Source organism: Rana temporaria, chromosome 10, assembly GCF_905171775.1.
Source record: "Rana temporaria chromosome 10, aRanTem1.1, whole genome shotgun sequence".
Taxonomy (NCBI): domain Eukaryota; kingdom Metazoa; phylum Chordata; class Amphibia; order Anura; family Ranidae; genus Rana; species Rana temporaria.
In genome coordinates this window covers 37,101,953-37,174,041 of record NC_053498.1, presented here as the reverse complement: position 1 = coordinate 37,174,041, position 72,089 = coordinate 37,101,953, and the positions used below count along the sequence as shown (strand labels likewise).

General features: G+C 45.1%; 1 protein-coding gene across 1 annotated transcript; it reads left to right on the top strand.

The window, feature by feature from the left end:
- Positions 1-13,985: 13,985 nt before the first annotated feature.
- BAX (BCL2 associated X, apoptosis regulator) lies at positions 13,986-70,856 on the top strand. The gene is made up of 6 exons (XM_040327546.1): positions 13,986-14,173; positions 40,364-40,411; positions 50,629-50,783; positions 58,715-58,850; positions 67,028-67,132; positions 69,443-70,856. Exons 1-6 carry the CDS (start codon positions 14,129-14,131, stop codon positions 69,542-69,544), a joined length of 591 nt encoding a protein of 196 aa, XP_040183480.1. The 5' UTR covers positions 13,986-14,128; the 3' UTR covers positions 69,545-70,856.
- The last annotated feature ends 1,233 nt before the right edge of the window (positions 70,857-72,089 follow it).

Here is a 72,089-nt window from a genome sequence, read left to right as displayed (position 1 = left end):
TTAGGGTGGAGCTCCGCTTTAAATTGTTTTTCTCTGCACATTTTCTTTGTTTTATAAACAACAGCTTGGGGAGCCAGTCTGTATGATAAGGCCACAGTTTTTAGGTACTTGTTGACGTCCCTCTGTTGCATGTGCATCCGCTGCAGCATTGCCAAAGTTGAGTTCCACCTGGTGTCACAAATCAGGCGATTTATGGACAGGTGGAATTCCCACTGAATTTCAGCCAACCGAACACTGGCTGTGTATGACTGCCTGAAATGGCTACAGACTCTTCTGGTCTGCCTTAGAAGATCTTGCAAACCTGGGTACCTGTTTTACAAACGCTGCACCACCAAATTGAGGACATGTGCCAGGCATGGCATATGTGTCAACTTTCCCTGTTGAAAATGAGCACAGCGGGGTTCCTGACAGTTTCTGAGACATCAAAGCTATATCAAGGATTCCTCTGTGTTGGATGGGAAAGGCTGATCTAGATCAGGGGTCTCCAAATTTTCTAAACAAAGGGCTAGTTTACTGTCCTTCAGACTTTAGGGGTCTTCACCCGTCACGTGACCCCGCACCCTCTGACGCACCCTCTGCTACGTCACTGGGGAAGCCCAGCAAGGGGGGAAGACTGGGCTTCCCCAGTGACGTAGCAGAGGGTGCGTCAGAGGGTGCGGGGTCACGTGACGGGTGGCCCTCGCCTCCCCTATATAAGAAATGTCACAGCTTCAGCCGCTCATTCGCTGGGCTGTGTCCAGCGGTGAGAGGAGGTCGGCGATGCTGCGCTCTGGATGGATGGATCTTCTCATCGCTGGACAGGAGATCACCCGCACCCGTCGCTGGATACAGACAACGTTGGAGCAGGAAGCCGGGAACAAGTGTCACCGCTGGATTCTTTTTTTTTTTTTTTTATTAATAAAGGACTTTTTTCTACGGTGTGTGTATTTTTTTAACTATTTACGCTTGCTTCGTGAAATGGTAGGGGTACAATGTACCCCATTACCAATTCACATAGGGGGGGGCAGGATCTGGGGGTCCCCCTTTGTTAAAGGGGTCTTCCAGATTCTGATAAGTCCCCCGCCCGTAGACCCCCAAAACCACCGGGCAAGGGTTGTGGGGATGAGGCCCTTCCCCCATAGACTTTAACAGGGTGTTCCACGGCTTTTCGAATTTGCCGCGAACACCCCTAATTGTTTGTTGTTCGCCGAACAGGCGAACAGGCAATGTTCGAGTCGAACATGAGTTTGACTCGAACTCGAAGCTCATCCCTAGTGCTGACTTTTTCATTTGTAATTTAGGCTAAATGTAGTCTTTAAAGCGGAGCTTCACCCTAAAGTGGAACTCCGCCCCCCCCCCCGTTGTGTTCTGGGAACATTCGGCTCCCAGTACACAGCGGGAGCCAATTGGCAGGCGTAGCGCGACTCGCGCATGCGCCGTAGGGAACCGGGCAGTGAAGCCAGAGCGCTTCACTTCCTGGTTCCCTCACTGAGGATGGGGGGGGGGCAGCAGAGTGACGAGCGATCGCTCGTCCTCTGCTGCGGATGGCGCTGGACTCCAGGACAGGTAAGTGTCCTAATTTTAAAAGTCAGCAGCTGCAGTATTTGTAGCTGCTGGCTTTTAATATTTATTTTTTCAGCGGACATCCGCTTTAATATACCGAAAATTATATGGCACGTGATATTTTAGCGGTGGGGTTTAAATCTGTTTAAAAGAACATAGATCATCTTACAGTAAATTCAAAGATACTTTACAACTTAACCACTTCCATACAGGGCATTTTCACCCCCTTCCTGCCCAGACCAATTTTTAGTTTTCATCGCTGTTGCACTTTAAATGACAATTGCGCGGTCATGCAACACTGTACCCAAATGAAATCTTTGGGCTAGATTCACATAGATCAGCGGATCTTTAGATCCGCGTGATCTATGTGATTTAAGATCCGCTGCCGCAAGTTTGAGAGGCAAGTGGGTAATTCACAAAACACTTACCTCCAAACTTGCGGCAGCGGATCGTAAATCCCCCGGCGGAATTCAAATTTCGCGGCTAGGGGGAGTGTACAATTTAAATCAGGCGCGTCCCCACGCCAATTTAACTGCGCATGCGCCGCTGGCAAAATTTCCCAGTGCGCATGCTCCAAATGACGTCGCTAGGACGTCATTGTTTTCGGCGTTACCGTAAATTACGGCCATCCGTATTCGCGACCGACTTACACAAACGACGTAAAAAAAACAAAATTCGACGCGGGAACGACGGCTATACTTAACATTATAAACAAGAAAAAATGTGATACTGCGCTAAACTGACTAAAAAACAAATGTAAATATATAAGCTGCAACAAAAATTGTGATATACACACAATATAAGATCAAAAACAAAACAAATAAGTTGCGCTAACCAAGGGTGAATGAGGAATATCAATTTGATTGATATAATTAAATAGTGTCCATATACAAAAAATCGTGAATGATACAAGTATATAATAAAAAGTTTTTAAGTGAATAAATTGTTGAATGAAGTTGTGCCTGTGACTGAACACACAAAAATCCTCCACCGGTGCAGTAAATGGATAAATGTCTATGCGCTTACCAGAAGGGCAAGCAAACAAGGCTTGCAGCTGAACTCCCCAGCTAGGGTCTTTACTGGAAGTCCGGATGGTATTCCTCCAATGTAGGTGGATAGATCCGGGATCCAAGGAGCATGAAAATAAATGTATAGGCAACAAATGGTGATGTACCGTAGATAACACGAATATAGGCACACCAAGGGAAAGCCTCCACCAAAAAGAATCACCGAATAAGGGGGACTCTTACCAGATAAAAGTTATTAAGGAGCTTGTGGCCAAACCCAGCCAGGGCCTTTAGGGGTTAACTTCAGAAAGCATCAACCAAAGCAAACGACTCCCTCACACAGTATAGCCGAGTAAATCACCATAAAAAAGAGGAATTCCACATAGTGATGTACCGTAGGAAAACGATTTAATAAGGTAGATAACACTTACATAAAAACAGATAAAATCAGCATATAAATTTCGAGCCGGCCGGCTACTACGAACGCCCGTCCTCTGGACCTAGACGCAGCACGTCAAAGCGTCTCCTCCTCCCGACGTACGTTTCGTCAGTATGTGACGTCGTCTGGGGAACGGGCGACGCAATGACGTGTCGCGCTTATATACACAATACAAGAACCAAGCCTCGATATGGATACAGTCCCGGCTAACACGCGACAGGGAACAGCCAATCGCGGAAGCCGCAACACATAACATGGCAAATACTGCATAGACGCCGCAGAATGATCATTACAGCATCGAGGCAGTATTTAAAATCATACCAAAAATTGACATATAAGTAATAATCACAATAACAAAATGATAGAATGATGTTAACATGATAATAAGATCTAAAAAGATCAGGGCTATGTACACTCTCGAGTCGAGCCAACCACTATGGCCCAAGACAGAGTGCCGATTGCCACGCATAAAAGAATGGGGCCCAAAAATTCTTATTATAGAATATTATGATATAACGACAGATATATAAAAGGGAGATCAACCCCACTATACGTAGGTTGATGAAACAGCCAACAGGCTGGATATAATAAAACCCTAGTTGTACAGTACATGAACTCCCTTAAAGGGCCAAAACGTAAAATTAATAATAAAAAATAAAATATAAAAATAAAAATGTATTAATAATAAAATAATACCAAAAAAGAGAGGGGTCCTTAAATGACACTACTAACACATATATCATAGTTATTAGTAGACAACCCTCTCCAAATCCACATATAACCATAAGGGGAATAGGGGGGAATCAAGGCGTATATGCTCGAGATCACTTGTAAAATAGTGGAGCTCGCCCCATTAAGGATCCACACAAAATACAGCCTATGGCGGGCTCGACTCGAGTTGTCATATAACAAATACAGCCTATGAAGGACTCGATTCAAATTGTCATACAATAAGGTCGGATAACTTAATATAAAGGAATAATTAAAAAATGATAAAAAATTAGTTAAGCATTATTAATAAATGCATTAACATCTACCTCCACATTTAATCCGTGGGGAGTATAGCATTTGACCTTATGGATCCATCCCATTTCAAGTCTAGAAATACTTCTAACCAAAGATCCTCCTCGCCAGTGTGGGGTATACTTGTCGATCCCCAGAAAAACTGTTTTGGAGGGGTCTTTGTTGTGTGATAATAAATAGTGTTTAGACACTGAATGGTTGGTATATCCATTTAGGATGTTCGTAATGTGCTCATTAAGCCTGACTGAAAGAGGTCTTTTCGTTCTGCCAATATATTGTAACCCACATGGGCATTGGAGCAGGTACACTACCCCTACAGTAGAACAGGTTATGAATGGTTTGATCTTATGTTCCTCTGAGGTAGATGTGGAAGAAAAAACGTGAGTTCGTCTATGTGTGCACCCATTAAGGGAGCACACCCGACAATTCCTACATTGATAAAACCCTGTAAAGGAATCCAAAAATGTCATCCTCGAAGGAGGTGGTTCTATGACATTAGGGGCCAGTCTGTGTCTCAAAGCTGAAACACCTCTGAAAATAACTTGTGGTGCAGAGGGTAAAACAGGACCAAGTATAGGATCATTTTGTAAAATGTGCCAGTGTTTTCTGACTAGTTTCTTGACACTATGATGTTGAGTTGAAAAAGTAGTCAGAAATGGGACCAAGGATAAGTTCTTTTCTTTGGGGGGTTTTGTGATAAGAAGAGTTTCTCTATCAATAGTCTTTACCTCATCCAAAGTGGCCATAAGAGGGCCCAATGAGTATCCCTTTTCTAAAAACCTTTCAGTCAGGAGACCACTCTGTTGAAGGAACTCCTGCTGATTAGTACAGTTCCGTCTGATTCTCAGATATTGACTCTTGGGTACAGACTGTAGCCAGGACTTGTGATGACAACTGTCGACTGGGATGTATGAGTTACGGTCCGTTTTTTTGAAGTGAGTGGATGTAACAAATTTGTCGCCCATAATAGAAATCTTCAAATCTAAAAAGCTAATACTGGATTGGCTTGCCTCAAAGTCTAAATGGATGCCCCTAGAGTTGTTATTTAACAGCTCCATATAGGCTTGTAGATCTTCAAGGGATCCCTCCCACAGGAGGAGGATGTCGTCAATGTACCTCTTCCACAGCTTGAGCTGTGGTGTCTGGCTAACATAGACGACATCCTCCTCCCATAGGGCCATAAAGAGGTTGGCCAAACTGGGGGCATATTTAGCCCCCATCGCCACACCTCTATCTTGACGGTAGAACTGGTTCTGGAACCAAAAATAATTGCGAGAGGCTGCAAAATGGAGTAAATCCAAAATAAAACAGATTTGTTCGTCAAACAAGCCCGAATCTCGCCTCAGATAATACTCCACAGCAAATAATCCTAGGTCATGCGGAATTATGGTATATAATGATGTAACGTCCGCAGTGACGAGCCATACATTGGGAGATGGTTTAAGGCTGGACAGAATATTGATGGTATGCCGTGAATCTTTAAGGAGTGAGGGCATCGCTGCCACCAACGGTTGGAGGAAAAAGTCTATATACCTGCCCACCCGGGAAGTGAGGGAATCAATCCCACTCCTCACTATGGGGCGTCCCGGGGGGCAGGTTTGACTTTTATGAATCTTGGGGAGATAATATATTATCGGTGTTCTAGGGGCCAAAGGGACCAAATAGGCCCTCTCCTTCTTGGTGATGATACCTTCCCTATAGCCATGCTTAACGATACGATCAAGTTGTTCCAAATAATTGTTCTTAGGGTCGGATTTCAAGGGGGTATAAGTATCGCGATCCTCCAAAATTCTATTCATTTCGAGTAAGTAATCTGAACGATTAAGGACAACAATACCCCCACCCTTGTCGGCAGGCCTAATGACAATATCTTTATTATCACACAAAGAGTTTAGACCAACCAAAAGGTCCTGGTCGACTCTACTATTTTTAACTGGGAGCAATTCTAGATCTTTCAAGAGAGCATCCCTAAAAACCTTAATAGCAGGAGCCATAGTGGTTGAAGGATTGTATAGGGATGCATTAGAGAGACCAGTATGCACAAAACCTCCCGATTGGGCTTGGTTGTTGGGAATAGGATTAGAAATCATATACCTTTTGATATGCACTTTGCGAATGAACTTATGAATATCAATGTAGGTTTCGAATTTATTCAATTTCCTGGGTAAGGCATATTTAAGGCCTTTATCCAGGATAAGCTTTTCAGATTGATTCAAAACAACAGTACTCAAGTTATAGATACCTGATCCTGCTAAAACTTTTGCCTTTTTGACTCGTACCCTTCGCCCTCCTCTGACTCCTCTCCTGGGTCGCCCGCGCGTTTCACGCCCTGACTGGGCCTGTGAAAACCCCACTGTTGGGGCGTAGGGCCAGAGGGGCCCGCACTATTCAAAGGATAGGCAATGTTAACAACCTCAGATAGGCTTCCTTGTAGAGGATGATTACTATTATTCCTGCCAAAATAATCATTAGGTCCCTCTTTATCGCGAAGTGGGTAGAAGCGATTTTGTATGTCTACCTGATAGGAGAAGTCCTTGTCCTGGGTGTTAGGTGGATTATATTGATTTAAACCAACATGATGGGCATAATTAGGGGGTTGAAAGTAAGGAAAACCCTGAGAGGGAGGAAAGAAGGGGGGGGGTGGGCCACTAGTATATTGTGGGTAACCCTGAGGGTAAGTTACGGGTGGGCGCCCCTGATTGGGATAAAAATTTCCCCGGTTACCACCTCTACCTGAGCCATGTGATGGTTTGGAGTTTCTAGGTGGAAGAGGTTGTGATTGTGATTGTGAAGAACCTCCCCTACCCTGATTGGGTGCTCTAAGGGGTGATGAATACGAACCCCTTCTCCTAGCACCCTGAAAGGCAGGACGACCTTTTGTCATAGGTTGGGTATTAACAAGATTAGTGGCTGAAGTAGATGCCTGTGATTGATTCGTTTCCATCTCTGCTTCCCCACTCCTATTCCTGTTTTCCTCCAAAATTTTCTTTTGCCAAGAGAAAATCTCCCCATTATGATAATCTGAGAGATCTCTGTTGTACTTTTTCTTTTTCTTATTTTTCTGGTCTCTATCTTCTTTCTCCAGAAATTTAGAAAGAGACTCTGATTTATCCTTATATTCAACTGATTCGCGTAGGGGAACAAGTTTCTCTGCGATAGCTTTGATCTCCTCATCTAGTCTAGTGAGTTTAACACGCTTTCTAGCGATCAAAAAACAGAGAAACTTGACCCTATGGGAGGAGGATGTCGTCTATGTTAGCCAGACACCACAGCTCAAGCTGTGGAAGAGGTACATTGACGACATCCTCCTCCTGTGGGAGGGATCCCTTGAAGATCTACAAGCCTATATGGAGCTGTTAAATAACAACTCTAGGGGCATCCATTTAGACTTTGAGGCAAGCCAATCCATTATTAGCTTTTTAGATTTGAAGATTTCTATTATGGGCGACAAATTTGTTACATCCACTCACTTCAAAAAAACGGACCGTAACTCATACATCCCAGTCGACAGTTGTCATCACAAGTCCTGGCTACAGTCTGTACCCAAGAGTCAATATCTGAGAATCAGACGGAACTGTACTAATCAGCAGGAGTTCCTTCAACAGAGTGGTCTCCTGACTGAAAGGTTTTTAGAAAAGGGATACTCATTGGGCCCTCTTATGGCCACTTTGGATGAGGTAAAGACTATTGATAGAGAAACTCTTCTTATCACAAAACCCCCCAAAGAAAAGAACTTATCCTTGGTCCCATTTCTGACTACTTTTTCAACTCAACATCATAGTGTCAAGAAACTAGTCAGAAAACACTGGCACATTTTACAAAATGATCCTATACTTGGTCCTGTTTTACCCTCTGCACCACAAGTTATTTTCAGAGGTGTTTCAGCTTTGAGACACAGACTGGCCCCTAATGTCATAGAACCACCTCCTTCGAGGATGACATTTTTGGATTCCTTTACAGGGTTTTATCAATGTAGGAATTGTCGGGTGTGCTCCCTTAATGGGTGCACACATAGACGAACTCACGTTTTTTCTTCCACATCTACCTCAGAGGAACATAAGATAAAACCATTCATAACCTGTTCTACTGTAGGGGTAGTGTACCTGCTCCAATGCCCATGTGGGTTACAATATATTGGCAGAACGAAAAGACCTCTTTCAGTCAGGCTTAATGAGCACATTACGAACATCCTAAATGGATATACCAACCATTCAGTGTCTAAACACTATTTATTATCACACAACAAAGACCCCTCCAAAACAGTTTTTCTGGGGATCGACAAGTATACCCCACACTGGCGAGGAGGATCTTTGGTTAGAATTATTTCTAGACTTGAAATGGGATGGATCCATAAGGTCAAATGCTATACTCCCCACGGATTAAATGTGGAGGTAGATGTTAATGCATTTATTAATAATGCTTAACTAATTTTTTATCATTTTTTAATTATTCCTTTATATTAAGTTATCCGACCTTATTGTATGACAATTTGAATCGAGTCCTTCATAGGCTGTATTTGTTATATGACAACTCGAGTCGAGCCCGCCATAGGCTGTATTTTGTGTGGATCCTTAATGGGGCGAGCTCCACTATTTTACAAGTAATCTCGAGCATATACGCCTTGATTCCCCCCTATTCCCCTTATGGTTATATGTGGATTTGGAGAGGGTTGTCTACTAATAACTATGATATATGTGTTAGTAGTGTCATTTAAGGACCCCTCTCTTTTTTGGTATTATTTTATTATTAATACATTTTTATTTTTATATTTTATTTTTTATTATTAATTTTACGTTTTGGCCCTTTAAGGGAGTTCATGTACTGTACAACTAGGGTTTTATTATATCCAGCCTGTTGGCTGTTTCATCAACCTACGTATAGTGGGGTTGATCTCCCTTTTATATATCTGTCGTTATATCATAATATTCTATAATAAGAATTTTTGGGCCCCATTCTTTTATGCGTGGCAATCGGCACTCTGTCTTGGGCCATAGTGGTTGGCTCGACTCGAGAGTGTACATAGCCCTGATCTTTTTAGATCTTATTATCATGTTAACATCATTCTATCATTTTGTTATTGTGATTATTACTTATATGTCAATTTTTGGTATGATTTTAAATACTGCCTCGATGCTGTAATGATCATTCTGCGGCGTCTATGCAGTATTTGCCTTGTTATGTGTTGCGGCTTCCGCGATTGGCTGTTCCCTGTCGCGTGTTAGCCGGGACTGTATCCATATCGAGGCTTGGTTCTTGTATTGTGTATATAAGCGCGACACGTCATTGCGTCGCCCGTTCCCCAGACGACGTCACATACTGACGAAACGTACGTCGGGAGGAGGAGACGCTTTGACGTGCTGCGTCTAGGTCCAGAGGACGGGCGTTCGTAGTAGCCGGCCGGCTCGAAATTTATATGCTGATTTTATCTGTTTTTATGTAAGTGTTATCTACCTTATTAAATCGTTTTCCTACGGTACATCACTATGTGGAATTCCTCTTTTTTATGGTGATTTACTCGGCTATACTGTGTGAGGGAGTCGTTTGCTTTGGTTGATGCTTTCTGAAGTTAACCCCTAAAGGCCCTGGCTGGGTTTGGCCACAAGCTCCTTAATAACTTTTATCTGGTAAGAGTCCCCCTTATTCGGTGATTCTTTTTGGTGGAGGCTTTCCCTTGGTGTGCCTATATTCGTGTTATCTACGGTACATCACCATTTGTTGCCTATACATTTATTTTCATGCTCCTTGGATCCCGGATCTATCCACCTACATTGGAGGAATACCATCCGGACTTCCAGTAAAGACCCTAGCTGGGGAGTTCAGCTGCAAGCCTTGTTTGCTTGCCCTTCTGGTAAGCGCATAGACATTTATCCATTTACTGCACCGGTGGAGGATTTTTGTGTGTTCAGTCACGGGCACAACTTCATTCAACAATTTATTCACTTAAAAACTTTTTATTATATACTTGTATCATTCACGATTTTTTGTATATGGACACTATTTAATTATATCAATCAAATTGATATTCCTCATTCACCCTTGGTTAGCGCAACTTATTTGTTTTGTTTTTTATACTTAACATTGGCTGCGCCTCATAGAAGCAGGGGTAAGTATACGCCTGGAAAACCGCTACGTAAACGTCGTAACAACACTGCGTCGGGTCCGCGTACGTTCGTGAATTGCCGTATCTCGCTGATTTATATATTTCTCAGTGTAAATCAGCGAGAACGCCCCCCGCGCCCATTTTTAAATTGCAGTTAAGATCCGACGGTGTAACACAGTTACACCTGTCGGATCTTAGGCATATCTATGCGTAACTGATTCTATGAATCAGGCGCATAGATACGACCGGCCTAAGTCAGAGATAGTACGGCATATCAGGAGATACACCATCATATTTCTCTGTGAATCTAGCCCTTTATGTTTTTCCTATAAACAAAAGAAGAGCAACAATTGAATTTGAAAAAAACACCATGGGGTAGATTCAGGTAGATTGGCGTAAATTTCTGCGGGCGTAGCGTATCTCAGATACGCTACGCCACCGTAACTTAGTGAGGCAGGTTCTGTATTCACCAAGAACCTGCGCCCTAAGTTACGGCGGCGTAGCGTAAATCGTGTCCGTGGCCGGCAGGCGTAAGCGCGCCTAATTCAAATTGTGAAGAGGTGGGCGTGTTTTATGTTAATAAAACATGACCCCACGTAAATGACGTATTTGACTAACGGCGCATGCGCCGTACGTGAACGTAACCCAGTGCTCATGCTCCAAATTAACCCGCAAAAAGCCAATGCTTTCGAAGTGAACGTAAATTACGCACAGCCCTATTCGCGAACGACTTACGCAAACAACGTAATCGGCGGAAAATTCGACGCTGGCCCGACGTCCATACTTAACATAGGATACGCCTCATATAGCAGGGGTAACTTTACGCCGGAAAAAGCCTAACGTAAACGACGTAAAAAAATGCGTCGGGCAGACGTACGTTTCTGAATCGGCGTATCTACCCAATTTACATATTCCTTGTGTAAATCGACGGAAGCGCCACCTAGCGGCCAGCGTAAATATGCAACTAAGATACGACGGCGTAAGAGACTTACGCCAGTCGGATCTTAGCCAAATTCCGGCGTATCTTGTTTTCTGAATACAGAAAAAAGATACGCCGGAGCATCCTAGAATACAGCGTAACTTCTTTATGAATCTACCCCCATATTTTTAACTTTTTGATTTAATAAATCTAAAAAAAAAAAAACTATTTTTTCCTCAGTTTAGATCGAAACTTATTCTTCTACATATTTTTGGTAAAAAAAAAATCACAATAAGCGTATATTGATTGGTTTGCGCAAAAGAAAGTTCTAGCGTCTACAAAATAGGGGATAGATTTATGGCATTTTTATTTATTTATTTATTTTTTACTAGTGGCGGCGATCTGCGATTTTTATTGTGACGGTGACATTGCGGCGGACTTTTCGTACACTTTTGACACTTTTTTGGGATCATTCACATTTATACAGCGATTAGTGCTATAAAACTGCACTGATAACTGTGTAAATGTGACTGTCAGGGAAGGGGTTAACACTAGGGGGTGCTGAAGGGTTTAATATGTTCCCTAAAGTGTGTTCTAACTGTAGGGGGAAGGGGACTCACAAGGGGTGGAGACCGATCTGTGTTCCTCTGTACTGGGAACACGCATCGGTCTCCTCACCTCTGACAGGAGGTGGATCTGTGTGTTTACACACACAGATCCACACTCCTGCCATGATTTCCGGCTATCGTGGGTGCCCACACCGCCGGGCACGCACACCGTGGGTCGCGAGCGATGCCCCCTAGCGCCCGCGATGCAAAGGACGTCATATGACGTCCACTCTGAGGGACAGACAGTTCCTGCCGACGTCATATTACTATGGCTCGGTAGGGAACTGGTTAAACACCTAAGGAAAGATCATTTGGTATTCTATCTGCACTTTTAAAGTAAACCTGCTGGCTTATTAAAGCAATGTTTTGTTTTGTTGAATATCGATGACTCAGGATTAAATAATTGTAGCAAAGCAAATACACAATATTTCATAACAGAAAGAGGAAGTGTTAAATAAGTTTGCTGCTTGATGACTGTTTACTGCATTGTATAGATATTTCCCAAAAGATTTCTTGGGCCAAGGCATTAAAGGGGAGCTAAACTCTGGAATACATGAATTACAGCAGCGGGGGTGTTTGCTGTGCGTTTGAACTGCGGGTGCAATGCTGTGCGTTTGCTGTTCACTCAGCGCTGTGTTAGCAAAGCGAAGGAATTCGCTTTGCTAACACTGAACCGCCTCTCAGCCAATCAGGTGCTCAGGTCTGTTACCTGTCACCTGATTGGCTGAAACTTCAGGCGCTGTGATTGGACGCCTGATAGAGAGGACGGAAGAAGACATTGAGGACGTGCAGGACCCTGCCGCTGACCCGCTGCAGGACAGGTAAGTGCCGGGCGATGCACACTGGCAGCATTTGATGGGGCACAGTAGCGGCAATTGATGGGCACAGTAGTGGCAAATGATGGGCACACTGGCAGCATTTGATGGACACAGTAGCGGTAATTAATGGGCACAGTGTCAGCAATTGCTGGGCACTCTGGCAGCAATTGATGGCACAGTAGCTGCGTTTGATGGCACAGTGGCTGCGTTTGATGGCAAGGTGGCTGCGTTTGATGGCACAGTAGCTGCGTTTGATGGCACAGTAGCTGTGTTTGATGGCACAGTAGCTGTGTTTGATGGCACAGTGGTGGTAATTTATGGGTACAGTGGCTGCGTTTAATGGCACAGTAGCTGCGTTTGATGGCACAGTAGCTGCGTTTGATGGCACAGTGGCTGCGTTTGATGGCAAGGTGGCAGCATTTGATGACACAGTAGCTGCGTTTGATGGCACAGTAGCTGCGTTTGATGGCAAGGTGGCAGCATTTGATGGCACAGTAGCTGCGTTTGATGGCACAGTAGCTGCATTTGATGGCACAGTAGCTGCGTTTGATGGCACAGTGGCTGCATTTGATGGCACAGTAGCTGCAATTTATGGGTACAGTGGCTGCGTTTGATGGACACAGTGGCAGCAATTGATTTTTTTTTTTATCAGTTTGTTTGCGCCCCCCCCCCCCCCAAAAAAAAATTTGGAGCACCAGCCGCTGTTTCGTCACATATGGCGACCCATCACATTTGCTGGAGTGCGCATGCGCGACACTGCCATACTGTATGTGTTCCTTTTACAAATGCTAAATTCTCATCGAAAAGCAATTACTAAAACGTTCACAAATTCCTTTCAGATAAATTCTCTAGCTATCTTCTTCGTCACATGCGCACTCCAGCGGGTAGCCAAATGTGAGGGCAGAGAAAAGGGGGGGGGGGGGGGGGTTGTGCCTAATTAAGAAAATTTTTACAAAAAAAAAAGTATATAAAAAAAAAAAATTATAAAAAAGGGGGGGTAGAAATTCGGGGCCCTTTAATAAAAAATAAAAAAAATATATAAAAATTTTTATAAAAAATAAATAAAAAAAAGGGGGGGTTGCCATCCGGGGCCCTGGGGACCTCTGGACCCTTTAATAAAATATATATATATATATATATATAAAAAATAAATAAAAATAAAAAATAAATAAAAAATATATATTTTTTAATAAACAATAAATTAAAAAAAGGGGGGTTGCCATCCGGGGCCCCTGGGCCCTTTAATAATAAAAAAATATGTATACAAATAAAATAAAAATTATAAAAAAAATAAATAAAAACAAAAGGGAGGGTTGCCATCCGGGCCCCTGGGGACCCCCCTGATGGCGGCCCTGCCTGCCTGTATACTGCCCAATATGTACACAGTAGGGATGTATGTATCACAGCTTCTATAGCAGCACAGAAAAAGCCTTTTGGCCCGGCGACGTAGCACCTTGCCCTTTTTGCCAGTAACCAACATGGCGGACACAGAGTCGCGTCTGTGCTCAGTTTGGTCACCTGAGAGGGCGTGGCGTGCGCTGCAGTGAGGAGTATATGGTGTCTTAGCGGCGGTGTCAGTGTGTGTGCACTTGCTGGGTGCGGATGGCGGACAAGGCGGCAAGCGGGGACGATCCCGTGCGCGGGAACAGCGGAGGGGCGGAAGGTGGCGGGGATGCCGGTGGCGCCTCCGGTGACAGTGCAAAGGCCAGCGGGACAGGTGAGAGGCTGGGGGAGGGGCGGACTGCTGTTGGAGTGTATGGGCTTTGGGGGAGAGAGAACAAGGCCTTTGGGGGGACTGAGAGCCGAACTACAAGTCCCAGCATGTCCTCAGAGCCCGGCCTATGTGCACGGCATAGAGGACCCTCACCTGGTGCTTGATTGTCTCCTGTATGGGAGGGGCGGCCTCATCCGGGCTCTGTGTACCTACCAATCCGCGGGTTCAAGTGTCACCTCCGACCCCAGGACTTCCATTGTGTCCCTGAACCTTCCTGGGGAGGGGGGTCACTGGAGGACAAAACTTCATTTACTTTTGGGGGAATTGGACTCCATTGACAGTTTTTTTTTATTGCTGCCTGTTCTGGAGATAACTCCCCTCTATTTATTATCACCAAAAGTGAAAGAAAAGCCTAAGTTTTTTTGGGTTGTCACCAGAACAGGACAACAGTGGCAATCTTCCATTGGGGACACTTGTTCTGGTGACACCCCAGCGTTCCCTTGCTTTGCAGGGATTTACTCACACTTCCTGTGTTGGCTATGAGACAGGAAGTGAAAGGAAATCTCCCAAATGGGACACAGATGGCAAAAACAATAACATGATCATTCCTTTACTTTATCTAGGATTAACAAAAAAAAGTTCTTTACAGTTGTAATAAAACCAAACATGTATCATATTGCAGCTCACTAATCATTAGATGTGGCTGCAATTCTTTTTTTTCAGGCTGTGATCCTGTGTTAGGCCGGGTTCACACTAATGTGATTTCAGCCACCTGGAATCACACACTTTAAATCACATTGTTGGCATTGGTGCCCATTTCACATCAATGCATCACAGAACATTTTCTGAAAGGTACATGTGCTACTTTGCCGGTCTTTGGGCCTCTTCATTGGTCGGTGGGGGATGAATTCCATTCTTGCACAGGAGGCTGTCATCCTGGCACTTGGGTACTGGCTTGGCACTGTAAGCATAGCTGCAGGAGAAGGTGAGCAGGCAGGAGAAGGGGAGCAGGCAGGGGCAGGAGAAGGTGAGCGGGCAGGTACAGGGGCAGGAGAAGGTGAGCAGGTACAGGGCCAGAGTGAGTGCAGGAGAAGGTGAGCAGGCAGGTACAGGGGCAGGAGAAGGTGAGCAGGCAGGTACAGGGGCAGGAGAAGGTGAGCAGTCAGGTACATGGGCAGGAGAAGGTGAGCAGGCAGGTACAGGGGCAGGAGAAGGTGAGCAGGCAGGTACAGGGGCAGGAGAAGGTGAGCTGGCAGGTACATGGGCAGGAGAAGGTGAGCAGGCAGGTACAGGAGAAGGTGAGCAGGCAGGTACAGGGGCAGGAGAAGGTGAGCAGGCAGGTACAGGGGCAGGAGAAGGTGAGCAGGCAGGTACAGGAGAAGGTGAGCAGGCAGGGGCAGGAGAAGGTGAGCAGGGGCAGGAGAAGGTGAGCAGGCAGGCGCAGGGGCAGGAGAAGGTGAGCAGGCGGGGGCAGGAGAAGGTGAGCAGGCAGGGGCAGGAGAAGGTGAGCAGGCAGGGGCAGGAGAAGGTGAGCAGGCAGGCACAGGGGCAGGAGAAGGTGAGCAGGGGAAGGTGGGCAGGAGAAGGTGAGCAGGGGAAGGTGAGCAGGCAGGGGCAGGGGAAGGTGAGCAGGCAGGGGCAGGGGAAGGTGAGCAGGCAGGGGCAGGGGAAGGTGAGCAGGCAGGGGCAGGGGAAGGTGAGCAGGCAGGGGCAGGGGAAGGTGAGCAGGCAGGGGAAGGTGAGCAGGCAGGGGCAGGAGAAGGTGAGCAGGCAGGCACAGGGGCAGGAGAAGGTGAGCAGGCAGGCACAGGGGCAGGAGAAGGTGAGCAGGGGAAGGTGAGCAGGCAGGGGCAGGGGAAGGTGAGCAGGCAGGTACAGGGGCAGGGGAAGGTGAGCAGGCAGGTACAGGAGAAGGTGAGCAGGCAGGTACAGGGGCAGAAGAAGGTGAGCAGGCAGGTACAGGGGCAGAAGAAGGTGAGCAGGCAGGTACAGGGGCAGAAGAAGGTGAGCAGGTAGGTACAGGGCCAGAGTGAGGGCAGAAGGTGGTGAGCAGGCAGGTACAGGGCCAGAGTGAGGGCAGAAGGTGGTGAGCAGGCAGGTACAGGGCCAGAGTGAGGGCAGAAGGTGGTGAGCAGGCGGGTACAGGGCCAGAGTGAGGGCAGAAGGTGGTGAGCAGGCGGGTACAGGGCCAGAGTGAGGGCAGAAGGTGGTGAGCAGGCGGGTACAGGGCCAGAGTGAGGGCAGAAGGTGGTGAGCAGGTAGGTACAGGGCCAGAGTGAGGGCAGAAGGTGGTGAGCAGGCAGGTACAGGGCCAGAGTGAGGGCAGAAGGTGGTGAGCAGGTACGTACAGGGCCAGAGTGAGGGCAGAAGGTGGTGAGCAGGCAGGTACAGGGCCAGAGTGAGGGCAGAAGGTGGTGAGCAGGCAGGTACAGGGTCAGAGTGAGGGCAGGAGAAGGTGAGCAGGCAGGTACAGGGGCAGGAGAAGGGGAGCAGGCAGGGGCAGGAGAAGGGGAGCAGGCAGGAGAAGGGGAGCGGGCAGGGGCAGGAGAAGGGGAGCAGGCAGGTCCAGGGGCAGGAGAAGGTGAGCAGGCAGGTACAGGGGCAGGAGAAGGCAGGGGCTATTTGAGCTGCAGCTCCAGGCCACTGCCTTAATAAAGGCCCAGCCTCCAGTGTTGTAAAAAAAAACAGGCACTTTTCTCGTGTCTGTAAATGTCTGACTGGAGAAGCGTTCCCAATAAAAACATGGCTTCACTGTGTTAGCTGCCTAGGTGTAGTTCCAGAGGTGAGTGCTGCTACTGTCTGGCAGTGTCTGCTTAGTTGGGGCGTCCAGTGGTGGAAGTGCGCCTGCATGTGATCTGGTGATGTGACATCCTCATGGACTGTGACTCGTGGATGAAAATCGGGAGCTGAATAAAAGCCCAACTCTTCGTTATGCCTTTCCTGCCAGCCACCATATCACAGGAGCTGTCCCAGAGTCTTTGATGTACTGGAGGCAGGTGGATCTCATGCTGGGGGGCAGGTATCCATCTCTTTGGGGAACCTGAGGCTTTCTCTGGCGTTGGCCGTGAACTTGGTATGCATACACATGGCAGAACATTTTCAGCCAACATTCACCAAACCATGTGGTTTTTCAGCTCTTTGGCGCCACCCTTTTGGGCAACTTCTGATGTTTAGCATTGGTTTGTAGCACTTGTACTTTGGATTTCAGTCCGGGTTCGCGTACACACGATCGGATGATCTGACGGAACACATTTGTTGTCGGAAAATTTGAGAACATCCACCGCTAACATTTGTTGTCGGAAATTTCATCAAGAATTGTCCGATGGAGCATGCATATGGTCGGATTGTCTGATAAAACACGTCCGTCCGGACCATTGTTGTCGGAAAATCCAATCGTGTGTATGGGCCTTTATAGCATGTGTGTGTGTGTGTGTGTGTGTGTGGTGTGTTTTTTTTTTTTTTTTTTTTTTAAACATCCCCTGCTTACCCAGTGGGGTGTTTAGCACATTTTAAGCGGAGGTCCGCCGGTAAAAAAATTATCAAAAGTCAGCAGCTACAAATGCTGTAGCTGCTGACTTTTAATAAACACACTTGCCTGTCCAGGTTGCCCGCGATGTCGGACGCCCAAGGCCGATCTGTCCCTCGGACCGGGTCCTGGCGTCCCCATCCTCACTGAGGGAAACAGGGAGTGAAGCCTGCCTTGTGGCTTCACTGCCCGTTTCCTACTGCGCATGCGTGAGTCGCGCAGCTTTTTGTGAATGGGCACATCGTCCTGTGTGTCCCAGAAGGCAGCTCGCCTCCATTTCCCAGGAGGCAACACGAGGAGGAGAACACAGAACCTCACTGTGGACGAGGAAGAGGCCTTTTCTGGCGAGTATAAAACGTGTGTGTGTGTTTTTTTTTTTGGGTGGACCTCCACTTTAAGATATTCTGCGCTGTCCAGCTGAGAACCTCTTCTCTTCTGGCAGCACTTGGTCCCACGCCACCATGATTTACTGTGATGTCGTTGGTAGGTTGCCGGCTGTTATAGATTCAGCGGCCCGCCCCCTTCTCCTTTTCTAAATGAAAGTGAAAATGGAACATGTATATTCCAGTAGGCAAAGGGAGCACAGTACACGTCATTCACCTTTCACCTTAAAAATAAATGCAAATAAAAACCTACCTAGTTAGTATTTAGAATATTTTTTTTTTTTTTAACAAAAAATTGCAATTTCAACTTTTTTATTTCCATAAAAACGCCCATCAAAATTCTCAGTACCAGGCCCATGGTGCTTTTAATCGAGCCCTGTCCAGGTAGGAGTATTTTATTGCAGAAGAGACAGACAGTGCATGTTTCAAAGCCTGCCTGTTCAGGTGTGTGTTTTTGTTTTTTTTAAGAGGGATTTTTGTTCCGCTTAAAAAAACAAAAAACAAAAAAAAAAACTTAAAGTGGAAGTAAATTCCATCCTAAAACTGCTGCTTATTTGCAGGCCAATGTCACATTCTCCTTGTACATGTGCTCAATGTCCTCTAAAGTCTCTCCAGCCCCGATATAGTGATATTTTTATTTTGGGTGACTTAATTTGCATATTCCCATTTTCTAACATGTTCACAGCGTTCTGGCCATGATGTGAAGCGTGCCCTGCCAGGATGTTGTAACATTGTATCTGCGGCGCGGAGGCTCGCTCTGTTTACTTCCTTAAAAAAAAAAACACATGACATCGCTTTATCGGTTAGGCCCCTTTCACACATGTGGACCGTATATCCGTTTTTTCATCCATCCGTTTACGGATGAATAAGGAACATACATGTATCCCTATGAACATCCGCTGACACCCGATCTCATCAGTGTCCGCTATGCTCCGATTCTGCAGACGGAGGAAAATCCTATTTTTCCATCCGTCTGCAGAGCGGATCGGGTAAACACGGACAGACGGTCCGTGTTCACCCACCCCCCCCCCCCCCATAGGGGAGAGCGGAGATCTGACAGGGAGGTCCCTGCTGAGCAATCGGATGCATAAGCAACAGATCCTCACGGAATCCGCCTGTGTGAAAGGGCCCTTCAATTTACTAATCTCTTTACTAGGGCCGAAACAACTAATCGATTATGAAATTAATCGATTACCATTTTCATAATCGATTAATCGGCCAGTAATATAATGGGGCTAAAAAAGTGAAAAAAAATAGCCCTTTATAGTACAAAAAAGCAAATTATTTGCTATTTTTGTACCAATTTTAGTTTTTTTTTTTTTTAACCCCATTATGTTACTAAACATCTCAGGCCTGGGTCACACCTCTGTGCTTTTTGCAGAAACACACTATAGTTCATTTACATGGTTACACATCCATGGTTTTTTCAGCTGCTGTGTATTTGGAAAGGGCAAGGACTTTTGCGTTCAAAAAAAAAAAACGGTGCTATTTTTTTTTTTGGTTCAATATACTTCAATAGAGAAGCCGCAGAAAAACATATTTTTTTTTTTTTTTTTTTTTAAGGATATTAACCGAATATTCGATTAATCGAAACAATAATCGGCCAACTAATCGATTATGAAAATAATCGTTAGTTCAGCTGAACTCGCACGGCTTCACTCCCGCTGGCAGTCCCGATTTCGGCCGCGATTTAAGAGACATCTGTGCAGGTTTCTGCACAGATGTCTATGTAAATCGCGGCCCAAAATCACAAAAAGTAGTACAGGAACTACTTTTTGAAATCGGTGCAGCGCCGCAGATGCGGCGTCGCACCGATTAGGAAAGTGTTATTGCCGGCAAATGCTGCCGATTTGAGATGCGATTTCACATGTGAAATCGCATCTCAAATAGAAGGAAATCGTACCCAGTGTGAACCTGGGCTCACATCAGTTCCTGCTATCAAGAAGCCTGCAATCTAAGGAATCTTATGCTGCGTACACACGACCATTTTTAATGGTCTAGAAAAAACAAAGTTTTTTTCAACCCGATTATTGTTAAAACGGCCTTGCCTACACACGATCGTGGAAAAAAAATGCTCTAGCAAAGCGCGGTGACGTACAACACATACGATGGCACTATAAAGGGGAAGTTCCATTCGGATGGCGCCACCCTTGGGGCTGCTTCTGCTGATTTCGTGTTGGTAAAAGACGATTCGCGCTTTTCAGTCTGTTACAGTGTGATGAATGTGCTATCTTCATTACGAGCGCTAGTTTTACCAGAACGAGCGTTCCCGTCTCATAACTTGCTTCTGAGCATGCACGTTTTTTTTTCACGTCGTTAAAGCCCACAGTCGACCATTTTTTACGACGTGAAAATTTAGAGCATGTTCTAAATTTTTGATGCCCATTTTTTACGTCGTGAAAAATGCTCTGGAGCCCACACACGATCGTTATTAATGTCATTTAAAAAAAAAAGTGTTTTTTTTTTTTTTTACATCCCAGAAGGCCGCAAAGCCGTGGCCTCAATTACCGGCCGTTGCGGGCCTGCAACGGCCGGTAATTTAGGCCGCGGCTTTGCAGCCTTGTAAATGCCCAAGTTGCCTTCTGTGATCTGGCGCCATCTGGTGGTGGCTGTTGGCATTACAAGTAAAACAGCAGTTCTAATTTGTGCTTTTTTTTTTTTTTCTGTATTGACTGCCATCTCCTTCCCTCTAATTAGAACCCCCAAACATTATGTATATTTTTTTATTCTAACACCCTAGAGCAGGGCTCGACAAATCCTGGTCGCAATGGTGACTAGAAATAGCGTCCTGGCGACTTGGCTTGGAAGGTGGGCAAAAATAAAAAATGTGTTCCATAGGACCGGCGCTCCACGGACTAGGTCGAAGCCGCGGCCTCGCCTAAAACATCCTGCTCGCCGCGATCTTGGGGGGGGGGGGGGGGGGGGGGAAAGGCCGCTAGCGGGGGGGGGGGGGGGAAAGACAACAGTAAAGTTATCCCAATTTTTTTTTTTTTTATAATGTGAAAGATATGGTTACGCCGAGTAAATTGATACCCAACATGTCACGCTTCAAAATTGCGTCCGCTCATGGAATGCCGACAAACTTTTACCCTTTAAAATCTCCATAGGCGACGTTTAAAAAATTCTACAAGTTGCATGTTTTGAGTTACAGAGGAGGTCCTTAGCTAGACTTATTGCACTCGCTCGAACGCGGCGATACCTCACATGTGTGGTTTGAATACGTTTACATATGCGGTCGCTACTCACGTATGTTAGCGCTTCTGCGCGCAAGCTCGGCGGGACGAGGTGCGTTTTCTGGCTCCTAACTTTTTTAGCTGGCTCCTAGATTCCAAGCAAATTTGTCAAACCCTGGTTTAACCACTTGCTTACTGGCCCATAGTCAAAAGACGTCCTGTTTTTAAAGATGGATATCTCGAGAATGGCAGCAGCTGCTGCCACAAACGAGGTATCCATCTTTAGTGTGCGCGGTCCTGTAAACGATAACGGCGGATTCGCCGCGAGATCGCCGTTATCGGTGGTGGGAGAGGGCTCTCCCGCGCCCTCTGCCGCTTACCGGAGCCGTCGGTAGCGGCGGAGGCGATCGGGACCGTTCGACTGGTGACTGGGGACGAGACTGAAGGAAAAATCTCCTTCGCCCATCCCCATAGCTCTGCTGGGCGGAAGTGACGTCAAAACGTCAGTCCCGCCCAGCTTCTTAAAGAAACATTTTTTTTTTTTTTTTTTTTTTTTGTCATTTGAAAAAAAAAATTGGTTCTTGCATTTTAGTCTAACTATGAGATCTGAGGTCTTTTTGACCCCAGATCTCATATTTAAGAGGACCTGTCATGCTTTTTTCTATTACAAGGGATGTTTACATTCCTTGTAATAGGAATAAAAGTGATCAAATTATTATTTTTTTTATTTCAGTGTAAAAAAATTATAAACTAAATAAAAATAAATAAATAAGAAAACCAAAAATTTTTTTTTTTAAAACGCCCCGTCCCGACAATCTTGCGCACAGAAGCGAACGTATCGCCCGCATATGAAAACGGTGTTCAAACCACACAAGTGAGGTATTGCCGCGATCGTTAGAGCGAGAGCAATAATTCTAGCCCTAGACCTACTCTGTAGCTCAAAAAATGCAACCTGTAGAATTTTTTAAACGTCGCCTATCGAGATTTTTAAGGGTAAAAGTTTGACGCCATGCCACGAGCGGGCGCAATTTTTAAGCATGACATGTTGGGTATCATTTTACTCGGCGTAACATTATCTTTCACAATATATAAAAAAATTGGGCACAATTTTTTTGTTGTCTTATTTTTTTAACCACTTGACAACTGGGCACTTAAACACCCTTAATAACCAGACCAATTTTCAGCTTTTGGTGCTCTCACGTTTTGAATGACAATAACTCAGTCATACAACATTGTAACCAAATGAAATTTTTGTCCTTTTTTTCCCACAAATAGAGCTTTCTTTTGGTGGTATTTGATCACCTCTGCGGTTTTTATTTTTTTCGCTATTAATGAAAAAAGAACGAAAATTTTGTAAAAAAAATGAATTTTTCTTCATTTCTATCATATCATTTTGTAAAAAAGTAATTTTTCCTTATACATTTGGCCTAAAATGCATACTGCTACATATTTTTGGTAAAAAAAAATAAAAAATTTGGATATTATTTAGTCTGGGTGAAAGTTATAGGGTCTACAAGCTATGGTACCAATTTCTGAAAATTGAACAATTTGATCACACCTGAATTACTGACAGCTTCTCTCATTTCTTGAGACCCTAACAAGCCAATAAAGTACAAATACCCCCCAAATGACCCCTTTTTGGAAAGTAGACATTCCAAGGTAGTTAGTAAGAGTCATAGTTAGTTTTTTGAAGTTGTCATTTGTTCCCACAATTCTTTGCAAAATTAAGATTTTTTTTTTTTTTTTTTTTTTTTCATACCAATATTGTCATTATAACAGGTTATTTCTCTCACATGGCATGTATATTCCACAAATGACACCCCAAAATATATTCTGCTGCTCCTCCTGAGTATGGCGATACCACATGCGTGAGACTTTTACACAGCGTGGCCACATACAGAGGCCCAACACCGAAGTAGCAACTTCAAGCATTCTAGGAGCATAAATTACACATCTAATCTCTCAACCACCTATTACACTTTTGAAGGCCCTGGAGCACCAGGACAATAGAAACGCCCACAAAGTGACCCCATTTTGGAAAGCTAACACCCCAACGTATAATCTATGAGGCATAATGAGTCTTTTGAACAGTTCATTTTTTTCCAGATGTTCTTGGAAAATGTGGAAAAAAATAAAAACGCATTTTTTTTTTTACAGAAAGTTGTCCATTTATAGGATATTTCCAACACATAGCATGTACATAGAAAAAATTACACCCCAAAATATATTCTGCTGCTCCTCCTGAGTATGGCGATACCACATGTGTGAGACTTTTACACAGCGTGGCCACATACAGAGGCCCAACACCGAAGTAGCAACTTCAAGCATTCTAGGAGCATAAATTACACATCTAATCTCTCAACCACCTATTACACTTTTGAAGGCCCTGGAGCACCAGGACAATAGAAACGCCCACAAAGTGACCCCATTTTGGAAAGCTAACACCCCAACGTATAATCTATGAGGCATAATGAGTCTTTTGAACAGTTCATTTTTTTCCAGATGTTCTTGGAAAATGTGGAAAAAAATAAAAACGCATTTTTTTTACAGAAAGTTGTCCATTTATAGGATATTTCCAACACATAGCATGTACATAGAAAAAATTACACCCCAAAATATATTCTGCTGCTCCTCCTGAGTATGGCGATACCACATGTGTGAGACTTTTACACAGCGTGGCCACATACAGAGGCCCAACATCCAAGAAGTACCATCAGGTGTTCTAGGGACATAAATTACACATCCAATTTCCTTACAATCTATCACATTTTTGAAGGGCCTTCATATTTCTAACACAGCATGTACATACCAAGAATTACACCCTAAAATACATTCTGCTGAGTAATGGGTAAAAAAAAAGAAGATTACCTGTGGTTTTAGTAGTGCAATTGTCCACAGAAGGAGAGCCCCGATCCAGGCAGCAGGCAGGGACGTGGTCACTGGTCAGCGACAGTGAATGGAATTGTCCAGGCAGGAATATTGTCCATAGTCAGTACAGTGCCAGCAGTGGCAAAATATTTGTCCTGGTAGGAACATGGTCCAAGTAGCGGGCCATGGGTAGGGGAATGGGGACAGGGGTAGAGGCTTCTCCCACCCAAATCTCTTTGAAGCCTCCGGGCAACCAGACCCTAATCCGGGAATGAGAAAACTAAAAAATTAGTTTTTTCATCCAGAAAAACAATTCTGGAGCCCCTCACATATGTGAGACCCCTGTGTTCCCACTAGTATAGCAGGGTAAAAGATCAATCCAAGGGGCAGGCAAAAAACGTGGTCAAACAGTCCAGAACAGTCCAGAGCACTGCTCTGGAACTGAACAGTCAGTTCCAGAGCAGGCAGAGGTAGGTACAGTTTAGGGTTAGGCAAAAGAGTGGTCGTATAACAGGCCATGGTCGGTTCCGGAGAAGGCAGAAGTATGTTTAGGGTTAGGCAAAAGAGTGGTTGTATAACAGGCCATGGTCGGTTCCGGAGAAGGCAGAGGTATGAGTGCAGTGGCATAAGGGGTGTGGGGGGGGGGGGGAAAGTACAGGAAATTAGAATTGCGTTTACCATACGTCCCTAATAATGAAGAAACGTATGGTAACGGTGGAAACATGTTCCAATACAGAGGCCTGGTTGGGAAGGACAATCGGGACAGTAATATGTGGTGTCTTTTCGAATTCCTCTTCTGGAGCACACCCGGCACCTCTTCTGATGTCTGTTGCCTGTTTCACGGGAGGGGGTTTGCTCAGGAAAGTGACGCTCGTGCAGTCTGCTCACAGAATCAGAGCGAATATTTTCCGGTGGGTTTTCAGGGTACAAAAGGGCGGTGATGACTTCTTCTTGATAGTCCAGATATGATACGGGGTTCTCGGATGATTTTTTGTAAATTACATAGGAATTGTAGAAGGCCAAACTAAAAAAATAAATGGACACTTTCTTGTACCAGTGGCGGGATTTTCTTGTGGGCAGGTAGGGTTCTAACATCTGGTCGTTGAAGTCCACTCCCCCCATGAACAAATTATAGTCATATATGCATTTTGGTTTTTGGATTGGGCCGGTTCTTTTGGGGACTTCCACGTGGGTGTCATTGTGGATTGATGAAAGCATGTGGACGTTCCGTTTGTCCCTCCACCTGACAGCCAATATCTCCTGGTTCCTCAATGCTGCAGACTCCCCTCGTCTGAGCTTTTGATCCACCAGTTTTTGCGGGAAGCCTTTCCTGTTGGGTCTTATTGTGCCACATGCTGGGGTATTCTGAAGGTAAAGACAGCGAAACAGGGGCAAGCTGGTGTAGAAATTATCCACATAAAGGTGGTATCCCTTTCCAAAGAGTGGATACATCAGATCCCAGACCACTTTTCCGCTGACTCCCATATACTCTGGACATTCAGGGGGATGCAGTTGGGAGTCCTTTCCTTCATACACCATGAATGAGTAGAGGTACCCTGTGGCTCTGTCGCAAAGCTTGTACATTTTGACCCCATATCGGGCCCTTTTGCTGGGGATGAACTGCTTGATGCCCAGCCTGCCTGAGAATTTGACAAGGGACTCGTCCACAGATATGTTCTGGTCAGGGGTATATAATTGGGGAAATTGTTGAGCGAAAAAATTTAGAAGTGGCCGAATTTTATATAGCTTGTCAAAAGCAGGGTCATTTCGGGGGGGGGCACTGGGCGTTGTCGTTAAAGTGGAGGAACCGCATAATTATTAAATATCGGGATCTTGGCATAAGGGAGGAGAAGAGTGGCATGTGGTGAATGGGTTTGGTGGACCAGTAGGAGTACAATTGTTTTTTTTTTGAAAGTGCCATAGTAAAGGTTAGGCCTAAGAACATTTTAAATTCGTCCACGGTTAGTTCTCTCCACTCAAAGGGGCGGGCATATCTGGAACCAGGGTTACTTCTTACGTACTGTTGTGCGTAGAGATTGCACTGGGCCACAATGGAGGAAAGGAAATCTTCGGTGAAAACTAAATTAAAAAAATTTATCATAGAAAAGTTTTCTGTGTTCACCTGGACACCTGGCTGGGCAGTGAAGGGGGGGATATTTGCTGCTCCGGAATTGGGGGGAAGCCACAGGGGGTTTTGAAGGCCATAGGGAAGGCTGGCATGGCCCCTATCCCTTTGGGGCTGAGATGACACCCTACTGGTGGACGGCACAGCTCTTGGGGTGGACGGCACAGCTCTTGGGGTGGACGGCACAGCGCTTGGAGTGGACGGCACAGCGCTTGGGGTGGACGGCACATCGCTTGGGGTTGTAGGCACAGCGCTTGAGGTGGACGGCCCTGCGCGTCTGGGATTAGGCCGCTTCTCCACGCCAGCACCCCTTTTTTTCCTGGGCACATGTTCTTCTTCAGACTCTGAATCGGACCCACTGTCTATAACGGGTTCATAGGCCGAATCAGAATCGGACAGAGACTCCTCGCTGCTCTCATCGCTCATGGCAAGTAGAAGATGTACGGCCTGCTCGCCGGTAAAGAATTTTTTTGCCATACTGGTGGCTGGTGAGGCTGTACTGCAGAGTACTGTGGTGGCACTGGTGGACACAGGTGGGCACAGGCGGCACTTATGTGCACTGTAGTGGCACGGGTGTGGCTCTGGTGGGCACAGGCGGCACTGGTGGGCACAGGCGGCACAGGTGGCTCTGGTGGGCACAGGTGGCTCTGGTGTGCACCGATTAGCAGCACTGGTGGACACAGGCAGCACTGGTGGGCACTGGAGGGCACAGGCGGCACAGGCGGCACTGGTGGGCGCAGACGGCACTGGTGGGCGCAGACGGCACTGGTGGGCGCAGACGGCACTGGTGGGCGCAGGCGGCACTGGTGGGCGCAGGCGGCACTGGTGGGCGCAGGCGGCACTGGTGGGCGCAGGCGGCACTGGTGGGCGCAGGCGGCACTGGTGGGCGCAGGCGGCACTGGTGGGCGCAGGCGGCACTGGTGGGCGCAGGCGGCACTGGTGGGCGCAGGCGGCACTGGTACGGCACTGTTGTGGCAATATTATAGGACTCTGGTGACACTGGTGCGGCTCTGGTGACACTGGTGCGGCTCTGGTGACACTGGTGCGGCTCTGGTGACACTGGTGCGGCTCTGGTGACACTGGTGCGGCTCTGGTGACACTGGTGCGGCTCTGGTGACACTGGTGCGGCTCTGGTGACACTGGTGCGGCTCTGGTGACACTGGTGCGGCTCTGGTGACACTGGTGCGGCTCTGGTGACACTGGTGCGGCTCTGGTGACACTGGTGCGGCTCTGGTGACACTGGTGCGGCTCTGGTGACACTGGTGCGGCTCTGGTGACACTGGTGCGGCTCTGGTGACACTGGTGCGGCTCTGGTGACACTGGTGCGGCTCTGGTGACACTGGTGCGGCTCTGGTGACACTGGTGCGGCTCTGGTGACACTGGTGCGGCTCTGGTGACACTGGTGCGGCTCTGGTGACACTGGTGCGGCTCTGGTGACACTGGTGCGGCTCTGGTGACACTGGTGCGGCTCTGGTGACACTGGTGCGGCTCTGGTGACACTGGTGCGGCTCTGGTGACACTGGTGCGGCTCTGGTGACACTGGTGCGGCTCTGGTGACACTGGTGCGGCTCTGGTGACACTGGTGCGGCTCTGGTGACACTGGTGCGGCTCTGGTGACACTGGTGCGGCTCTGGTGACACTGGTGCGGCTCTGGTGACACTGGTGCGGCTCTGGTGACACTACTGGGCACAGATGTGGCACTGTTGGGCACAGATGTGGCACTGTTGGGCACAGATGTGGCACTGTTGGGCACAGATGTGGCACTGTTGGGCACAGATGTGGCACTGTTGGGCACAGATGTGGCACTGTTGGGCACAGATGTGGCACTGTTGGGCACAGATGTGGCACTGTTGGGCACAGATGTGGCACTGTTGGGCACAGATGTGGCACTGTTGGGCACAGATGTGGCACTGTTGGGCACAGATGTGGCACTGTTGGGCACAGATGTGGCACTGTTGGGCACAGATGTGGCACTGTTGGGCACAGATGTGGCACTGTTGGGCACAGATGTGGCACTGTTGGGCACAGATGTGGCACTGTTGGGCACTGTTGGGCACTGTTGGGCACAGATGTGGCACTGATGTGACACTATGGGCAATGGAACACTCACAGTTTATCTCCTCTTCTCTCCCGCTGATACTGTGTGAGGAGAGGAGGTAAACTTTCCCTGACCTCCTGTGTTTACATTGTGATCGCGCCGTCATTGGACGGCGCGATCACAAGGTAAATGACCGTTGTTGCTGGTCATTTACCTAGATCTGTGTAGCGCCGGGTCTCATAGACCCGGCGCGCACAGAAATTTCTGTGTGCGCGCCCGAGGCGGCGCGCATTGCTGCTTCTGCGGGGCGCCGTTTCAGAACGGCGACCCCCAGTTAAGCATCCACCTTGCCGCCGTTTCCAGACGGCGGCTGGTGGCGAAGTGGTTAATTAAAAAAAGTGTTTTTTTTTTTTTTCAAAAAAAGTGCGCTTGTAAGACCATTGCGCAAATACGGTGTGACAAAGTATTGCAATGACTGCCATTTTATTCTCTAGGGTGTTAGAAAAAAATATATATATAATGTTTGGGGGTTTTAAGTAATTTTCTAGCAAAAAAAAACAGTTTTAGTCTCGTAAACACCGAATCTGAAAAACAGGCTCAGTAAGCAAGTGGTTAATAATCAGACACTCATCTGTCCCACGGGTCCAGCGATATGGGGGAACGAAGCCTCTCTCCTCCTCCCCTGCAAAGCCGGCACGCACTGCGCATGCGTGAGCCACACTACACACTGTGACTGGCCGTGAAATCATCTGGGACATGTGACGTGTCCCAGATGATTGCCAAGGGGGAGAGTTAAATTCCTTCCGGCGCCGCAGAGCCCGGGAGGAAGTGGTAGCTGGAACCCTCTAAAAAATAGGGTTTCTGCTCCCCCTCCAAAAAAATGACATGCCAGGTTTGGAGGTTCATCCCTCAGGTGAGCTATAAGGGGACGTAAATTATTTTTAATATATGCCTTCACTGGTAGCTGGACCTCAACCCCAAGGTGGGCAAGCGGACACCTTGTTACACCAAGCAGTTTTCCATTCTACACTTTATTCTAACAGTAAACTGAGAGTTTATATAGTGAAATACAGTACTGTACTTAGAACTCCGACTGACTGTTTAGATGTTGAATTTAAAAAAAGCAGCGGTCTCGCAGGTTTGCTAATCCGAAAGACGTTCGCTGCTTTTAAAATTCAACATGTAAACATTCAATCGGAGTTCTCACTACTGTAGTTCACTATATAAACTCTGTTTACTGTTGAAATTAAAGCGGAGTTCCATCCAAAAGTGGAACTTCCGCTTAATCCACTCCTCGCCAAATTTGGCATGTAATTTTTTTTTTTTTTGGGGGGGGGGGGGGGGAGTGCGCCGAGGGGCTGCAAAAGCGAATACTCTAATCGCCTTTTGGCAGCCCCTCCCTGTAGGCGATCGCCTGGGACACGTGACCGGTCCCAGGCGATCGCCTGTCCAATCAAATGGCGAAGCGCCGCTCGCACATGCGCAGTGGGTGCCCGGCCGTGAAGCCGAAAGCTGTCACGGCCGGGTGCCCACAGTTGCAGTGGATGCGCCGGCGTTGAAGGGGCGGACTGGAACGAAGCTCCCAGCGGCACGTCGCTGGACCGGGGAACAGTTAAGTGTATGTTTATTAAAACCCAGAAGCTACACTTTTTGTAGCTGCTGACTTGTAATAAACATAAAAAAAAGCCTGGAACACCCCTTTAAGCATAAATGCAAAACTCTGGTGGGTGTAACAAGATGTCCGCTTGCCCCCTTCTCAGTAAATCCGCACTGTGGAGGGGTGTAGCAAGATGGCGGCGACAAAACATCACTTCCGTTACACATTCTGATGGGTCGCCCAATCTGACGAAACACCAGCTAGGGAGCTCCTACTTGGTCATAATTGATACTCCTGTTGTGAGTATTACTGAAATATTGGTCAACACTGTGTGTTACATTTTCCATGCTTGCTTGTGGGGGAGAGATTGATCATTTTTGAAATTGAAACTGTTATTGCTTCTTTCATTATAATTGCCGATACGTCAATGTTTGTTCTGTGACATTTCTTACTGGAAACTCGGATAAGTATTGAGCTTTGTTTATTAGCTTGTAATAGAAGCTGTCTCATTTGTAACCACATTTCCTTATCACTCTGAGTAATGCTCCTTCTGAGGTCTGTTTCCTGTAATAAACCCAGGGCTTAATATCTAGGATCATTTTAATTATCCACACAGCTACAAGTTCCCTAAACTGCTTGTAAGCCGAGTTTGAATTTTATGTGAGAAGTGTTTGTGTTTGCATTGCCTGGAAAGCACAAGCTTTATTTGCATTGAGTGGAGCAATGCCAGTGACCAGAAAACATTTCCCATTTATGGGAACCAACTTAAATTGTTTCATTTTCACTGGTATTACAATAACGGGGCAATAAGTTCACAGCAGGTTATATAAACCTTACAAGAAAACCTCAATAAAATAAAGGGGTGGGCAACTACATGGCAAATGAGGTTTAAAGTGCTAGTAAACCGCCAGAAAAATAATAAACAATGGGCCCCCCTGCAGGTTTAAAGTGTTTTGTAAAGGTTTGAGTATTTAAAAAAAAAACAAAAAAAACATCATACTTGCCTCCACTGTGCAGTTCGTTTTGCAGGGTGGCCCCGATCCTCCACTTCCCCAGCGGCTCTCACGGCTCCTCCCAGAATCGGATAACCCCCCCCCCCCCAGGAGAAGCGATCTCCCGTGGGGGCTACCTTGCGGTGAAGGTGAAAAAACACGAGCCTTTACAACCCCTTTAAGCCATGATGCACCACATACTAGCACATTATGACAGATTCTCCAGCACAGTACTGTCACGGCTCCCCGGCGCTGCCATCTTCACCCAGGCTTCCTTTTGTGTTCCAGCTGTATGAATGGCCAGGACTGCAATGATGTCACTCCTGCATATGTGTGCAGCACGGAGCTCTGAATATCCTGCATGGTATGCTGTCACTTCAGTGTGCATGCGCCAGTGACCTCGCTAGCTGCTTGTTGTGTGAATATCTCCTAAACGGTGCAAGTCTAGGAGATATTATCTGTATGAATTCAAGTTACTAGGGGAATAGCCATTGGGTGGATTCTGGGATAGAATAAGATCTGAGGTCCTAGTAGATGACATGTTTGGCAATGGCATGCCAAGCTGCAGCAAGCAAAGCTACCAGAATTTTAGCATGCAGAAAAAAAAAATTACTCAAGGGATAAAATTCTACCACTTTACAGAACTCTGGTCCAACTAAACCTTGGGTATGCCGTTCAGTTCTGGTCACCAATCCTCAGGAAAAACACGCTAAACTGGAGAAAGTCCAGAGAAGGATAACAAAGCTTTTGAGGGGGGTGTAGGGTCTTGGTTACAAGGAACAACTACAAGCATAAGGGCCCTTTCACACTGCTCTGTAGAAAAATCGCGGTAAAAATGCATATACATGTTTACCACGATTTTGCATAGAGATATATATGTTTTTGAAAGTTTCATACAAAGTATAAAAATAACATCCGTAAAATTTTCAAATTTTTGCCAACAGAAAGGAAAACAAAGCGAAAATACAAAAACAGTAATAATAACAATTCTTGTAATCTAGGAATATTGAACCTGGGTCCCCAAGGTGGGGTTAAAGTCAGGGATGAAGTTACAACATAAGAATAAAACAACCCTCAGATTTGACAAATCGTAAAAGAAGAAAATAAAAGGGTAAACTGGATCGATCCAAGGCATGGGAAGGACCCTAGTGCCCCCGAAGGGAGCTTAATGATGAAAACAGAAAAAAAGGGGGGCAGGCGTGTGCACCAAGAACAAGTTGCTTAAGTAAAAGAGGGGTAGATGGCGGGGTCTTGGCTGCAGTTGTGAAGGTGGCAGTCCTTTTGCCACGGTTGGATGGGACAGAGGGATTGGGTGTCCAGGAGGGGTCGGACCCCAGGTCCCTTGTCGGGAGTTAGGTTCCTGTCTTTGTGATTCTGTCAAGTTGAAGAGATTGGGGCTGGTTGAGGCAGGGGGGGAGAGCTGTGGTATAAGAACGACAGCTTTTCGAAGTTCGCCATATCCGCGGGAGTGAGGGCTGAGGTCATGAACGGTTTCCATTTGTGATAATAGCGTGTTTTGGTCCACTCATGTGTTTAAGTCCGCATTGAGCTTGTCCTTCCTTGTAAAGTAATTGCAGCAATTCCTTTTTGAGTTGGGAGGTATTTGGGCAGATGTTGGATATCCAGTTCTTCAGGATGGATCTTCTGGCAAGCAAGAGGCAGATCAGAATCCAGTCTTTGCCGGAGGGGGCTGGTAGAAGCGACCAGGGTAGCAGTTGGGGGTCCCAGTGTCCAAAGATGAGAAGTAGAGGGTCCTTGGGTAATTTCAGTAGAGTTACTTTGAAAATATAAGATAGGACTTGATCCCAAAAAGCGGAGATGTAAGAACAAGACCCGAAGCGATGGGTCAGAGTTGGCCTGGGATGGTGGCACAGAGGGCAAGCAGGGGCGGTTTGGGCCCATTTGGCAGATAGAAAGGGAATATGGGCCCGGTGGACGATTTTCAGTTGACTTTCCTTCCAGATCTTGTTGGTGGTCAGTTTTTTGACGGTATTGAGACCATGAAGAAGCTTGTCCACTAGCTCAGTGTCTGGGAAGTCTTTAGACCAGTTGGCCACTGATGAGGACGCTAGGGGAGGAGTAGTTTTCAGGAGAAGAGGTAGATAGATGTCCGATATTTTGTAAGAGCCCTGTGAGAGAAGGGTGTCCATGAGAGATACTTTCGTCTCTTGCAGTCGTCTCTACAGGCGTTTTTCAGGAAGCTGACGCATTGTCCGTATTGGAAAATATGTGAGGGGGGGGGAGTGAGAACTTGTCGGCTTGAAAGCCAATGGGGCTGCCTGTTTGCGGGTCGCAAAGTGAGAAAAATTCCTTAAGTCCCTTTTGTTGCCAGGTGAGGTACGGCTGATTTTCCAGGCCTGGGAGGAAGCTCGGATTCCCCTGAATTGGGAGGTGGCGAGATATAAAGGGTGATAGTTTGAGGCTCTTCCTAGCTTCTCTCCATGCGATGACCGTGTCACGAAGCAAGAGGTTGTGTTGAAGAGGTGGAGGGATGGATTTCCACTGACAGTGGAGGAGGGCTACCAGGGAGAGAGGGTGGACCATTGCGGTTTCCAAGGGGAAGTTGGAGTAGTGAGATGACTGGGCTACCCAGTCCAAGCCAGTCCTTAAAGAGGAGTTCCACCTAAAAATGGAACTTCCTCTTAACCCACTCCTCGCCCCCTTACATGCCACATTTGGCATGTAATTTTTTTTGGGGGGGGGAGTGGGGGCTTCAGGAGAAGGGGACTTCCTGTCCCATCTCCTCCTTCCGCCGAGGGGCTGGAAAGGCGGATGGTTTTGTTCATCCTTGTAAACTGATATTTCTGGAAGGGAGCTTGTTTTGAAAAACAGACTTACTGACTGAATCAACCAATGAAAATGTAAGAAAGCTTAAAAAGCAAAACTAATCCTGTTATTATATATATATATAATATGTGTGTGTGTGTGTGTGTGTGTGTGTGTGTGTGTTTTCTATTGGGTTTAATACTGCCTTAAAGGGGTTGTAAAGTCTCCCAGGTTTTTCATCTTAATGCCCTCTATGCTGCAGCTACCCCCAGAGCCCCAATTTTTCTTACCCAAGCTCATCCGTTTCAGCGATGTGCACAAGCTCAGTGACTCCAGCCGTTGTCTGTGTCCTCATTGGATAGATTGATAGCAGCAGGAGTCATTGGCTCCTACTGCAGTCAATTCATGTGACGTGGGGGGCGGGGCAGAGTCCTGCTGTCTGTTTCAATAAATGCAGCAGCGGGACTCATAATTGCGCCCGCACAGATGCCCCCCATGGAAAAGCGGCTCTCCGCGGAGCTCCCGATGAAGAGGCGGAGCCAGGAGCACTGCTGGGGGAACCCCAGAAGAACTCTGTGCAAGGGTTTTGCACAGAGCAGGTAAGTTTAACAACATTTGTTAAAAAATAAATTATAATCCAGGCCTCGACAAAAGGCTAGAAGACTGCAAAGCCGCGGCCTCAATTACCGGCCGTCGCAGGCCTGCCGCGATCGTGCTACAGGGGAGGTGCACGGAGGCACAGGATCCTGTGTCTCCATGCGCCCCCACTTCCACGTGATCGCGGCGGGCCCGCAACAGCCGGTAATTTAGGCCGCGGCTTTGCAGCCTTGTGAAGGCCCAAGCTGCCTTCTGTGACCTGTCGCCATCTGATGGTGGCCGTTGGCATTGCAAGTAAAACAGCAGTTCTAATGTGTGTTCTTTTACTGTTTTCACTGCCATCTCCTTCCCTCTAATTAGAACCCCCAAACATTATGTATATATTTTTTTTTTATTCTAACACCCTAGAGAATAAAATGGCAATCGTTGCAATACTTTCTGTCGCACCGTATATGCGCAGCGGTCTTGCAAGCGCTCTTTTTTTTTGGGGGAAAAATACACTTTTTTTTAATAATAATAAAAAAAAAAAACAACAGTAAAGTTATCCCAATATTTTTTTTTTATATTGTGAAAGATGGTTACGCCGAGTAAATTGATACCCAACATGTCACGCTTCAAAATTGCGTCCGCTCGTGGAATGCCGACAAACTTTTACCCTTTAAAATCTCCATAGGCGACGTTTAAAAAATCTACAGGTTGCATGTTTTGAGTTAGAGGAGGTCTAGAGCTAGAATTATTGCTCGAACGTTCGTGGCGATACCTCACATGTGTGGTTTGAATACCGTTTACATATGCGGGCGCTACTCACATATGTGTTCGCTTCTGCGCGCTTGGCGGGACGGGCGCGTTTTCTGGCTCCTAACTTTTTTAGCTGGCTCCTAGATTCCAAGCAAATTTGTCAAACCCTGTTATAATCACTTTTTAAAGCAGAGTTGCAGACTTTTTTTTGTTTAAGTCAGCAGCTACAAAAAGTTTAGCTGCTGCCTTTTAATAAACACACTTGCCTGTTCCACGGTCCAGCGATGCGGCCACCTGGAGGGTCGCTTCTCTCTCTCTATTCTCTCCGCCGGCGCCATCATAGCCACTGTGGACTCCCGGCCATGACAGCTATTGGCTGCACGCACTGCGCATGCGCGAGTCGCGCTGCATTCTCCCAGGGGCAGAGGAGGAGTCGCCTTGGAGGAAGTGGGACAGGAAGTCCCACTCAAAATGAAGCAACAATGAAAAAAATGACATGCCAAATTAATTTAAGGTGTGCTTAAAGTGGAAGTTCCATTTTTGGGTGGAACTCCACTTTAAATAACACTGGAAATGAATACAAGTACTGAATTGGGGGTTAATGGTACTTCCTCATACCCCAATACTGGCGTTTATTATTGCGGCCAAAGACGCCAATGCTGCGAGTTGTTGCATTCATTGACCGCAAAACTATTGGTTGTCCACTGACCCTAATAATAATGGGCTTATTTTACTTTTACTTTCTCTTCAGTATGGTAAGCAGTAAAAATGCAGAATTCGAACTTTGCCCATTGAGGTGTATTGCAATCTATTCATTTTGAATGAGCTGTCTAACTCTGACGTAGTGAATCTCAATGCCCTAAAAAGCATCGTTATTGTGTGGCCCTCTCGCAGTGTCACTTTGAAGTCGGTCACCACTGTATTGCATAAATTCACTGTAAATAATGTCTTATGTAAGGCTAAATTCCTAAATGCAAATACTGTAGCTAATTGGATCTAAGCAACACAACATTCTTTTAGTCTTTTAAATTGACATCAGAAGGGTGAGGTTCTTAATGGTGTTCACTTGCTTTTGAATATGCAACTTCTATGACTCTCAGCTGTGAAACGTGAAAGACCTGGTCAGAAACCACATAAAGCGTGACTCAATGCAGTTCACGCTGGTTTGTCTCCGCTTAATGCTGTAGTTGCTCTTTCAGAGCCTTGCTGATTTTTATTTTTGTAACCTGAGCTCAGTGCTGATGGAATGCTCAATACTGGAGCGATCATGTCCAATGTTAGTTTTAGGTAGATAGTTGTCTGTAGTCTAGGAGACAAGACGCTTACGCTTGTATGTCAACATACAGAGACCGGGAGGTGACTCATCTGCAAAATGAACCCAACAGCCACCATCTGGCTTGTTTTCTTTCTTTTTTGAGGGCAGGTCACGTGCCTGGGTGTCCTTGGGTAACATTCTCCTGTCATTTGTGTAAAAGATCTACCAAGAAAATCGGAACATTTTAAACAACTGATGGCTAAATAGAAGTGTCGCTTAACTCAAAATAAGAATAAAAATTGAATTACACTTCTACTACCGTGTTTCCCCGAAAATAAGCCTGGGTCTTATATTAATTTTGGCAACAAATGACACAGTAGGGCTTATTGTTGGGGTAGGTCTTACCATGTAATGTGCTGTCTTCTCTTCCCCTCTCTCGACCTGCCTGTTAGGAATCCCCAGTGTGAACTGAGTTAAAATGCTTGTAAAATCTTGTAATCCACTCTATTACTGTAGTATATAATATACAATGTGTGTATTTCTGTAATATAATTGTGCCAAATACCTTCATTATAGCACCGCTCTGCGCTTTTGAGACCTGCCGGAGCTCTCTTCCCCGCATTTATGTTACAGAAACACACACATTGTGGACTACTGTAATCGAGTGGGTTATAGGATTTTAAACTAGCACTTATTTTCGGGGTAGGGCTTATATTGCAGTCCTCCTGAAAAATTACGCTAGGTCTTATTTTAGGGGTAGGTTTTATTTTCGGGGAAACAGGGTATTATGTGTACCTTTTTTATAAGGCTGCCAATTTTCTACAATGCAAGAAAGTTGTTTCTCCAGTTGTGTGCTCCAACTTCCTTTTAGAGCAGGCGACTCCAAACGTCCATTTACTGTCCTTTAGACTTTAGGGGGGCCGAAGTAGAAAATACCCCAGTATCAGTGGGAGTAAAACAATTACATAGTATAGTCAGCAGAAGGAGGAATAGGGCCCCATCATTGGAATTAGTGGGGGGGGGGGGAATAGTTGTCCTATTATTGGTGTCAGTGGAAGGGAAAATGCCCATTGTTGGTGTCGGTGACACTATGGTTTTCTATTGTTGGTGTCAGTGGGAGGAGTGGTGCCTCCTTGTTGGTGTTATGGAAAAATAGCGCCCCAAGAACCACATTTGGGCCATAGTTTGGAGGGTGGTGATGTTTGGTGCTCCATGTAAAATTAATGGAAGCACTGCCGGCAAAGCCCTGTAGCGGCACTTCGCGGGAGCTTTTAAAACCCTTTTTCAGCTACTAGCGTGGGTTAAAAGCGCCCGCTAGTGGCCGGAAACACAGCAAAAACTTCAGTAAAGCGCCTCAAAAAATAGCGGCGTTTTACCGCCGAAGCCCAGGCCTTAACGTTTCTGCCAGCGCAGCACCCCAGTGAGACGGCACACTAGGGGTGCAGGGGAGGTGCTGTACAGGTGCTATTTTTAGCCCAAAAGCACCTGAAAAACGCCCCAGTGTGAAAGGGGTGTTGCAGACAGATGAGATGGTCATTCCTTTGATCTAAAAGAACTGTTACAATTTTTTTTTTAATGTCGCCTAAGCAATGTTGTAAAACTTGGCAGGTTGTCTGTAGTGTGGTGTGTTTTTTTTTTTTTTTTTTTTTCTTTATGGACAGCTGTCGGCGTACATAGAGAACTAAATCAAGGTAAAGCGCACGGAGACAGGGTACCCCAGCTGTGTTGTGCCAGGTCGCTAATTCCAATCGCAATTGCGACCTGGCGCCTGGGGTTTGTCGAGCTCTGCTTTTAAAGGATAAGTTTGCATTTGTATCCTATGTTACACACGTATTTTGGGTGTAACATGTTGCTTTGGAGCAGCTGATCTCCCCCCCCCCCCCCCCCCAAATCTCCCTGTGACAGTGAGTGGGAGATACTCTCCCCACTGTCACAATTTTAAATACCATGCCCACACACCCGCATCATTCATGAGTCTTAATCAGTCCCAGATGAACAAACTAAAATTCAATCCATCTTATGGCTAGCTTAAAGCGGAGCTCCGCTGTAAAAAAAAAATATTAAAAGCCAGCAGCTACAAATACTGCAGCTGCTGACTTAATAAATGGATACTTGCCTGCCCTCAGTCAAGCAATGTCGGGAGCAGAAGACGAGCAATCGCTCGTCTCTCGGCTGCCCCCACTGTCATCATTGGTGAGGGAACCAGGAAGTGAAGCGTTGCGGCTTCACTGCCTGTTCCCTACTGCGCAAGTCGTGCTGCGCCGACCTCGCTGTTCCCTGCTGTGAGCCGTGTGTTTCCCAGAACACAACGGGGGGACGGATAGTGGCGTGTTTCCCGCAGACTCTATGCCCGGAAGTGGGTGCAAATACCTTAGACAGGTATCCCCCCCCCCCCCCCATTTGTGGCACCGGAGGGGGGGAGGAATCAGATGAGCGGAAGTTCCACTTTAGGGTGGAGCTCCGCTTTAAAGTGATGATATTAAAGTCTTGTGTTTTTTGTTTTTTATTAACAAACAAGTAATACCTGCTCTGTGCAGTGGTTTTGCACAGAGCAGCCCAGATCCTCTACTTCTCGGATCCCTCTGCGGCGCTGCTGGCCCCTGCTGAGTGTCTCCACAGCCAACAGCTCGCTATGAGGGCACCCGATCTCAGCTGGTGCTCCGTCTCCATTCAGACACGGAGCCACGGGCATCTTTCCTTTCCCCTTTCCTTCTCGTGCAGCTGCTGCACACAGAAGGTTTTTTTTAATCTTAGTTTGTTGCCCCTAAAAAAAAAGTCCTTGTGCTGTGTAATTCAGTCCCATGTACCACCTGACATGCTGGCTTATACCCTCTTCCTGTAAACTGACCACTGGTATCACGGCTTCTGAGCCCTGACACTGTGGTCAGTTCACATGCTTCATCATCCTCTGCTATCTGCACTCTCCTCTGTCGCCCCCCCCCCCCCACCTGAACACAGACATTGCATGTGATTTCCATCCGCACTCCGTTGCTGATCGCTTGCGATGTCTGTGAAATGCGGGGTACAGTCGTATGGCTGAACGCTCATTGATTCGTACAAAAAAAAGTGCAGAACTTTTTCCCCCGCACTGGAATCAGATTGCATGGGTATTCACACCCATGCGATCTAGATTCCTGGCAGAATCCACAGTTCGCACTGCGATCTGTGAAACCGGTCTGGGGTGTATTGACACCCTCGAGGCAGTTCTGCAGGCAGTTCACACTGTCCTCTGCGGAGAGATGCAGAATATCGCTTATTGCTTTATTTTTATTTATTTTTTACCAAAAATAGGTAGAAAAATATGTAGTCGTCCTAAACTGAGGGAAAAAAACTGTTACCTGCAGAGGTAATCAAATACCCCTGGAAAAAAAGGACGCCAATTTTTGTTTGGGAGCCACGTCACACGACCGCGCAATTGTCAGTTAAAGCGACGCAGTGCCGAATAGCAAAAAGGGGCAAGGTCCTTTAAAAGCGGGAGTTCACACAATTTTTTTTTTTTTTTTTAACTTGGATTCATGCTCATTTTGTCTAGGGGAATCGGCTAGTTTTTTTAAAAACGAAGCAGTACTTACCGTTTTTAGAGAGCGATCTCCGCCGCTTCCGGGTATGGTCTTCGGGACTGGGCGTTCCTATTTGATTGACAGTCATCCGACGGTCGCATACATCGCGTCACGAGTAGCCGAAAGAAGCCGAACGGCAGTGCGGCTCTATACGGTGCCTGCGCACCGACGGTTTCGGCTACTTCGGAAAATCGTGACGCGATAGATGCGACTGTCGGAAGACTTTCAATCAAATGGGAACGCCCAGTCCCGCAGCCCATACCCGGAAGCGGCGGAGAAGATCGCTCTCTAAAACGGTAAGTACTGCTTCGTTTTTAAAAAAAACTACCCGATTCCCCTAGACAAAATGAGCCTCAATCTAATGTTAAAAAATTTACATTTCCGGGGGTGAACCTCCACTTTAACCTGCATAATGGTGGCGGGTCTTAACCGGTTAAAGGAAACTAGCCTTTCACGTTAAATTGTTTACTGTGGCAGTATGTTTCTCTTATGACTTATTCTGTAATCTTATATGTGTTTCCCATTATCTCCTTGTGTTTTCTATATAGATATTTATATATATTTTTTTATTGCAGTATCCACTGACCAAATCCTGCAAACAGGAAATTTTGCTGCTACGGGGGGTAAGTAGTTTTATTGACAGTCTATCTGTATTTTTGGAAATGCATTTGCCTCTTATTTTCTGTGTGATGTAGGAACACGATTCTCTATTCTGGAACTAAATTAAACTACAATATGTTTTTCAGCTCTAGTGTGTGTGTGTGTGTGTGTGTGTGTTTTTATATATACCATTTCCTTCCCGCCACTGCACATAAATGGCCGAGTAGAGCTTCACCTTCTAACTGGACTCTCCTGTCAGAATGTGTGCCTCGCACGGCCTTGGGGCCGTGGCAACCACTATGTGATGGCTGTGTCCCTAGGACACAGCACATCACAGACGGACATGGGCGCTGCGATCATGTGATCCAATCACAGTGTAAACGGACATGTGTCTGTATCAGTAATCCTGCTGAGCTCCGTGAGAGATCAGTACGGTGGGGGGGGGTTATGCTGCAGCCTGTCATGCTCTCTGTGTAACTGATTATTTGTACTGTCCTGCCATGTTGAAGGGGTTGTAAAGGTTTTTTTTTATTTTCTAAATAGGTTCCTTTTTAAGCTAGTGAATTGTTGTTTCACTTACCTTTTTCCTTCGATTTCCCTTCTAAATGTTTTTTTTTCTTTGTTTGAATTTCTCACTTCCTGTTTTTCCTCATCCATGGGGGTTAGTCAGCCAGAACAGCTTACTGTGGAGGAAAGGGAAGTGAGAAATTCAGACAAACAAAACAAAGCAAGAACATTTAGAAGGGAAATCTAAGGAAAAGGTTAGTGAACCAGCAATGCACTAGCTTAAAGGGTCACTAAAGGAATTTTTTTTTTTAATTTTTTTTTTTAGCTAAATAGCTTCCTTTACCTTACTGCAGTCCTGGTTTCATGTCGTCATTGTTCGTTTTTGCTCTGATGTTGCTGTAATTGTTCTCTGTTCTGGACACTTCCTGGTTGTCTGTTTCCTGATCACTGCTCTATGGCTCTGTACATGCACACAGGCAGGATAACATGCAAAAGCGAAACTAAATGCAAAAACGAAAGTAGATGCAAAAACGAAAGTACAGGTACATTATATGATTGATTTTTATCTATTTTTAATCAATTTTAAAAGGAATCGGTTAACTATTATGTCTCTATACCCTGTAAACCGTCATATTTCAGCAAAAAAAAAAATTTTCCTTTACAACTCCTTTTTAAAGGAACCTATTTAGAAAATAAAATACAAATCTTTACAACCCCTTAAGAGCCCTTTCACACTGAGGCGCTATAGCATTAAAAATAGCGCCTGCAATCCGCCCTTAAACTGCTTCTCTATTGTCTCCAGTGTGAAAGCCCGAGAGCTTTCACACTGGAGTGTTGAGCGTTGCGCTAGCAGGGCGGTAAAAAAAGTCCTGCTAGCTGCATCTTTGGAGCTCCTCCACCGCTGCTGCCCATTGAAATCAATGGGACAGCGCGGCTATACTGCACGAGTTGCAGGTGGTTTTAGCCCTTTCTCGCCCGCTAGCGGGGTTAAATGCTCCCGCTAGTGGCCGAAATGCGCTGCAAATCCGCCCATAGCGTCATTTTACAGCCGACGCTATGGACGGCTTGGTGTGAAAGGGGTCTTGAGGCCTCAAGTAATGCCGTCAGTAGATCAGGTGTGATCAATTTTCAATGATTGGTACCATAGCTTGTAGACTATAACGTTCACACAGACCAATTTAATATACACCAGAGGTCTACAAACTTTCTAAACACAGGAATTTACTGTCCTCCAGACTTTAGGGGGGCTGGTCTGTTGCCATTGGGGGTTGAAATTGTTCTGGCGTCAGTGGTAGTAAACAACATCTTTGGTATTAGGGGGCGGATAGTATTCTATCGCTGGTGTCGGGGGGAGGAATAGTGTCCCATTGCCTATTGTTGGTGTCGGTGGGAGGAATAGTGTCCCATTGCCTATTGTTGGTGTCGGTGGGTGGAATAGTGTCTTGAATTAGTGGAAGGAAAAGTGACCTGAGGGCTGGATAAAGGCAAGCAAAGGGCAGCAGTTTGGAGACCCCTGATATACATATTTGGGTTATTTTTTACCAAAGGAGTCTAGCAGTAAAGATTTTGCATCAAGTTTATGAAGAAAAATTACTTCTTTGCAAAACTGTATTTTTTTTTTTCCATCATTTTCAGTATTTAAAAAAAATGGTGTATAGTGCAACAAATAAATGTGCGATTAAATATCGGGGGGGGGGGGGGGGAAGCTCTATTTGTCAAAAAAAATAAAAATAAAATAAAATGTATATGGATACAGTGTTGCATGATTGAGTAATTTGTCATTCAAATCGCAACAGTACTGAAAGCTGAAAATTTACTTGGACAGGAAGGGGTTGAAAGTGCCCAGTATTGCAGTGGTTAAAGCTGAACTCGAAAAATATACCGACGTGATTGAAGTCCTTTCATTGAATGTTCCATGCAAACAATGACACACACCACGTTGCAGTAGCCGCAACAGAGGTGGACTAATTTTACACAGCGCACTGATGTCACTGCTGCTTTAACAAGATAATCTGGATCTGCAAAGCAATTTGATGCACACAAAACTGGACTTCTATCATTTTTGGCTATTCAGGGATATCTTTAATTGGGATTTTTTGTGCCCACTTTTTACCTCTAAACTTGCTAAGCTGCAGCTTATGATGTTTTGGGCACATATTTTCTAGGGACTTCTACTGAAAGTAATTTTCATGCAGTACAATAGTGTGTGAATGGGCTAGCACTGAATATGCAGCTTTTCCAAAATGCATTTAAAATGTGACGCACAATGCCTCAAAATGAGACCCATGCATTTAAAATGTGACGGACTCTAGTATTTAGGCTGCTGTAGGACGGACTTGAAATTGGGGTCTGCTGTCGCATTCTGAGATCACGGGCACTGAGAAGGTCTTCGCTGGTGGGAAGCTTTTCTCATCACGTCAATCACTTAGCCTGTGAATAGGAACGCCCACTCCCGCGGGATTCACTACCCGGAAGCAGGGTGAAAAATAGTGATAAAACGATATGTAAGAAAAAAATAAATCGCATGCTGTCAGTGGGGAGTCAGCTCAATGTAATGTTAGAATTTTTTTTTGGGGTGAACCCCCGCTTTATGACCTAACCTCTAAGGCCCCGTACACACGGCCGGATCTGTCCGCTGGGATTTATCCGCGGATCAGGTTCCCAGCAGACAAAATCCGGTCGTGTGTACGGCCTAGCGACAATTTTTCGGCGGACATTTGTCCAGCCGACCGGTATCAAGCGGATAAAATTTCTTGGCATGCTAAGAAATCTATCCGCTGGAAACCTGTCCTTCGGACTATCCCGGTCGTCTGTACAGACTCACCGGATAAGTCCGTCCTATCCCCATCCCTCGCATGCGTCGAAATGATTCGACGCATGCGTGGAAGTATTTACCTTCCAGGGTCGCCGCGTCGACGGTGCGGCCACGTCACCGCGGATGTTTTCCGTGGGATTTTTATCTGATGGTGTGTACAGCCATCAGATCAAAATCCGCCATCGGACATATCCGATGGAAACGGTCCGGCGGACCGTTTTTCATCGGATATCCGCCCATGTGTACAGGGCCTAAGGTGTAGGTACATTTCCACTGACTTGCATCAACCCTATTGTGTAGAAAATGCATGTAGAATCTTAGACTAACTACCCTTATCTCTTATGGATTTTTGCAGAATGTAAATGTACCAAGTTTTTAAAGCAAAACCTTCCCCAGAAGACACATTCTTGGCTCTGATCTTAGGATGGGACAGAGAATCCCATTCTTTTATCTGCTTCTACAGTAGTACTTTATTGACAATCAGTCTTCCTTTCATTTAACTGCTTGCCGACCAGCCGCCGTCATTCTACGGCGGCAGGTCGGCTCTGCTGGGCGAGAGCCCGTAGCTATACGGCGGCTCTTTGAGCCGCCACTAGGGGCACGTGCGCGCCGCCGGGCACACGCGATCGCTCGTTACAGAGCGGGGACCGGGAGCTGTGTGTGTAAACACACAGCTCTCGGTCCTGTCAGCAGGGGAAACACTGATCTTCTGTTCATACAATGTATGACAGAGGATCAGTGTTTCCCCTAGTGAGGCCACCCCCCCCCCCCCCCCCCTCAGGTAAGAACACACCCAGGCATACTTAACCCCCTTCCCCCCCCCCTAGTGTTAACCCCTTCACTGCCAGTGGCATTTTTATAGTAATCCAATGCATTTTTATAGCACTATCGCTATAAAAATGCCAATGGTCCCAAAAATGTGTCAAAAGTGTCCGAAGTGTCCGCCATAATGTCGCAGGTACCGAAAAAAAAATCGCTGATCGCCGCCATTACTAGTAAAAAAAAAATATTAATAAAAAGCCATAAAAATACCCCCTATTTTGTAAACGCTATAATTTTTGCGCAAACCAATCAATTAACGCTTATTGCTTTTTTTTTTTTATGAATAATATATAGAAGAATACGTATCGGCCTAAACTGAGGAAAAAAAATGTTTTTTTTATATATTTTTGGGGGATATTTTATTATGGCAAAAAGTAAAAATATTCATATTTTTTTTCAAAATTGTTGCTATATTTTTGTTTATAGCGCAAAAAATAAAAACCGCAGGGTGATCAAATTACCACCAAAAGGAAAGCTCTATTTGTGGGAAACAAAGGACGGCCAATTTTGTTTGGGGAGCACGTCGCACGAGCCGCGCAATTGTCTGTTAAAGCGACGCAGTCCCGAATCACAAAAAGGTCCTCTGTCAGCAATATGGTCCGGGGGGTAAGTGGTGTTAAGCAGCAGATCCAAGGCCTGCAGTTCTTTGTTTCATCTAGTATTCGTCTTGAGAGTCAATTTATTCATCAATATAAATACTCCCCCCCCCCCCCCCCCCCCCCCCCCCCCCCCCCCCCCCCCCCCCCCCCCCCCCCCCCCCCCCCCCCCCCCCCCCCCCCCCCCCCCCCCCCCCCCTCCCCCCCACCCCCCCCCCCCCCCCCCCCCCCCCCCCCCCCCCCCCCCCCCCCCCCCCCCCCCCCCCCCCCCCCCCCCCCCCCCCCCCCCCCCCCCCCCCCCCCCCCCCCCCCCCCCCCCCCCTCACCTGCAGGAGCAGCTACTTGAGGATGATGGCTCTTGCCCTCTACAGGAAACGCCAAATCAGATACAATTTTAAAAAGGCCCTCCCTTTCCTCTGACCCTCAGTTGTTTTGCGTCTCTCCAGGAGCATCGACCGTTATGTTTTTCTTGGGTCTGGTAACTGTGGTTGGTGGACCCCCCCCCCTTCTCTGGTGTCATCCAGGACTAGTTGTGGCCAAGTCCTGGGTGTTTTTTTTTTTTTTTTTTTTTTTTGTTAGTCATGTACTCGTAGGAGGAGTTCTGTCCAGAAGGGTTTCCCTATTCGGAGGTACTTGCTCACCTGACTGAGGAAATGGTGAAACTTCCTTCAGTTTTTTTTCTCAGCTCTGCTGTATGGAACCTTGTCCTCCTCGTGCTTTGCCGAGGTGTACTAAGATGGCCTTCGTGGAGGACTTTCCGGTGATGCGGCAAGATGGCGCAGAACCGGAAGTCATGTGACGCACTTCCGGTGTTTTTAAGTATTTTTATTGAAATAATTGTCATACAAAGTATAAACACATATTTGTACATTTTTCAAAATTCTCGTACAAAAGAGAGAAAACGGCGCTGTTTTTTTAAGGCGCACGGCGCAATGCACTGAGAACAGTCTGCTGAACACCAGACAGGCGCATTTCTATCAGGACAACAGCAGCCTATTTCTCCGGTCGATCTCCTCTTGCCGATGGAGCTTTGAGGACAGTCTGAGGATGGAGCATCCGCTCGCATTGAACTAGCGGCAGCCTCCGTGTCCCATACTGCCCCCAAGGTAAACCCTTGTCTGTAGTTCTACAGCAAGGGACCTTTTTTTTTTTTTGTATGGACCGTTTTTTGTCTATGGTTCCTGTTTCTGCTTTTTTTTTTCTTGGCCAAACCAGTGAAGAAGAAATGCGGGAACTGTAGGGCCAGGCTCTCTGATGGTTATAAAAAACGATTTTGTGAGGATTGTATTCCATCCAGAGCTAGTTCAGAGACTGTCTCTTTAAAAAAGTTAATGTCTTCCATGAAGGCGGTTGTGGCCTCCTTCCGGTCCTTTAATGATAGAGTAGCAGGGCTGGGACCTTCCTCATCTAGTTCCATAGCCCTTCCTTTGTTGGTGTCGGAAACCATTAGTTCTCGCAATTATTATTATTATACAGGATTTATATAGCGCCAACAGTTTGCGCAGCGCTTTACATCAGGGAAGACAGTACAGTCACAATACAATTCAATACAGGAGGGATCAGAGGGCCCTGCTCGTTAGAGCTTACAATCTAGAAGGGAGGGTCAAGTGGAACAAAGGGTAGTAGCTGTGGGGGATGATCAGATGGACTCAAATGCAAATACAGTTGTTAGGTGTGGGTAGGATAGGCTTCTCTGAAGAGGAGGGTTTTCAGGGATCCTCTAAAAGCTAGTAGAGAAGGAGATAGGCGGATAGATTGGGGTAAGGAGTTTCATAGGCTTGGAGAGGCTCTGGAGAAGTCCTGGAGACGAGCATCGGGTGCAGGTGATGAGGGAGCTAGAGAGTAGGAGGTCTTGAGAAGAGCGAAGAGAACGATTAGGTTGGTATTTAGAGCTAGGTCAGTGAGTAGCTGGGGGCAGAGTTGTGGATGGCTTTGTAGGTAGTAGTTAGTAGTTTGAATTTAATTCTTTGGGTGAGCGGAAGCCAGTGGAGGGATTGACAGAGAGGAGGTAGCAGAGACAGAGCGGTTGGTAAGGTGGATAAGTCTGGCCGCAGCATTCATGATGGATTGAAGGGGGGTTAGAGTATGCAGCGGTAAGCCAATAGAGAAGGGAATTGCAGTAATCAAGGCGAGAGATGACAGGGAGTGAATTAAGAGCTTTGTGGCGTCATTGGTTAGAAAGGGGCGTATATTGGAGATGTTGCGAAGGTTGAGGCGGCAAGATTTGGACAATGATTGAACGTGAGGTTTAAAGGACAGTTCAGAGTCCCGGACCTACAACCTAGGACCTTGACATGTGGGGATGGGCTGATAGTTGTGTTTGGAAGAAGGGGAGAACCCAAGTTCTTCATCTGATGGGGATTCCGCAATAAAGGAAGATAGGTGTAGCTCTAAGTATCTTTTTCCAGTGGAAGATATTGACGAACTTTTAAAGTCAATATATACCTCGGAACAGATTGGATTTGCTGTGGCATCTCCATCTGTACAGGATAAAATGTATAGGGGTCTACAGGGGCGGAAATCGAGAGCTTTTCCGGTGCACCTGTCACTTAACCACTTAACCCCCGGACCATATTGCTGGTCAAAGACTAGAGTACTTTTTGCGATTCGGCACTGCGTCGCTTTAACTGACAATTGCGCGACCCAAACAAAATTGGCATCCTTTTTTTTTTCCCCACAAATAGAGCTTTCTTTTGGTGGTATTGATCACCTCTGCGGTTTTTCGTTTTTGCACTATAAACAAAAATAGAGCGACAATTTTGAAAAAAAAAAATATTTTTTTGCTAAAATAAATCTCCCCCAAAAATATAAATAAAAATTTCCTCAGTTTAGGCCGATACGTATTCTTCATATTTTTCGTTAAAAAAAAACACAATAAGCGTTTGGTTTGCGCAAAAGTTATAGCGTTTACAAAATAGGGGGCTATTTTTATGGCATTTTTATTATATATTTGTTTTACTAGTAATGGCGGCGATCAGCGATTTTTTTTTTTTTTTTTTTTTTTTTGATTTTTTTTTTTCGGTACTGCGACATTATGGCGGACACTTTTGACCCATTTTTGGGACCATTGGCATTTTTATAGCGATCAGTGCTATAAAAATGCATTGGATTACTATAAAAATGCCACTGGCAGTGAAGGGGTTAACACTAGGGCGGGGAAGGAGTCAAGTATGTCCCTGGGTGTGTTCTTACTGTGGGGGGGGGGGGGTGGCCTCACTAGGGGAAATCACTGATCTTCTGTTCATACATTGTATGAACAGAAGATCAGCATTTCTCTCCCTCACAGGACCGGTCCCCGCTCTGTAACGAGCGATCGTGTGTGCCCAGCGGCGATCGCGCCAGGTGCATGGGAGCGAGCGGGGGGCGCGCGCCCCTGGTAGCCTGCGAGAGAGCCGACGTAGTATGACGGGCTCTCGCGCAGGAGAGCCAACCTGCCGCCGTAGAATGACGGCGGCAGGTCGGCAAGTAGTTAAGGATATGATTCTTGGATGGAAGGAACCAAAGGGCACAAAAGGAGATTTCCTTTTCAGTCTGAAATCGAGGAGACTTTCTTTAAATGTCCCAGACTGGATGCCCCTATGTCACAGGTGTCCAAAGGGTCAGACCTGTCCTTTGAAGTATCAGGGGTCCTGAAAGATCAAATGGACAGGAAGGCCGATTCCTTGCTGCGTAAGGCCTGGGATGCTTCAACTTTCTCCTTGGGTCCAGCTGTCGCATCCACCTGTGTGGCTAGGAATTTGAACGTATGGGTTCAGCATCTGGACGATCTTCTTTCATCCGACACCCCCAAAGAGGAGATTAGGGAGTCTCTCCCACTCATTGCCAAGTCAGTTGCCTTCTTGGCTGATGCAGATTCCATAAGGTCTGCAGCCAGATCCTCTGCTCTCATTCAGCCAGACAAGCTATCTGGCTCAAATCTTGGGAGGGTGATCTTACCTCCAACAGAATAAAACCACAGAGGTGATCAAATACCACCAAAAGAAAGCCATTTGTGGGGGAAAAAAAGGACGTCAATTTTATTTGGGTGGAATGTCGCATGACCACGCAATTGTCTATTAAATCCACACAGTGCTGTATCGCAAAAAATGGGGTCTGGTCCTTAAGGGGGGTAAATCCTTCCGGTCCTTAAGTGGTTAAGCAGCATGTAGCACGCTTACAGTGAATCTGAAAAGTATTCACTGCACTTCACTTTTTCCACACTTTTGTTACAGCCTTATTCCAAAATGGGTTCAATTCATTTTCTTTAGAGTTCTACAAACAATACCCCACAATGGCAACGTGAAAGTATGTTTGATATCTTTGCAAATTTATTAAAAATAAAAAATCACACAAGTATTCACAGCCTTTTTCCATGATGCTCAAAATTGTGCTCTGGTGCATCCTTTTTCCACTGATCATCTGAGATGTTTCTCAAACTTCATTGGAGTCCACCTGTGGTAAATTCAGTTAATTGGGACATGATTTGGAAAGCAAAAGGAACATGCCTGTCTGTATAATGTTCCCACAGTCAACAGTGCATGTCAGAGCACAACCCAAGCAATGAAGTCCAAGGAATTGTCTGTAGATCTGAGACCAGGATTGTATTGAGGCACATTACTGTATCTGGGGAAGGGTACAGAAAAATGTCTGCAGCATTTTAGGTCCCAATGAAGCACAGTGGCCTCCAGCATCCGTAAATGTAGAAGTTTGGAAACCACCGCCTTTTTTTTTTTTTTTTTGGAAAGTATTATTGGTAGTTTTGTCAGAAAAAACTGGTTATGGAGTAAAAATTTGAATTTCTCAATTATGCACATAGTGTTTTGGACCAGATGAAAACAATGTACTGTATTTATTGGCGTATAACACTCACCTTTTTACCCTGAAAATAGAGGGTAAACTGTGCCTGCGTGTTATACGCAGGGGGCTGTGGAAAGTTTTTTTCCTGAAGCTTCCCTCTTAAATGTTCGGGTGCGTGTTATACGCCTGTGCGTGTTATACGCCGATAAATACGGTATCTTGTAACAAGTAGGTATCCATTTGTAAAAACTGCTGTACCTGAAATGTAAGATATTTTATTATGGCTGTTATGGGAAATATTAAGCTGAATTCCAGGTATGGTTGACCCCCAATGTAAATATACATATACCATACCCATCTTATCTCTGTGCAAGCAGCAAATCACTGTAATACTTCTAGTAAAGTGATCCTTGCTGTCATCTTGGTCCCCTTCCAAGAACATGTCTAGATGCATAGGTAGTAAACCACAGGGGTTCAGCTGCTCCTGCACGATCGATCACCATTGGACAAGGTAAGGATTCAGATCGCACTGCCCCACTTCTCCACCACCTCCAGTCGGAGAACATGTTGCGTTCTTTGAATGGTATCCGTGCTGCGTGATGAAGATCTTTTCATGAAAGCATGGTATTTTATTAGTCACTTGCTACATGTCCTTGTGCTCTTCAAAAAAATTGCTGTTGACCTGTTTAAGTAAAACAGTGTTTTCTACTCTTTCCTTTCCAGGTTTATTGTGGATCGGGTTCAGCGAAACCCAGTGGTAGATAGTGCAGAAGTTCCAGAGCTCAGAGCAGTGGAGCCGATAAACCCATCTATGAAGAACCTGAGTGAGTGCTTACGCAAAATAGGTGATGAGCTGGATGGAAACATGGAGCTGCAGAGGTATGTCTAGCTTTATTCCGAAAAAAAAAAAAAAAAAAAAGGTTTTATGATTTTCTGCAACAAGTAGTTTATTGATTGAGATCTTCCCCTGGTCGCTCCACATGTTTGCCGTTTTATGATGTTTTTTTTGGTTATCGGGCTCCATTTACACCTAGGCGTTTGGAATCGTGGGTAGAATCGCTGTGATTGTGGCAAAATGCGGGGTGCGATTGCAATGCCTTTACTTGTTTGCATCACAATGCGCTACGCTGATGCTCAAAAATTAGTAGGGGCTTTTAGTAGGGGCTTTTTTTGGACAACAGTGTAGCACATTGTGAGTTTGCTGCGATTGCAGGGCGATTTATTGCAAGCAATTGCATCGCTTCCCGTGTTTTGCCACTAATCTGGAATTGTGGGCAGAATCGCATTCCAAATGCCTTGTAAATGGAGCATTGTTTGAAAATAAACATTTTAAGTCAATGGTATAAAATTTTTTTAAGCTGAACACTTGGATAAGCAATTATCTAAATGCAAGAGGCATGTATAGTGTTGAATCTTGTCCTTTGTGTATTTCTTCAACATCTGTTCAGTAATCCAAGTGCAAAACTGTTAAAAACCACGTGTGGTAGTTTTCTACAGGCAGCCGATAGTGGTAGAACCTGCTGAGCCCAACCCACAGCTCTTCTTTCAAAGGTAACTCCACTTTCGTGGGGAAAAAATAATATAGGGTGTACAATTGAATATTAGTAAAAATAACCTTTCCTTTTCGATTCGCAGCTCTAATTTTCTAAATAATGCAATACAATATGGCTACCTGGAGGTGTTCTGTAAACAGAATGTGTACAAAACGTCCCCCAGAAACATAATTTCCTGCTTGTGTGATTTGCTCACCGCTTTCCCCAGAAGTCTGAAGTAAGATACAAGTCAAATTTTGGGCATTCCATGCAACTAAAATGTCATTTTTGGTGAGATACTTTCAATAGGAAATCACATTTAAAGGGACGCAGGCCCAGCAGCTTTCCTCATTAGAGCCCTGTAAGTGAATAGGTGGTTGATAATTATGAAATCGCTCCCATTAGATTTACTTTGACATTGGGCACAGAGGAACAAACAGTGATTTCTGCAGAATAACAGAAGGTAGGAATTTGCAGCAAAGTTTGCTAAATTTCTTGTAAAGTACATAGATCCCCCAGGGGGAATGTTTTGTTTAAAAAAAAAAGTGAAGTTGTGGTTTCAGCACAGGCTTTGTTCAGTACAGTGATCTCACCACATTTTATCATGGTGGCAGATGAGGAATATATGCAATTCATGGCATTCTGAAAAATCATCTGTATGGTGCCTGCTTACATTTTTCTTTTTTTTTTCTGTGCAGTTCAGCAGTTTATCCAATGGAGCAGAGGTGGGTGTAACCCCTGGTCACCAAACTGCCTCCATACTCTGCACATTTTCCAGTCTTTGAGATTCCCTACAAAATTGAATGTACTTTAAGGGTTCATTCACATGAGGCAGATGCCCATACAGTGTACAAGAGTCTGACACAATGTGCTTGCGTTCAACTTATTATAGTCAAAAAAGGTGCAGTGGCTGCATAAACTCACCTGCACATCCGAGTTTGACAGGAGTGCATGGACGGGTGCTGGGCTTAGTCCCTTAACTCCTGGCCAGAGATGAAGACCCTATTGTTAGTACAGGGCTTGTGGACTTCTGTCCCTGGGTGCTGGCACGTCTATGCCTTAAGCTGCGGTGGAACACAGACTGTAAAACTTTAATGGTGTGCTGCAGATATGGAGCGGGGTGCCATCTTTTTCAACATAGCTCTGAAGTCAGGGAAACCATTTTCCAAAAAAATTGAAAAGTTCTCTGCATGAATGCCAGCCTATCTGGCTATAGCAGGAGTGCCCATCTAGTGGCTCAGGAGCCACATGTAGCCCGCAGAGCCCTCTGTTGTGGCCCACGACCTCCTGCTCTGGAATGGCAAATCGGCAAGCACAGATTGCCAATGCTCTATCCCAGAGCATCAGTGTTGTGAATGAAGCCAGCGGTAAAGGAAGCAAGCGCCTGAGGAACAGTGCCACATAAGTCATTGCTTCCTGTATAGCAACACCTCCTATCACAGGCGGAGTGATACCAAATGCACTCTGCCTGGGACAGCAACAGCCAGCGATACCTAAATGAAAGACTGTTCTTAAAGGTAAGTTTATTCCTAAAATCAGTGTGTGTGTGTGTATATGGGCATATCTGTTCTGCAGTGCTAACTGGGTTGTTTTGAAACTGATCTGCAGGTGCAGCGCAGTGCACTTGTGGGTTACCTGCTCTGAGCCATAGACTTCTGTTATTGCCTGTGGTTTTGGTGCGCTTTCAGAAAGTGCACCACACTTGCAGGATATAATCGAAGTTTATGACGAAGTTCAGCTAACCCGCAAGAAAGCCGTAGATGAACCGAACTGCACCCTTGGTGTAAACTGCAGCGCATCAGTGTGCAAGCAGCCTTGGGGCCCCTTTTGTGTGATCAGTCTAACCTAATCGGACTCTCGATTCACCTTCCGCCTAGGTAGCTAGGATCACTGGGCCCATAGAGTAGAATGGGCTGGCTGTGTACATGTCCGCTCTGCATACGCAGAGTAGACACGGACCTATCATCCACCATTGTGGCCCACAACCAGTTACCAAGTCGCTTAGTTAGCCCTCACTCTTCAAAAGGTTGGGCACCTTTGGGCTAGAGAGTTGAGATGGGCTTGAGCATGTTCAAAATCCCATGTGCCCAATTCCACCAGGAAGGCAGCACTGCACACAGCTAATCACAAGCGGTGAGTAATTTCCCAATCCACAGCTGTACAGATCGAGAAATGTCTCGCTGCCTGTGATTAGCCATGTGCAGTGTCTGCTTCCTGTCAAGATCAGGCATGTGGGATTTCGAACACGCTTGAGCCAATCTCTACTAGAGAGAAGTCCTAGATGCCTTCTTGGTGTAGGGGTCATTGGAGTAAGCCTGCCTTAAATGCCTTCCCATCAAGCTCCTGGAACGCAGGGCATTTTGGTTGCTCTTTAATGCTGACCCCCTCAGTTGCGAGGTAACCCAACAAGAATCCAGTCACAGTACCACCGCCCTTGGCCTTTGTCAACCATCAAGGAGGCTTCAGAGCTGTGCTGCTAAATGTGTAGGAAATGTAATCCTCTCTTGGGCTAAACTGTACATTCCGGTCCTGTCCACAGGCATAGAAAATTGGTGTTTTTAAAGCTTTTTGCTGTAGGTGAGAAATTCTGGACGTGTGTCTTCTGGTGTCGAGAGTTGGCAGCAAACTCAGTGGACACTGTTGACTTCATGGGACTATGGGGGTTTCCCCTGATCTACACCTTCCTGCCTCTCCAGATTTTCCCTCTGCTCCGCAGGAATAAGATGACATTTTGGTGATTTTCATTGTACTGGATTGGCCCAGAAGCACATAGTACTTGTCACCTACTCTGACTCCTGGCAGACTTCATGTGGACCCTTCCGAATCACCTGGACCTTTTGTAGTAATGGCCGGTCCTCCATCCTGCTTCTCATTTGCCGGCTTCCTGTTGTAGCCCAGGTCCTAAGGGGCAAGGGTCTATAATATTTGGTCATCCCTACCTCTTGAGGGCTAGGAAGTTGACTTCATGTAAAATCTTTCATAACATTTTGCATGTTACACTCGGTCGAATTGTCTGCAAAAACAGGTCCGTCTGAGATTTGTTGTCAAAGAGTCAGATCGTGTACGGGCCTTCACTGTGGGGGGGGGGGTGGTCTCACTACAAAATGACAGATCACTGCTCCTGATGACGGGGAGCAGTTGATCCCTGTCATGTTGCTAGGCAGAACAGAGAAATGGCTTGTTTATATACACACACACACACACACACTTTTTTTTTTTTTTTTTTTTTTTTTATCATCGTTCTTTTACAGTTTGTGGGGGACTCAATGGCACAAAAGGCATTTCCGATTTCAAACGGGACTAGGCAGGGTTGCCCCTTGTCTCCACTCCTGTTCGCTCTGACACTCAAACCCTTTTTATGCCACGTCCGGCGGAACCCAGACATTACCAGTGTGGGAGTGAACGGTACGCAGTACAAAGTATCTGCGTACGCAGATGACTTAATGTTCTCTCTCGCGAACCCCTCAGTTTCCCTACCTAACCTACTGCAAGAGTTCGACATCTATGGTCGTCTCTCTAATCTAAAAATTAACCTCACTAAATCGGAGGCTATGGGCATAGGGATTCCGCAAAGCCAGCTGTCACACCTTAGGGATAGCTTTAATTTAAAATGGACTGACACAGCCTGAAATATCTGGGCACCTACATCCCTCCATCAATGCCCCAATTATTCAAACTCAACTTCCCACCTCTTTTGAAACATTTTCAAAGGCTGCTTGACGAATGGGACGGCGGCCTCCACTCATGGATTGGCCGCTGCAACATCCTCAAAATGTCAATACTGCCCAAATTCCTATATCTCCTACAGGCCCTTCCAATTCGCATTTATGGAGTATATTTCAGACAGGTGCCCACCACTCTCACCCGGTTTCTCTGGGCGGGGAAAGGCCCTCGACTAAATAGGAGGGTACTTTTTCTCCCAAAACTACACGGGGGGCCTAGCACTTGCGGATATCCGCATCTATTATCAGGCAACCCATCTAAGTAGACTCCTTGACTGGTGTAGGCATAAAGATACCAAATTGTGGACTAGGTGTGGAACAAGACCAAAGTGACATCCCTCTCCATAGACTGCCCTGGTGCCACACAGGACTGGCTCCTGCACTCAAGACATCCCTTGATAGGTAACACCGCAGGGGTATGCTCGGCACTATTGGCGAAATCCTCCCTTTCGACTCCTCACTCCTCTCTGAGACCGGTGATGGGCCACCCTCAGTTCGAACCGGGTATTCGCAACAGTGGGTTCCATGAACTACGGGACGTGGGGCTCTACCAGGCATCGCACTTTAGCGTCCAAGGGTGGTGGAGGACACACGCCGAATCATCGGACCCCACTGGCCCGTATGCACTAGACTTTGAGGGCCCTACAACTTAGCCCCTCCCTTAGCAAATTCCCGCCACCCCATAATGACACACACGCCCCCCACAGCCTTCGAAACGCTCTGCCCGGAGAGTGGGGTGATCTCACATACACTCTCATTGACGTACATCAGGGATATGCAATTAGCGGACCTCCAGCTGTTGCAAAACTACAAGTCCCATCATGCTCTGCATGTGTCATGCTTGTGGCTGTCAGAGTCTCGCTATGCCTCATGGAACTTGAAGTTCTGCAACAGCTGGAGGTCCGCTAATTGCATATCCCTGACGTACACCATGCTGACAGTACCGCCGGGAGACTACCGTATTTCATGCATCGCCAAGTGGGAAAGGGACCTAAACTGTCACTTTTCTGACAACAAAAAACTACACATTCTCCAGTTTACCCATAAGTCTTCCCTATGCGCTAAAACCCAGGAGACTAACTATAAGATATATACACGATGGTACAGGACCCCGGAGATACTCCATAAATTATTCCCAACAACCTCCGACCTGTGCTGGCGGTGCCAGAAGGAAAAGGGTACCCTCCTACATATATTTTGGTCCTGCCCCCGGTTGCAGAACTTCTGGGGGGAAATCCGTCGCATAACCCAAAAATTCACAGAACGCACAGTCCCAGACAACCTGGCCTACTTTCTCCTCCATGTGACTGACACACCTGCAAAAGTATATAGGAAGTCAGTGGTCCGCCATCTTATAGATGCAGCCAAAGCATGCATCCCACTTATTTGGAAATCCCCAAGCCCTCCGTCTGTAGCCCAATGGCTCATAAAGTGGACGACATTGGCCGAATGGAGGACTTGATCCTCACTAGTCAACACCAACAAGAAACGTACTCTGGGACGTGGCAACAGTGGAACATGTTCAAATACTCTGAAGGTCAGAGCCTAAGGGGGATCGCACTGGCCCCCCTGCCAACCTGGTACAACCTGCCCCCCTACGGGCGGGACTGTGGACTCCTGAATGCTTGGATCATATACTGGAGTAAAACTGCTCCTACCAGAATCCTACATAACATGTTCGTAAACACTTGTCTGGCATCCACCTCCCCCTCTTTCTTATTTTTTTTTTTCTTCTTCTTTGTTCATTCACACTTTTCCCCTTTATCAGGGATTCTACCCTGTCTTTCTATTTCTGGAATACCTCACCCTTTCTTATTACTTTATGAAAAAAGGAAAATAGAGGAGGGCGCTGAGCCCGCGGGACTCAGGGATTCTATTACTTACGTCCCCTGGATATACCAACCCAGATTAGATATGGGGATTGGAACATCACATCCCCTAACGAAGGCCCATCTTCAAGTGGCCGCCCGGCTGCAGTCTATATGGATTAAATAAATACATGCTTGCATTGCCATCAAGACACTGATATTAACAATAAGGGCCCATTCACACCAGAAGCGCACAGGAAAGCAGTAACCTGCAATGCGATTATTTTTTTTTTTTTTTTCAGGCCATTTGTTTTAAAGAGGCTGAAATTGCATCAAATCACAGTAATTCTCACTCTACTTTGGGGAAAAATGCACTGTGGTACCATGCGATCTGGTGCCTATAAACACACTAAGTTTGCGATCTGTGTTTGGTAACAGCAGGGTTTGACAATTTTGCTTGGAATCTAGGAGCCAGCTAAAAAAGTTTAAAAGCCAGAAAACGCGCCCCGTCCCGCCGAGCTTGCACGCAGAAGCGAACGCATACGTGAGTAGCGCCCGCATATGTAAACGGTGTTCAAACCACACATATGAGGTAGAGCGAGAGCAATAATTCTAGCCCTGACCTCCTCTGTAACTTAAAACATGCAACCTGTAGATTTTTTTTTTAAACGTTGCCTATGGAAATTTTAATTGTGTGTTGTGTGTTTTTTTTTTATTTTTATTATTACATTTTTTTTTTTTTTTGTTTTTCAGCATTTGTGCGTTATTAATTATTTTCTTTACTCAAAAACCTATTTTTCAAACTGTTTAAAAACCATTAGTCATGCAAAAAAATGTTTGCTGTATTCTAGTGCTGTAAACTACTGAAGTCTGTGAGCCAATACTATATAATGCAATCCAAGTATTCTAACAGCTATTCTGTAAATGCATTGCACACCCAGTGTCATCCAATACAAGCAGTCTTTTTTTTTTGTGATGCCAACGTCCACCACCAGATGGCACCATGTGGGCCTTCACAAGGATGCAAAGCCGTGGCCTAAATTACCGGCCGCTGCGATCGCTCGCACGGAGACACAGAATCCTGTGCCTTCGTGCGGTCCCGCGCCGCGGCCCGTAATTGCTGAATTGGCCAATTTGTGTCTCCTCTAGCCGTATGCTAAGAATTTTGAGGAAGGCCAGGCAGATGAGTCTGCTTTGGAGGAATCTGGGCCAGAAGATGTCCAGTTGGTATAAGCCTCTGTCGCAGAGGCTTTTGATCCAGGCCAAGATGGTTCGTTCTGCCTTTAAGTTACCTCCTGCTAAAGTTTCTGGGCCTCCATGTTTCTCTTTGGGGTCCCTGAAGTTGGGAGGGGGGTGGAGTGTTGGGTCCTTCCCCTATTTTGAGGGTTCAGTGCTTGCTACAAAACTGAATTACTTCCTGTATGGGAGGGGCGGACTTCCTGTCTAAGACTTTGTCTACCAGTATCTTTTCACCTAGAGTTAGCATATAACCCAGTAAGTAATGAATAATAGCCTAACTCTGTGTCCTGTGATATAGTCAAAGAAAAGGATTTTACAGGTAAGTATGATAAGAAAATCCTATTTTCTGCAGGGAATACTAATATCTCTTGCCCCCCCCCCCCCCCCCCCCCCAAAATAAACTACAGCTTTAAATTGAAATCTAAGGAAATTGTGTACTTTTTGTACTTTGGATTGCTTGAGCTCTTTAATTTTATTAATACTATCTGGTGTGTTTTTATGCTTTACAGGATGATGGAGCAAGTGCAAAGCAACCCTCCCAAAGAGGTCTTCTTCCGCGTCGCAACTGAAATGTTTGCCGATGGCAACTTTAACTGGGGTCGTGTTGTAGCTTTGTTTTATTTTGCCTGCAAGTTAGTACTGAAGGTGAGTGATAGTTGCTGTACAAACATAAAATACATTTTTATGTTGGCCGAATTCAAATTAATCGTTTGTTCGCTTTCTCGAACTTTAAATTTCAACTTGTTATGAAAATACAGGAGCTGCTATTGCTAATTTGCTATTGCATGTGTATGCTCTGCACTTTTTTTTTTTCCACACTTTTTGTAGGTATTTAGTAGGGTTGTCCCGATACCGATACTAGTATTGGGACCGATACCAAGCATTTGCCCGAGTACTTGTACTCGGGCAAATGCTCCGGTATCGGCGAGTACTTGAAAAAAAGTATCAGTACTTGTACTCGATCTTAAAGTGGTATTGGGACAAGCCTAGTATTTAGTTTTTTTTTTTGTTTTTTTTTTTCAGAAAGTGCTTTAGGTGTGCTTTTGAGGTTTTCTGAATACATTGGAGACATATTGCTGACCATATTGAAAACAATGCAGTTCCTTTTAACAGACAAGAACCTGTAGCCAACCCCATCTAATTTTTCACACCAAAAGCTGCATAAATGTCTGTTAGTTGGCCACCAAGACGATATCCACTTTTCGCTTCTGAAAAGGTATAAAATGGAAAATTCTATACTGTACATTATTTTCTGAAATCCTCTTTCAGGACAGCATATGGGATATAGGCACCACCCTCTAACAGGAAAAGGAAACGCATCACCAAATACACTTTAAGACGATGTCCTGCTGCTGAATTGGCCAATTTGTGTCTCGTCTAGCCGTAGGAGATGCATCGCCTGAAAACTGGGTGAGGGAGGTCTGTTTTTCTCTACCTATGCTTTTCTCCCACCCACATCTTTTACCTACCTGGCACCCCTACTAGATTGCCCTCCAGGACCTCTTCCCAGTACAGAAAGGAGGTGATTTGGTTCCCTTTCTCGTTCTTTGACTGGTGAAGGCAATGTCTGGAAGCGGCACATCTTGACATGGACCAGCACTGGTTCCCAGTCTGCGTGTGTGCACTGTTGGGGTACTTTTTGTCAGGGACCTGCATGGTAGTTGCGTTGGGTGTGTGGCCTGTTCCCGTTTGACTGCATTATTGATGCAGGGGTCAGCTCTTGTTCCATGCCTTGTTTTTGGCACAGGGGGAGGGCTGACTGATGTCTTCATGGGAGTTCCTTCCATCAGTGGCAACCAGGGCACTACAGGGTGGAAAAGCGAATACTGTATTTTTGGATTCTTTAATGCAGGTACCTTTTGACACCAGCAGGACACTGGTAAGCTGTAGATTGCTGTACCTACCTACATTTCCTTGTTTTCCTAGGTTTTCACCTAGCCTGTAATCTGTCACCTGGGGCTCCTTGGTGTTGGGTTTAACGTGGCAGGGCACAGTTCCTTCTTCTAGGGAGTTTGGGGGGTCCGGACCGATTTCCTTTCTCTACTGGTTAACTGAGGTGGGAGGAATCTTCCAGTGTCTGTACGAAGCCTCCTCTACAGTGAAAGAGAGGAGTTCACCTCCACCTTCAAATTTTTCTTGGTAGATATTTAACCCCTGCCCAACCTGACCAGTGCCAGGATCCCCTTCGCCTGTGCTTTCAACTGTAGGGGTTCCTCAGAAGATGGCTCTTGTGGAGGATTTACTTGCCTCACTACTCCTTCCCAGCAGGATTCATCTAGTAGGTACAGCAAAAAGAAAATTTCCTCTACTTTTAGGGGAGATGGTGTTTATTTTTTCTAAAAGTATTATTGCTGATTCTCCAGCAATGGGGAATACAGTGGATTTCATTTTCAGATGTTAAATGTCCTGGAAGTCCTTTTTAGGGCTATTTAGTAGGCACTTGATGTTGAAGGGGGAAGTGTCTGTGGTGCTTTGCATACTAACATGTATTGGAGCTGAAGACCCTTTTTACACTGCACTTTTGCCGTGATTAAATGCACTTTTCAAGTGTGACCAAAGCACTGCAAACTATTCCCTGTGCTGCAGTGAGCTGCATTTTGAAAAGTCCTCCGTGCTACTTCTTTGGTGTAGTTTTTCAAAATATCAGAAATTTTTTAGAAAGTGTGCTGTGATCGATGTTCACAACGCAGCACTATTTCTTATATATGTCTAATAAACATGATATACTTAACCTGCTCTGTGCAATGATATTGCACACAGCGACCCTAAATCTCCCCTTCTGGGGTTCCCTGTCGGCAGGGTCCATACCTCCTTTTTCTGTGTCCACTCCTTTTTCTTCTGTGTCTTCTCCTTCTGTTTGTGCCCCCATAGCGAGTATCTGAACTAAATAGATGGCTTCAGTTACCCTGTTACTTTGGCCACACAGACTTTAGGGCTGTTCATTCGTCTTTTGATCAAGGTCTCACTAGGGTTTGATTTCTTTAACTGATATTTTAATTTTTTTTCGGAATCGGTTGCAGCCCGCGTTTCAGTTTAATGCAGCTCCACTGGTAATTTATGTGTGTGTGTGTGTGTGTGTGTATGTATGTGTGTGTGTATGTATGTGTGTGTGTGTGTGTGTGTGTGTGTGTGTATATATGTATATATATGTATGTGTATATATATATATATATATATATATGTGTATGTGTGTGTGTGTGTATATGTATGTGTATATATATATATATATATATATATGTATGTGTATATATATATATATATATATATATATATATATATATATATATATATATATATATATATATATATATATAATATATATATATATATATAATATTTTTTATTTATTTCTCTCTTTTGTGGCCCCCTGGGATTCGTTCGGGGGGCCCACAAAAGAGATACCGTATTTATCATTCTGGCAGCCTTAGAGGGGAGAGAGGGCCGTCAGGTTACAAACAGTAGAATCTCTGCCTATTACAGAGGCCGCAGAGTTAAAAGAAATTTGTCTCCTGGGCTAGCATTGGAAGACTGTGGAGGCGGAACTTTGTGTTAAAGAGGCTGTTGAGTAAACTGGAGGTTCTCCTGTATGTAATCTGTTGGCGCTCGTCCCGCCCCCTCCCTGTCCCCTTCGAGGATGCATTCATGGCAACATTGAGTCTGCATTCATGGGCACTGGCCCTTATTTTGCTAAACAGTTTTTTTTTTTTTTTTAATAACCATGGTTCAAGGAATGTTGGGCAATATGATCGCAACGCATGTTCACTTCAAATCAAATCTTGCCCTCCTTTTGACACCCTGGCCTAGACGTTTCCTTCCAGTTAGGTCTCCTTCCTTGGTTTCTCTGAGAATTTAATATTAGTGTCCACTATATCTGTGATTATTTATGGTTAGCCCTGCAAGAGGAGAAGTCTTTGAGCTTTATTGTCAATCCCTAGTCTGGTAAATTCTCCCTAACCCTCTCATATTCTGTTGAAAACTGGAGTTATATCCATGAGACTTCCAGGACAGCAAGATTCACTTTTATTTATTTTTTTATGTTTTGTTCAGGGTTTTTCCTTTCGATTCTTGTTTAAAACTGACCAGTACAGCAGAAAGGCTTATTTTTAAAGTATATTTGATGCATTTCCTGTTCCTGTTGGAAAAGGTGCCTATAATCTCGTATGCTGTCCTGGAAGACTCAAACTCATGGAAATAGTTACCAGTAAATCTAACTGCGTTGCGTTTTTTTTTTCCCCTTGGTATTCATTGAGTGAGTGAGTGAGAAACTTGTATAGCGCAACACATGCGAACTGAATCGCCTTTGGGCGCTTAGTATCCCTTCCCTAAGTAAACTTTTGCCCTCAGAAGAGATGGGTTTTGATTTTTCTTCTGAAGGCCAGGTAGTTCACCTCCAATCGGATGCAAGTTGGTAGAGGGTTCCATAGTCTAGGTCCTTGGACTGCAAATCTTCGTTCTCCTTTGGACTTGTATCTGGATTTGGGTATCTGGAGTAGATTTTGGTTGGTGGATCGCAGAACGCGATTTGGGTTGTGAGCTTTTAGTTTTTCGCATAGATATTGGGGGGCATTAGATCAATATAGCTTTGTGCAGCATACCAAAAGTTTATTTGATCATACAGATATATGTTGAGTATGCTTAATCTTCCACCTTCTTGCAAACCTATTGATTGCTATGAGGTAAAAAATGCTCATAGATTCCCACATTGTCAAAATGTTTGGAGCAATATATGCCATTAATTGATCCACATTACTTTACGCACTGTCACTTGCTGTGACTCTTGCTCCTCCCCTATTTGGTGGTTTTGGTGACAGGTGCTTGGCACTTGGTTGAGCTACTTTTATAAGGCAGAGCACAATTGATAGAAGTACTTTTACCAATGATATATGTAAATCCAATTGCATATAGTGGAACTAGTCTGCAAATGCTAAATGCCCAGCAATGGTCGAATGTCCACAAGGCCCCTCATTGGCACCAGCATCCTTTGTCTCCGCTTTTTCTTGGTACTAGTCTTCAGTCGTTTTGGCTGGTGCAAGGTAACATAACTCCAATGCATTCTTAGGAGTTCAGTCCTGCCATACCAGCACCTATCTACCAAACATACAGATGTCTCTTCTATAAATGGCATTTCTACATCTAAACAGTTTGCTTTTTTACTTTAGTTCTCCTTTTAATCACATATAAGCTTAAGCTGTGGAAGCTGAGCTCAAAAAAGGCAAGTGGTGGAGTACAAAATTGTCTGTAGGCTCCTTGCAACTGATCTTTTCGCAATTACTGACTTGCCAAGCCTTTTTCCATACTATATGTGGAATTCATTAAAGTGTAAGTTTGGGCTTAACCCATCTAATCCTAAACCTGTTCGCACTCCCATTCTAAGTACTATACTAACTAGCCTGTAGGGGAAAGGGGTCTATACGTATCTATTCTAAGAGTGGTGTGGTCACACGATTTGGCTCCTTGCATCGGTTATAGGGAAGAGGAGAGTGCAGCAATAATGCATTGAAAGCCTGGGTGGTGACATCACCCATAGACTTATTATCTCTTCTGAAGCCAGTGCTGTGAACCTATCGTGACCTTATCAGAGCGCACTTAAAATAGGTAAGTATAGACATCTTTTCTTTTATAGGCTAGTTAGTATAGGACTTAGAATGGGGGCTGGGAACAGGTTTAAGACAAGATAGGAGTAGTCTGAATTTCCACTTTAAAGTGGAGTTCCACCCAAAAGTAGAACTTGCGGTCATTTGTCTCCTCTCCCCCTCCAGTGCCACCTTTTTTGGTGGGGGGGGGAGGGGGGGCGACGACACACATGGTACCTGATTTTGATGGGTATGCGGTTCCCACTTCCAGGAGTCCGTGCCGCAGCCCATGACATCACCATGGGACTACTGTCTCCCCCTTCTTCCTCCCCCCTGTCGCAGGCCCAGTAGGAGAGAGGAGCGGGGCCTCGCGCAGTAGGGTTCCCATCTTGAAGCCGTAAGGCTACACTGCCAGATTCCTTTACCCGCAATGGTGGCAGCAGCACCCGACAGCTGATGGAAACATCAGCTGCGGTTGCGATATTGCTGAACTCCAGGATAGGTAAGTGTCCTATTATTAAAAGCCAGCAGCTGCAGTATGTGTAGCTTCTGGTTTTTAAATGTATCTTATTTTTTTTTTGGGGCGGACATCCGCTTTAAGTACTGTATTCATTAGAAATCTGTCTTGCACTAATGTGATATTTTCATGTACTTGTTGAAAGTCTACATGAATCGTAGGACTGAAGAATTTGGTCTGCAACAAAATTGACTTCCAACATACAACCCCAATTTCAAAATGGTTGGGACGCTGTGTAAAATCTACACAGAACAGAATGCAATGATTTTCAAATCTCAAAAACCCATATTTTATTCATAATGGAAAATAAATCAAATGTTTAAACTACAATAATGTTGGGACAGGGCCATGTTTACCACGGTGTAGCATCCCCTCTTCTTTTAACAAAACTCTGTAAACTGAGGAGACCGGCTGCTGACGTTTTGGGAGAGGAATGTTGTCCCATTCATTCCTGGTATAGGATTCTAACTGCTGAACAGTTCTGGGTCATCTTTGTTGTATTTTCCATTTCAAGATGCTCCAAATTTTCAGTTGGTGAAAGGATCGGACTGCATGCAGGTGGGCCAGTTAAGTGCCCGTACTCTTCTACTACAAAGCCATGGTGTTGTCAGATGCAGTATGTGGTTTAGCATTCAACTGCTGAAATATACAAGGCCTTCCCTGAAAAGGAGGTGGTCTGGGTGGAAGCATGTGGTTCTTCAAAACCTGGATATACAGTGCCTTGCAAAAGTATTCAACCCCCCCCCCCCCCCCGGCATTTTTCGTGTTTTGTTGCCTCACAACCTGGAATTAACATGGATTGTGTTAGGGTTGGCATCATTTAATTTACAGAACATGCCCACCACGTTGAAGATGTGTGTTTTTTTTTTTATTTTTTTTATTGTGAAGCAAACAACAAAATAGGACAAAATAACAAAGTCACTGTGCATTCACCCCTCTAAAGTCAATACTTTGTAGAGCCACCTTTTGCGGCTATCACAGCTCCAAGTCGCTTTGGATAGGTCTTTATGAGCTTGCCACTGGGATTTTTGCCTATTCCTCCTTGCAAAACTGCTCCCGCTTGTAGTGATATAGATGTATAGTGTCCAGTAGTCCGGTTAGATAATTAATATCTTAGATGTTAGTATGATGTTTATAAATTTGTTTCACACCAGGCTCTCCAGAGAACGCAATTTTAATTAACTGACTTCCAATACAGAATAAAGTCCAAATTCCACAGATGATACACAAGTCCAACAGAGTACATAATTCAAAGTCTCGTCTTAGAGAATATATATATTCTCTTCACTTCTAGATCTGTGCCTTCATGTCCGTATAGAGAATATACCGGGGACATATTCTCTATCTGACAATCAGAACTCCCATGATTATATTTCCTTTTTCACTGAATAGCTGAGCAATTTGATTGGTCATCTTTGATCTGAAAGACAGGAAATACATCCTGTCTTTTAGAGTGGCAGGTAAATTACTCCAGCCGGAGTCACTAATTTAGTATGCATTCTTGCATACTAATAAGCCCCCTCTAATAAGTAATTAGATTTCATGTGATCTGAGTAATGGTTTGATATGTAAACCAGACTTCCTATCTCTCTATCCATCTATCTATACATCCGTGCATACCAATAACCTCCCAATAAGTAATTGGATTACCTGTGGCCTAAGTAATGGTTTGATGTGTAAAATAGATTTATGCTGTCTCTTAATCGACAAGCATCTTTTGAAGTGTAACATGTAATTACAGGTTACTGAAATCTGGCCTGTATATGTTGGACTTATATAATATCTATCTATACATATAACCACCTATACTACAACATATTTAAAACACAATTTTAAATACCTACACATCTATATTAATATTACAACTCCGCTCCTTCAATTTGGATGGTTTGTGCTTGTGAACGGCAATCTTTAAGATTTTCTATTGGATTGAGGTCTGGGCTTGGGCTAGGCCATTCCAACACATTTACATTAAACCACTCAAGTGTTGCTTTAGCAGTGTGTTTGGGGTCTTTGTCCTGTTGGAAGGTGAACCTCCATCCTAGCCTCAAATCACACAGATTGTGCCAGACATAGCGTTTTCTTTGATGGCCAAAAAGTTAAATAGGAGGGGGAATGGAGCATTTTTAAGATTAGTTATGTATAGTCTGGAAATCCACATTGGACTTATCTCCGCTTTAAGTTTGGGTAGCTTCCTTTCAGTTTGCCAACCGTTGCAAAGTATGGAATCTTTCTCTAATGAACAACTCAGTGGTCTGTAATCGGTGAACACAAAAACCTGTTTTTTGCCCCCAAAGAAAATTATTTCTCATTGGGCACCACCCTTTTGTACAGCATAGAGCAGGTAAAACTAGACCAAGTCTGGCATGTCAAAGATACCTCTTCCCTTACTAGAACAGCCATATGTCACTGGTTTCTGCAAATGTCAGCATCCAGTGGGTGTGGTTTAGAGATAGATTTGAGGACTTCGCTCTTGAATTTTGATAAATGTGCTAGTAGTCCATTTTGAAATCTCACTCGCATCTCTTTTAAAAATAAACATATGTGCTCACTTGCTCTGAGCACAGCGCGGTGACTGTCAGTCACCACACTGCTCTGCCTTCAGCAGCCCGCTATAATTGAACAGTAAGGAGGGAAAGACTGGAAAACAAACTCAGTTAGGTAGTAATTGATGGTGATTGCTACACTTTTTTTTATTTTATTTTTTAAATTTGCTTTATTATCTTCTGCAGGCTTTGTGTACACATGTGCCACAGACCGTCCGTACGATCATTAATTGGACCATGGACTACCTCAGGGACTATGTTGTCCAGTGGATACGTGATCAGGGCGGCTGGGTGAGTTATTTTTCACTTGCAAAGACATGATTAAATATGTTGCCATTGTTCAAGAAGACCTGTAAAGAATTCTATTCAGCAGTAGGAGCCAGTCACACTTGTCTGCTGGGAACCTTTGTCAAATGGGTTGTTGGACTTTAATGATCAGCTCCAGACTGGGCAAATGTTTTTTTTTTTTTTTATTGTGGTTGTCTCCCCACCTCTTCAGCAATATGCAGCATATAATGCTTTATTCTAGAGGGATCTAACAAGGAAGAATACTTGTCTTAATCAACAATCTCACAACGTAAGAACGATCAAGCGGCTGAACTGCTGATATGATTGTTCTTACAGTGAAGGGAATTGCCGGCCTAAGAGCCTGATACCGGGTTAATGCCTGTAGGTGCAGGCATCATCCCAGTATTCCCACTGAAACGGGAGGCCGTCCATGTATGCCCTCCCTGTGGGAATTGGTTAAGATCGTGAGGGGGGTTGAATCGAAATCAAGTTTGTTTGTTTTTTTTTGTTTTTTTTTATTAGTTTTTTTTTTATTATTCATGCAGCTCTAGTCCCGGCCATAAATCATTGGCTGGGAATCGCTGATCGGCATGTGCAGGGGCCAGTGACAGCACAGCCTGGGGCCATGCTTGCCCCTTACCCAAAAATACAGAATCGCTTTTTATATACGCGATTCTCCACAGCCGGCCGGCACTGCAGCAGCAAAACTACAGTGCGCGGTCGGCAAATGTCACTTCAATACCAGGTACTTGTACACCTTCCTGCCCAAGCCAATTTTCAGCTTTCAGCGCTGTCTCAATTTGAATGACAATTGCGTTGTCATGCTACACTGTACCCAAACACATTTTTTACCATTTTGTTCGCACAAATAGAGCTTTCTTTTGGTGGTATTTGATCACCTCTGCAATTTTTTTTTTTTTTTTTTTTGTTTCTGTTAAAACTATTATGTAAATACGTTTTCTTCAATGATGGGCACTGATATGGCTGCACTGGCGGGTGGCACGGATGACACTGATGGATGGCATTGCCTGGGCATCACTTGTCTGATCTGTCCCATAATGTTGCCAGTCAGTGCCTATTTGTGGGCACCGATTGGCATCTATTGTGCATAATTTTGCATATGCGGATGGCCATGGGGTTGTGGGCTTCCGTGGTGGGGGCTTCCCTGGTGGTCCAGTGTGGGCATCGGAAAAGCCGATCAATGGCTCTTGATTGGTGTAGCAGTGTTTTTAGACTGACACACCGGATCACTGCGATGCGCGCCCCCACAGACGCATGACAGCTGTTATCCCGCTGGACGTCCTATGACGTTCAGTCAAGATAACTGAACCGTCGCCCAGCTGTCATTTTGCTATAGGCCGGGCATGAAGTGGTTAAAAAGTATGGGGTAAAAAAAAAATCCTCCATACTTACCTCGGTGGATGCAGCAGCGGTTCTGACAGTTCCCAGAGCAGAGAGCTGTAGATTGCCATTCACAGCTCTTCGCCTACCTCGCTCACTGAAGCGCTAAGCTGTGGAGGGGCTTTAGCGGTCAGCTCAGACTCTTGGCAGCTTGCTGACAGGCTCTGGGGGGGGGGGGGGGCGATCCAGGCACCTGGCGGCTTCAGACTCCCATTGTTGGAATGACACTGTGCCTGAACTGCTATCCGTGACATCAGCAGAGAGCGGACTTCAGTTCGCTCTCTGCTGAAAATGGCCAACAGAAGTGCAAAATGTTTTGCACTCATGTGATCCATATGAGAAGTCCATATGGACGGCATTGATGTTTTCTGAAATTTTCTAGTGGTCCTTTCTTAGAAAGGAAACGCCCACCTTTATCCCCTTTAACTGACCAGATAGGACAGAGGCTTCACAGCAATTTACTATCAAGAACATTTTGAGTGGGCACTCTGTTGTCTTTCTCAGTATGTGTATGCAGGGATTAAGCATCTCTATAACCACCTGTGTTGCAATTAAATCTAGCCGTTCACTGAGCCATCCAGTTGCCTGAGCATTGTCTGCCAGAGACCAGGTCTCCAAATGTGGTGGGGAGAGATGGTGACTGCACAGGGGGCATCTTTTGGGATCTATTGAGTTGAGCTCTTGGCCTAAACCTCCCTGTTCTTGTTGGTTATGGTTGATGAGCCATTCAGTCTGTTATACAACATGGAAAGTAAATACCCTTCTGCCGTGACGAGGTTGAAAATTACCTTGCCAACTGTGGATGAATTTTTGTCAACCTGCTACAAGGGCACACATAGGGTGCTGTGTACTGTATTGCAATGTGTTTGAAAAGTCATATGTTAATTATAATTTTTTATTTATTTTTTGCAGGAGGGGCTTCTGTCTTACTTTGGCACACCGACTTGGCAAACTGTCGGAATCTTCTTGGCTGGCGTGCTCACTGCCACTGTAGCTGTCTGGAGATACTCTTAAGACTTCCATTGCAGTTCTGAGCACAGCTCCCTGAAGCTGTTCCTTTTTTTGGAAGCACGTCTGCATTCTGATTTACTCCAGCACTGACATCAAAGCAACAGAACAAGTGCTTCCACAGGGAAATCTCATCACCTCAGCGTTACATGGCTAAACCTCTTTGGCCAGTCTGTCTTTGGGGATCACTTGTTTTATTTTTCTTAAATTTTTTATTATAAGTCGTGCCTTTTTAATATATACAGTAAGATGGTTTTTAAGAGGCTTTTTTGATTTAATACTTGAATAAGTACCCTTGGATTTTTTTTGTCCGTACGTTTTTTTGTTTTTTATGTGAACTTATTAGAATGAAGTGAAAGATACTCCATCATGCACATGGCTCTTGTGGATGAGTATTTTTTTTTTCTTGAGTGAAATATGTCACAATTGCAAAGTTTGCACCTAGAGAGGGAAAAAAGTTCCGTTATTTAAAGGGGAAATGGTTACACATTCTCCACTCTGTAAAAGCAGCATGTAAAGTGTGGATGTTTATCAGCTGTTGAAGTCTCTGGAAGTAGCCTTTTACCTTTTTTTCGACTGCTGGGATTGGAAACTCATTGGTAGCGGTTTCTTTAACCTAAAAGATGACATACTGTCACCACCAAAGGTGAACCTGGCCAGCATGTATAAAAAAATTATTATAGTGTCTTTTTTTTTTTAAGGAAAAACAAAGTTTTGCATGTATGCGTTTGAAACCATGTATGTTGTGTTTTTTTTTTTTTTTTCTTGAAACACGATGGTTACTATAAAAATAAAATGAAAAATGACTCTTGATGACCCTAAATATGTATAGCCTAAATCCAGACAGTTTATGTTGGTCACCCTTTGTTTTTTCCAAACAGTTAATTGATGAAGTCACGTTGTTTAATTATGTTGTGTCTAAATTTCACCTTGAATGTCAGATGATCAGGGATCAGAGACTATTTGCAAATTGACTGTCATTACCTTACCAACTGCCCAATCTTTTAATGTCTCCCCACATTAAGTGTTAAAGCACCTTTGTCAATAATAAGACTGTAGACTACCAGTGGGCTTTACGTAGCCTTTGTTGGAAGACAGTGTATGGGGCTATGTGACTGAAAGCTAGGGTCGGGTTTAAGTAGACCTCTGACAATCAAGTTGAAGCAAAAGGTTTGGATTTAGTAAAGTCGGTTCTTTTCCAGTGCAGCAGAGCTTGATTTACTTTAAAGGGTTCAGTTCCATCCAATAATTGTAAAAGTTGCACATTACTGCATGTTTCTAAATAAAACGCCTTTAATAAAATGTATTTAAAAGATGAGTGCACTGCAAGTGCAGGTATTCCTGTTCTGAGTATTTTAATTCTAGTATATATTTGCCTAAACTGAAAGGTGGATGGAGCCCTGAAGGACCCAGTGTACTATCATTTAAATAGTTTTAAAATGTTTAACTCATTTTGTTATTTTGCACCGTTTAAACAACGTCATTCTTTATGTAGATGCAAACAAAAATCTGCCTGAACTCAACTGATTAGGAAAATATGTAGCTGTTGCAAATAAAACCGTCCTGGGTTTAAATGTAATCATTCTTAAGTTGGCTCAGGGCTACAAAGATGATAAAATTATGTGAGCTTCCTTATGCATCAGTTTGAAAAGCCAGCTCCTGTTGGAATAGCTGTATTCTTTTTATTAAAAGGGTTTATTTTATGCAAGCGTAGAGGATTAGGTTGTGCATTTATAGGGGTACCCAGTAAGAATGTATGAGAAACTGGTCAATGTTTGTAGAAATTGAAGAATGATGCTTCTTTGATGAACTTGTATGGAACTGATGTAGAATTTTATCTTCAAATAAGATACTGGACCTAATCTATCAAACATCTGTATTTAGTAAAAAATAGCTGATTCTTAAAGTGCAAGTTCACCTTTTTTTTTTTTTCCCCCTATACAATTTCAAATCCCTCTTGAATACCAGCACTCCTTATTTTCAAATACCACTACTTTCCATTTCATATGTAACTTTGGGGTCCCACTCTGCAGAATCTGCTGGCCCTTCGATCCCCCTTCACCCTATAATTTGCTGGAAGGACTGGCTGCTACAAGTGTGGGCTGTCTGCATGAATATGCACAATCATTTACCTTTTGTTACAGATGAATAGTCCTGGATGCAAACCACCTGTGTTCAGAGCTGCTGATCTGTGTCTCGCTCCTTCAACTATTACATGTGAGCAGCCTGTCGTTTATTTGTACATGCTTTCAATATGCAGCTGAATGTAAACACATGGCCAGAACAGCAGCTGCGAAATTGGCTGTTCTTGGCCATGAAAATGAGCCCTTAAAGTTGTTCAGTCTTCAGCCTGACTGTCAAGTTTACAGCCACTGTAATTCTCAACAGTAAAGGTATGGTGTTATGTGAGGACCAATTGTTGAGCTGAGGTTCATTCATGCCCACTTTTGTTCCCATTCAAGTGTGTCCTGAGCAGCATGCAGAAAGCCCCATCATAGAGAGCTGCATACTGCTAGGAGAGGCATTGTTTTTAAGAGCAATTTATAAAGCT

Bases quoted from the DNA above. Each gene is read 5' to 3' on its own strand.
- BAX (XM_040327546.1), top strand. From the start codon at position 14,129: ATGCCGGTGGCGCCTCCGGTGACAGTGCAAAGGCCAGCGGGACAG. The intron at 40,412-50,628 runs GTAAGTAGTTTT...TTCCTTTCCAGG, and splicing joins AAATTTTGCTGCTACGGGGG to TTTATTGTGGATCGGGTTCA. The intron at 58,851-67,027 runs GTGAGTGATAGT...TATCTTCTGCAG, and splicing joins CCTGCAAGTTAGTACTGAAG to GCTTTGTGTACACATGTGCC.